The sequence below is a fragment of the Delphinapterus leucas genome, chromosome 11, assembly GCF_059928025.1.
Source record: "Delphinapterus leucas isolate spDelLeu-1000000601 "Yukka" chromosome 11, BTC_Dleu_Yukka2, whole genome shotgun sequence".
NCBI classification, from domain to species: Eukaryota; Metazoa; Chordata; class Mammalia; order Artiodactyla; family Monodontidae; genus Delphinapterus; species Delphinapterus leucas.
The window spans coordinates 90,112,999-90,185,087 of NC_143139.1; the positions used below are offsets into that span (position 1 = coordinate 90,112,999).

Consider the following 72,089-nt stretch of genomic DNA (forward strand, 5'->3'; position numbering starts at 1 on the left):
TCAGAGCTCCATCCACACCCACCTTCCTCCTGAGCTCCCGACCTTCCACCTGTCCTCCCTTTCTCTCTTTCATTCCCTTAATCAAAACAAGAACTGTTCAAAGTCAGGGCTACGTTTCAACTGAGATAAGCGCTCTAAATGCAAGTCAACATTCACTGCGCCCCTGAGACACTGACGCTGTCAACAACCAGGGAGGGAGACAGTTTTATCCCCACCTGTGTTAGTGAGGCGGGGGCCTGACACAGGAGGGTGGGTCCTCGCCTCCCTCCACCCCGTCCCCTGCTCTGGGCAAACCCTGCCGCGACTCTTCTCTGGGCAAGTCCCACCCCCTAGGTTAACATCCCCATCTCCACAGCACCTCCTCCTCCCCTTCCTCTCAGAGATGCCTCGAGTGCCACCTCCTTCAAGAAGTCCTCCGTGGTTCCCGCTGCCCACGCCCCCCCACCCTCCGCCCTGGGTGTGTGGGTGATCAACCTTCCAGTGAAACTGCATAGACAGTTTCATCTTCTTTCTCTCATTTTATTTTTTAATTAAAATTGTATATATTCAAGGTGTACAACGTGATTTGATATACATATACACAGTGAAACGATTACTACAGTCAAGCTAATTAACATATCACCTGCTCACACAGTTACCGTGTGTGTGTGACGAGAGCACCTGAAATCTACTCTTAGCAGATTTCCAGTATTCATTACGCTGCCCCTAACCATGGTCCTCATGCTACGTGTTAGATCCCTAGACTTCTTTATCCTCTATAACTGCAAGATTGTTCCCTCCACCAGCGAAACTCCACTTCCCCACCCCCCTGCCCCTGGTGACCACCATTCTACTCTCTGCTTCTACAGAGACAATTTTTGGAGATTCCATATAGAAGCGAGATCACGCAGTTTTTTTCCTTTCTGTGTCTGCTGAACGTGACTTCTTGGTTATTAGGATGAGAGCTGGAAAATAAAGTGCTTTCTGAGTGTAGAGGCTCTAGGGGAGGACAGATCTGAGTTCAAATTCCACTCCTCCTGTTTCTTCCCTCGGCAGCCTTGGGCAAGATACTCTCTGGGCCCCCCTTTCCTCATGAGGCTTCTAGGATATTTCAACTGAATGATCAATTTTAGGCACAGGACCGATAGCAGTACTTTCTGCAGACCGGGCACTGTTCAAAGCCCTTTATGGTCAATTCTCACAGCAGCCCTGTGACATGGGTTCTATCAATAAACCCATTTTACAGAAGAAGAGACTGAAGCACAGAGTGTTGAAGTAACTTTGCCCAAAGTTCCCTGGCTCCTCTATTTCTCTGCTGTGTGGCTTTGGGCAAATCACTTCACCTCTCTCATCTTGGACAAGTTATTTTACTGCTTGTGTGCCCCGGTTACCTTCTCTGGAAAATGGGGTATCTGGCATGTATTAATACTCAAAGACAGATGGGGTGTTTTTTTTAAATCCTTACCACCTTCATCATCACTACTGATACAGTTACAGGTTTACCCAAAGAGATACTCAGGAAACGTTCAACAAAGGGAGGAGGGAAGGCGGGCAAGAAGGAAGGAGTAAGTGAATGAACGTATGAATGAATGAATGTTATCACCCACCCAGAGAAAGCTCTGGAATGCAGAAGGGGGGCAAGAGGGTGTGAAGCATATTTAAGTGATACACCTGTGAATTGATGGACCCTGTGGGTGCAGAACAAACAAGGACCCACATCACTGTAGCTAAGTAACCCTCCACCCCTCAGCTGATATCTCCCTTCAACCCCCAGGGCACGAGTCGTGAAGCATTTGCACCCTGATGGATGGTGATACAGACGGAAACATCAATTGATCATAACTGGTCCATAAATAGACCCCACAACCCAAGTTATCGGTTTAAGACCCCAGGGATGCTTTATTAATATTTCTAATTTATAGGCTCATTTGAGAAGTCATTAGGGACGACAAACCTAATAAATCATGGGTTAAAAGGACTCCAGACAGCAGCGTACAGGGTCTTCCACACCGCACATGGTGGGTGGTAGCCATTGAACTTTTGAGACAGTCATAGCAACTGTCACCAGGGAAACGGGCTGCCAAAGGGAGTCTGGAGTTGGCGGTGGTGACAGCTGGAAGCAGATTATCAAGAAGGCAGCATTTTCTGGTCCAGCAGGGTAGGCAGGGGAAGAAACTGCTATCAATTGTTCAGCGCTTTGTGCAGGCACTGTATTCGCATTGCCTCGTTTAAGCCTCCTCAAGTCACATCTGTGTAATTGCTGTCCTGATTCCTACCTACAGGCGAAGAAACCGAGGCTCAGGGAGACTAGGTCACTGGCTCAGTTAAGAGTTAAGCTGGGATTTAAAGGCAGGAGGCACCCACCCAATGATCCATGCTCTTAATCACTGAACTTTTCTGGCCACCAGTCCAATGTCCCCATTCTACAGAGCTGGAGACTGAGACCCAGTGACGTAGACACACACACAAGTCAACAGCAGAGCTGGGATGAGGACTCAAGCATCTCGACATCTATTGTCTCATTCTTTCTGGAGTTCTTCCCTGACTCTCTGTCATTCTCGTCTCCTTACTCTGTTGTTTTTTGTTTGTCTGTCTGTTTTCTTTCCTTCATAGTATTTATCACCTGCCATGTTATAGATTTATTTCTTTGGATCCCAGCACGCTCATTTGTGAGGGGAGGGTTTGGGCTGTTTAATCTTATAACAACTTGTACCCCAAGTGTTACAACTGGTTGCACACCCATCTCAAGCATAGGATCTTCCCGGCGGTACCAACATAACCAAAGTCCACTTTCCAAAATTCTCCCTTTGGTTACGCTCCCTGCTGCCAATGATCAGGAAGAAATGGGGCCTCCTACGTTTGCCCCTTTGAGGGTTTTCTCTGTGCCCTGGAGAGTGGACCAGCCCCTTTCACATTGACACGTTTCTTCACAGGTTACAGCTTTTGTGTCTCCTTAAGTTGCCTTTACACTTCTCTGTTTCAGCGTTTTATTTGTTCATGATTAAGTTCGTCACCAAAAAGGCCATCTCACTTCCTTTTCTAAGTTTTTAAGGGATTTGTTCCTTGTAGCTCCAAACTACAAGCTGTAGTCAGGCAATGTTCTTGCTTCCCTTCTTGTTAACAATAGAACCCCAATCTTATTCATGGTGGCAGTGTTCCCAGGTTCTAGATTACATTCCCTAGTCCCACGTTCAGCTAAGAGAGGAGGCTTAATGAGATGAAAGAGAAAGTCACTGGATGAGTTTCCTTCCAGAAAGCCTCTTGACAGGGGGCTGACCAAGCTAAGAGACTGGTCCTTCTTCCCTTCTACCTGGAATGTGAACTTGATGTCCGGAGCCCCAGCAGCCAGCTTGGACTGTGGGGCCAGCTCGAGGATGGAAGCTGACACTAAGGTAGGTAGACCCTAATGTTAGTGAGTCTGCCAGCCCAGCCCTGACCTGACACTCCTGGCTCCATTTACACGACGAAAAAATAAATAAATACGCTATGATCCCTCTTGTGTGTGAAATTTGTGGTTATTTTTATCCAGGATTTCCACCGGTTGGAGCAGGAATGGGTTGCTTCCACAAAAGCTAAATTCTTCTTGTTAAACTCATGTGCCCAGATCATGGTCTGACAGGAGAACACCAGTGAGGCAGTCAGGAGACCTGGGATCCAGTCCTCAATACTCAGGAGTTGTTCTAGGATGACAGATGGATTGTTCCATCCTTCACACTAGCGTTTATTTACATCTCTGCCTCATTGTGGAAAAGAGTTGAGAAGGTTTATTTGAGGATGGAACAACCCAGCACATATTTTCAAGGAATGAATTGATGAAGAAACCAGGGTGAAGAAAAGGAAGTCCAACACACTCTAAGGTCCAAGAGGTCAAATGAGGTGTTTAACTTAGCTTCCTAGGAGCCACAGAGAGAACAGAAACACGACTACCTAAACTTAGCTTCCTAGGAGCCACAGAGAGAACAGAAACACGACTACCTAAACTTAGCTTCCTAGGAGCCACAGAGAAAACAGAAACACGGCTACCTACAAGTGGTCAGGATGACAGTGATTCTGAAAATTAGATAGCTGCTCAGGTGCTCAAGAGAAGCAGGCTTTTCTCCTGGCTTGGTGGTCTGAGAAGAATGTAACTGTGTGTTCTCATTAAGGAAACATCATGTGAGCCTCAGCCAGAGCCAGTTCCTCTGGGGAATTCCCAGGACTTCTCCCTCCATCTCTGTAGAGATGAAATGTGGATAGCAGACAAGTTTGAAGTTACAATCTGGAGTAAGAACTGGCCTGTGGCACGGGCATACTGTGCTACCAGTTAAGGGAAGATCTATGTGCATTAACAATCAAGTGGACCTACCTCTACACAGAGAGAGGCCAAAGGAATACCTGTGGGAATACCTCTGAGAATACTGGTGGGAATACCTGTGGGAGTACTTTAGGGAATACCTCTGAGAATACTGGTGGGAATACTTGAGGGAATACCTGTGGAAATACCTACAGAAATACCTGTGAGAGTACATGTGGGAATACCAATAAGAAAGTTTTTGGGGATGCCTGTGGGAATACCTATGGAAATACCTGTGGGAATACTTGTGGGACTACCTATGGGAATACATATGGGAACACTCTGGTAATCCCTGGGAGAGTACCTGTTGTAATACCTGTGGGAATACTTGTGGGAATACCTGGGAGAATACATGTGGGAATACCCGAAGGAAAGCTTGTGGGGATGCCTGTGGAAAGCTGTAATCCTTAAGAGAACAGCTCTGGATCTATTCCCACACCAAGAAATAATGTCCAAGTCCATCAAGTTGAGCCATAATAACTTTAGCTTAAGTTTTTTTTCAAAGTACATTTTACAAATCACCCAAGAAGGCATTAGAGAAATCCTAACGCTGCATCCACAGACACCTAATGTTAAGCAAGCGTCACCTCCTGGTGAGTCCCGCACACGGCTGAGTACGAAAATGTAGCCCTCAGTGACTACATGAGTGAATGCAATTCACAGGTTGTTGAATAAAAGCCAACTCGATGTTGGAGGACATCTGCCAACAGTGACAATTGGGGGTTGGAGCAGTTCATCCTGAGCCAGTTTTTTCTGACAGTAATGAGGCCATTCCTGGTTTCTGACAATAAAACCATGTCATTTGCATAGAAAAGACTTTCAACTTTCTGTTCCTCATAGCAAAGGGCAACTCATTCAGCTCATCCAAAAATTCTTTCAAGTCATAAAGCACCCGTTAGAGGGAGCGGGGACCAGAGCACAGGGCTCTTGTGCTCTGTTTGAAATCGTGGTCTGCTTCGTCAGGACACGATTCCTCCCAACGCCAGCCCTCAGGCGGTGCTAAGGGGCACATTCTGTCTCAGTGCCCGTGGCAGGGTGGGGATGAATACCAGCACTTCTAGGTTAGCCCATAATTGGTTTCTCTCCACATAATTAGTTTCTCTCCACTGAGTCAAAGGTCAAAATCAGTCATTGCTCCTGCAATTCTTATATTGTTCCTGACAGATTTTTGCACCAGTGGCATAAAAAAAGTCAATCGTGTGGAATAAATAGGCTGAAAACCCAAGGGCTTCTTCATACAAAGTATCAGCCAGAGAAACCCAGACTTGCCATTTCTAAAAGGGGAAATTGACAGGTGATTTTGTTAGAATAGCAAGTAAACCAATAGGTCTGTCATTTGGGGGGAAATAGAGGATGAGCCTTTACAAAGTGGGATAATCTACCCTCTGGGTCCACCCAGACAAGGCTACCTGTAGAATTAAGGAAAATAAGCGACTCTGCTAATGAACGCTTGAAACAGGGCAAGTCCTAATAGACATAAGCTGTAAATGTAAAGTATACATCAGAATTCAAACTTAGTATAAAAAAGAATGCAAAATAATTTTATATTGATTATATTTATATTATTATAATATTTGGATATGTTGGGCAAATAAAACTTATCATTAAAATTAATGCTACCTTTTCTTTTTTTAATTTTTTTATGTGACTGCTAAAACGTTTTAAATTACTTGCATGCACACTGTGGTAGCCGTCTGCAAGATGACCCCCAGTGATTCCCTCTTCCTGATAAGTCACACCCTCTTGTGACCCCCTCCCACACTATATCAGGGTTGGTCTGTGTGATCCACAGAATATTTTTGTTTAAGTCCATTTATCATTATGATGTCAATGTTTATGTAACTTTTTGTGTGCATCTCTAAATGTGAACACCACATGCTTGTCTATGACCAGTTTACAGAATGCAAGGCATCTTCTGGGTTCAAGTAATTCACAAGTTGGTGAATGTCACCTTACCACATGCCCTGTATGGCTTCCTTAAAGAAACACTACAGTATTATTTTAGTAGAATATATCAGAAGCAATGGTATGTCACTCAAAATTAGGTTACAAAAGACACTGCTGCTTCTGCCTTGGTCTCTTTCTCAATCTCTCCATCTCTCTCTCTCTCTCTTTCTCTCTCGTCACTTACTCTAAAGGAAGTTAGCTGCTAATTTGTGAGCAGCCTTATGGAGGATCCTGCATAGTGAGAAACCAAGGCCTCCAGGCAACACCCATGTGGATGAACCTTCTTAGAAGCAGGTCCTCTGGCCACAGTCCAACCTTCATATAACAGCAGCCAAATCGGCATCTTGACTACAGCCTCATGAAAGACCCTGTATTAGAATCACCCAGCTAAGCCACTCCTGGATTTCTGGTCCTCAGTAACCATGTGACATCATAAACATTGTCTAGGGTAACTTATTGCACAGCAATAGATAACTAACATGCACGCATTTTATTTCTATTAAGTGGCACCTCCTTGGTGGTCCTGTGGTTAAGACACCGTGCTTCCACTGTAAGGGGCACAGACTGAATCCCTGGTCGGGGAACTAAGATCCCGCATGCCGTGCACGGCCAAAAAAAAAAGAGAATCCTCTAGAGCAGAGGCTCCTACACCTAGCTGTACATTAAAATCACTTGGAAAACATTTAAAAATAGCTGATGCCCAGGCCCATCCCCCAATAGTTGAATGATTCTCTAGGGGTAGAGCCCCAGCATGGGTATTTCATAAAACTCACCCAGGTGACATGAATATTCAGCCAAGGTTGAGAGCCCTACTCTAAGGAAATGCTTCTCCAGTGTCATGGTGCTTAATTCCACATATCATCTAGGGCTTGGCTACCCCAGGTGTGCATCTGAATCCACCTGGGAGCTGTTAGAAAGGCCAAGGCTTGGGCTCCAGCCCAGGTGGAACAAATCAGAATCTGCATTTTAATAAGATTCCCAGGGAATGTGGACGCACACTGAGCTTTGAGAAGCACTGATTTAGGGCATCAATTCAGAACTGGTCTTCAGAACCCACACTCCAGATCCCTGCTAAGGGGAACCGTATCCCAGCATCTCTTCTCCCATAAGCATTTATTAAGATTGAATTGTAGGGGCTTCCATGGTGGCCCAGTGGTTAAGAATCCACCTGCCAATGCAGGGAACACAGGTTCAAGCCCTGGTCCGGGAAGATCCCACATGCTGCGGAGCAACTAAGCCCGTGCGCCACAACTACTGAGCCTGCAAGCTACAACCACTGAAGCCCGTGCCTAGAGCCCGTGCTCCACAACAAGAGAAGCCACCGCAATGAGAAGCCTGCGCACCGCAACGAAGAGTAATCCCCGCTCGCCACAACTAGAGAAAGCTTGCGCACAGCAACGAAGACCCAACACAGGCAAAAATAAATTAATAAATTAATAAATAAGATTGAGTTGTACACGATCTTCCTCGCCAAGGGATTCTGACATACTGGTGTGGGTGGGGCTGAGCCATGGAGAATTTTGTGAAAGCTCCCCCCAGGGGGTTCTAAGCTGTAGCCTGGGTGGTGAGATGGGTCTCAATCTGTCCTTTCCCTGAGTCTTTCATCTCACCACGACAGTGGGAGTCAAGAGTTTAAAGATGTCTTATTTCCATACAACATAAACCCTACAAGCCAACCGCCCCATCTAGAACTTACCTAAAGAAACAGTCATTTCGGGCTTCCCTGGTGGCGCAGTGGTTGAGAGTCCGCCTGCCGATGCAGGGGACACAAGTTCGTGCCCCGGTCCGGGAAGATCCCGCGTGCCGCGGAGCGGCTGGGCCCGTGAGCCATGGCCGCTGAGCCTGCGCGTCTGGAGCCTGTGCTCCGCGGCGGGAGAAGCCGCGGCAGTGAGAGGCCCGCGCACCGCAAAAAAAAAAAAAAAAAAGAAACAGTCATTTCTTCCAATTCTAGAGAGGGAAAACTTGCCACATAGGATTTACCCAGTGCTAACGTGTTCATCTCAATGCTGAGGACCAGTCATCATCCCCTGAATCACATCCTTGGGGACGAAGCCCCGGCAAGATGCACCACCATGGCATAGCAAGGTTTAAATTTTATTATAACTCTAATAAGCCTCCAAACTCCTCTTCATACATCAACTCACTTCCTTGGTCACAGTTTAAGAATTGTTTTTATTTCTTAGTTCATTTATTTTCTTTTTCCTTTCTGACAGCCTTTATCAAACCAAGAACTACAATGACAAAATCCACATTGAGCCAGCAAAGCCAGTTTTCATTTACCGGCAACTCCGTTGATAATGGGTGAGGGGTAAAACCCAAGGCATTTCACGGCATTTCAAGAGATTCTCAGAAAAGCAACTTCAACCAATTTGAAAATTCCATTCCTCTGTTTGAAATGCCCCCATCCTTTGAGGTATAACCATGAGTTCTAACGGGCCTGGCCATACCTTTGGTTGAGGTGGGATGGATATTATCACTTTGTCCCTGTCTGAACATCACCTTCCTAAACATCGTAAAAAAATAAGACCAGCTCACTGTAATACAATTGACAGCACTCTCTCCTTCAAACTGCTTACCATAATTTGCAATATCTATTTGGCTGCTTGCTTATCATGTCCCCTCTCTGATCATAACCCTATCTGGACAGGAGTCACGTTGGTCTTAATATATTCCTCCTCCTTAGCCTAGTATCTGACACATAGTAGGTACCAAATGAATGTTTGCTGAATGAAGCACTGAGTGGAAAAGTTCCCAGATCCATGCCATGCACTAATACTCAGAAACACTAGACCCTATAAATCCGTTGGTGACGAACTGCCTCTCGGCTTGATACAGCTGTCTACAGGAGATATGATCTATAGGTAATCAAGGTGGTTCAAGCTAACCCCTGCAAGCCCTGTGCCAATATTGATATACTGGTCTTCTGAGGTTATTATGACTGACTCTATTTTTTCTTCAATATAGAAAAGTTATATTTTTATATATATGAACAACAAACATTTGGAAAATGAAATTAACAAAACAATTCCACTTACAGTGGAGGCTAAAAGTAACATAGACCACTTAGAAATAAATACAACAAAAGATGTGGAAAAACCTCTACCCTGAAAACTATAATACATGACTAAAGGTAATTAAAGAAGATTTTTTTTAATTTTTATTTTATATTGGGATATAGTTGATTTACAGTGTTGTGTTAGTTTCAGGTGTACAGCAAAGGGATTCAGTTATACATATAGAGGATTTTGACCATCACACACAACCCAAGGTCCAAGCAGACTGCACATACCTGACCAGAGAGATATGAATCAACTTTAAACCAGGTCCAGCCCCTCTGGTTACCAAATGCAGAAAGGAAAGAGCCTTGTGTTCTGTCCTGTGCACTGAGTACCTCCACTCTCCATTTTAAGGCACCTATAGCATATGCCCAGCCTGCCTGGAATGACAAGTTGTCATTCCCAAGTAAGGGAACATAAAGACCCGGCAGACTACCGAAGGGCTTTGAATGCTCTCAACAGAACCCAGGGTGAAAAAGAATCAAACACAAGCTCAAAATGTCAGTTCTAAGCATCTCAGTTACCCCAAGAGACCACGTCAAATGCCAAGTCTCAAGTACAAATAGTGCAAGGACAGGGGTCCACTGAGAACTCCTGATCTTCTCACCAGGCCATCCCATGATGGGCCATCTTTATATTCTTGTCCCGATCCCTCAGCCTATATAAAGTAGCCCACAGAATCCCTGATGCACAGAAGTCTAGACCCTGAAAAATTGCTCTGGAGAGAATAGAATGGGACCCCCCCACCTCCAACCTCAAACCTCTCAGCCACCAACCCATTGAGGTCTCCATACAGAAACTTTCTGGGGAGTTCCTTCTTAAAACCCAGAATTTTGAAATAACTCAAAGAGGCAGCATGGGGGTGCAGGGGTCAAACAGGTTAGGATGGGTCATAGAAGGATTGGGTTCAAGCTGGGACTCTGCCTCGCTGGTCAGACCTTGGGTGAGTCCCTTCCCTCCTCAGGCTTCAGTCCCTTTGACTGCACAACAGGGAGAGTCACTTCCACTTTCTGTGGAGGCTGCAAACATCAGACACACCAATATGAAGAGGACTTAGGAAATGGTCCAGCTATGAACAATGTGAGTACATTCAAGGGTAACCAGGAGGGGAGGACCGGAGGAGTGCTGTTTCCTCCTGCCTTCCTCTCTTCCTTCTTTCCCCGCATCTTAGGAGGGAATTAGTCAACGTGCACGTTGCTGAGAACAGCCCCCATCCCCAGAACACGTGGTCACACACCTTTCCGGACACAACATCCCAAAGCAAAACCCACTAGATCTGCCACACACGCACTGCGGCTCATCCCCGCTACAGCGATAAATGACCTGCCTTCTTGCTGCCCAACGGGCCCCTGGTTTTATCCAGAAACGGAGCAGCAGAGGGATGACAGCAGGCGGCCCCACTGCAGCGTCCCAGGGAGCGAACGGTGAATAATGAGATCCCCATGGCTGGTTCACTCTTTCTGCTAGCGATGGGTTTAAGTGTGAGCACGTGTCACAGTCCTGGCCAAGGGGAATAAAGGAAATCCACTTGGAGGTTTCTGGAAAATGTCTTCCTCTGTGATGAAAAGAGTGAGAAAAGGCCAGTCTTCCCCTGCAGCCTTGGGATGAGTGTGTGAAGCCATAAAGCCTGGAGCTGCAGAGGCCATCCCCAGCCACGCGGGGACAAGCTCAAAGACAAAACCAATGCGCTGGGGATGGCAGAGGAGAAAGACGGAAAGTGCCCCCCCTCGGCATTGTTACTGCGCCCAAATGAACAAGCTCTGGAGCCTCCTACCTACAAATATTCTCCTGTGAGCTAACAGACCCCTACCGTTTAAGCCACTTCAAGTTGGGTGTTTGGTTACTTGCAACAGAGCCCATCCTGATACACACTTCCCCCCAGACACCAACACACACAGCCTGTAACTCATCTCTGACTTATTCAAATCCCCGGTGGATGCTCCCCTTAGCCCTACAGTCGGGTTCATGAACCATCGCTCACAAAAACACCCACGGCTCTGTGTCACCTGTGGAATAAAAGTCAAATCTGAAAAAACTAAAGTACCTTCCCTCACCTGGTTGCTCTCCAGCTCATCATCCTGTTTTGTGTTCTTTATAACATGGTCACAAATGGAAAATACATCATTGGACATTTATTCATTACCTGTTTATTATCTACTTCCAGTGTAAGCTCCATGAAAAGAGGCGGGCTTGTCTGTTTTGATCACAGCTGTCTTTCCAGCACTGCAATCACAGTGTGGTACATCATTGTGGGTCCTTTAAAAACATTTTTTTATTGAGTTATAGTCGATGTACAATATTATATGCTTCATAGTGATTCACAATGTTTTAAAGTTCTATTCCATTTATAGTTATTATTAAATATTGGCAGTATCCCCGTGTTGTACAATACATCCTTGTAGCTTATTTATTTTATACATAGTAGTTTGTACCTCTTAATCCCTTTCCCCTATCTTGCCCCTCTCCCCTGCCCTCTCCCCACTGGTAACCCTTAGTTTGTTCTCTATATCTGTGAGCCTGTTTCTTTTTTGTTATATTCACTAGTTAGTTTTATTTTGTAGATTCTGCCTATAAGTGATAATCATACAGTATTTGACTTTCTCTGATTTATTTCGCTTCACGTACTACCCTCCAAGACCAGCCTTGTTGTTGAAAATGGCAAATGGATGGACATATAAATGAACAGATGGCTCCAACATACCTCTCCAGCATGTTCTTCCTAAATGCCTCTGCATAACATAAAATCTCTCTCCCATCAATGAACTAGTAACAGTGCACCATGCAGCCAAGTGTCTTTCCTTGCTTGCGTGTTTTAGGGTAGACTGAGGGAACTTGTGTGACGGCTCCCCTTCTCTCCTTCCTCCGCGTCAAAGCTTTCTTTGATCCAAAGAGCTGCACAGTTACTCCTCTGAACTCCTCTGTCACTGACCACTGACCACTTTCCACCAAAGTGACCACTTTGCCACTCACTGGCCTGTCTGCCGCCATCTTCTCCCCTCCCCGACACACTCCCCAACCTAGAGTGTGTGTCCCTCAGGGCAGGGTCTGTGGCTCATTCATCTGTATCTCTATGTGCCATCTAGCGAGTGGCACATAGTAGATACTCAAGAAACATCTGTGGGAATGAACACACGTGGGAATGCCCAGGCTGTGGCTCACCATGGGGGTGATGGTCTGGAAGGAGAGCGAGTGTCCAGGTCCACACCACAAGAGCCCAGGGTGAGGCTCACCCCAGAGAGAGAGAGAGAATACAAGGAACTCAAATGAGGTGCCGAAAAGAACAGGTGTGACTCTGGAAACTTCTGTCTCTGAGATGTGGTTCTTCACCTGCACGGTGAGAAGTCTGGACCGGATGGTCTCTGGGGATTATGGCAAAGGGAGCTGAGTGTGGGTTTCAGAGCTGGACTCACCTGGGTCTGACTGCTGCTTCTTCTACGGGTTAGCTGCGTAGCCCTGTAAGCCGCCACTCACCTCTGGGTGCATCTCCTCAGCTGTAAAATGGCGTGAGTGACCGCAGTTCATAGGGCTGTTGGGTGGATTAGATGAGGCAGTGTGTGCACAGCGCCTGACTCCAGGCCCTCCCTCCCCTCTGCTGCTTCAGCCCCTGGAGTCCCTGTCCCCCCTCCTCACCGGCCGCCACAAGTGTCCATCACACCTTCTCCGCCCCAAGCAGAAGGAGACCCACCCTCCCAATGCAACAACTCCTTTGGCCGCCAACAGGGGGCTTGACTCCTGTGGGACTCTGGCCACCTGGCCGTAAAGGAGGCATTTCCCTGTGCACCAACCCAGCTGGGCTACTTTCCTCCTGGCCCAGACGAGAAGTCCCCTTCCCAGCACCTAGACAAGGCCTTATGACTCATTCTGGTCACAGAATATGAACAGAAGTCACTTAACTGCTTCCACTGCTGACTCATTACCATTCCCTCCTCTGCTCTCTCCACTTCCCTGGAAATCCTGAATCCGGGTAGCATCACAGTCTGGAAGGAGCCTGGGTTCCCAAAGGGATGTTCAACTACACTGACTGTGACATGAGTAAGCAGTGAAGCTCCCAAGATTTGGGCATTTACCTGTGACTGCAGCGGTGGCAGTCTTGCCGAGCTAGACCAGCAGCGGTGGCAGTCTCCCCAAGCTAGACCAGACCACCTGAGCCTTCCCAAGGCCACGGCTCCTGAAACAGGACAGATGCTCTTTGCTCTGACTCGCCCTCCTCAGGGAGTAAGGATCGGCCTTCCCCTTCCCCCTCCCTCCGAGAGAAGGTCTGGATTCTAATGCCCCATTCATGCTCCCAGTCTCTCCCAGGGTATCTGTCACCCTCATGCAGATGGCACCTTGTGGCCAGCCTGGCACCCTGGAGCTCCCCAAAGGCCTGCTTAGATGAGACTGTGCGGTGGTCTGGGCCTCAGTTTCCCCACACACCCCATAAGGACCTCAGGAGACCCCTCTCGCTCTGATATTTGCAAGCCCAGGACAGCACATCTTAGAGGGACTGCCCTCGGCCAACACCAAGCAGACCACACCCCTCCAGCCTACGTGTGATCCATAAATTCTCCCTGCTGAGTAAACATATGTTATGGGGCCTGGGGACACTTCCTGGCCATGCTGTTCCCACCTTCCCTTGTCCTGCTCCGGCCTGGCCAGCTCCCCTGCACACACCTCCCCGGGACCCCCAATCCCCACCCTTCAGTTTCCCTCTGCTTCTTACCCCTTTCCCCCAACACCTGCATCCCTGGCTGTAAAGAGGGTGGAGAGTTTCCTCTCTTATCAGCCGTCTTCTCCTCCTCCCTGGTTACACAGTAATTGCGAACAGAACTCCTGGCAAGGACGGGTCGGTGCCTATCAGCTCCCAGGGGACAGTTTCCTGGACAAAGAGAAGGTGCCCCTTCAGTGCAGTCTCAGGAGGCAAGTAAGAGGCATGCAAATAGGAGGGGGCGCAGAAAGGACCCCAAAAGGAAGGGAGAGGCACCCCGGGCCCGGAGCCGATAGAGAGGCTTGTGCAGTGAAGTCAGGGAGAGAACGGAAGAAAGCGATGGTCGGACCAGAGACGCCAGGGGAGACTCAGACACCAGTACTCAGCGCAGCCCCGTCACAGAGAGCCAGCCTGGCAGTGGTGACCCAGTGACCCCCTTCCAAAGCCTCCATCTGCAGGGCAGCCAAAGCACGGCTACTCTGGAAGGTCTACTCTGGAGTCTGGGAGCAGCGGAAGCAAGAGAAACCCAGGAGGGTTTCTGGGAGCGCCCCTCCAGCTGCACTGTGGCCCAGGGCTGAGTTGGGCACCTGGGGCCCGCCGGTGGCACCCCAGTCTTCCAGGGGCCTGGCTGGAGCCAGCGGAAAGGGCCACCAGCCAGAGAAAGGGCAAAGGTGGACACCCTACCTCCAGATCTCCCTGGGGCAGGCTCCCTCCTCCCTCCAGCTCTTTGCCGTGTTCCCCACTGTCCGTGACCTCGGGGTCCCCGGCCTACACTGGGGATTGTGCAGGTGACCACCCTGGAGAAGACTCGCTGCAGTAGGACTGAACCCAGTTTGGCTATGGTGACTCCCTTGACATGGAGCTGGCGAGGGCTCTGAGCCCCTGGGCACGGGGTTCAGCCCCTTCCAGTGTTCCCGACGTGACCTGCCTCCTTGATCCCAGGGTGTTTTGAGGTGACCCATGGAAGTCCCCATGGAGACATAACCCTGCTTGGATAATCCCACACAAGGATCCACCTCTGCTCACCCTCTTGATTCCAGGAGCTTCGGGAAAGGAAGAACGCCACCCTCCACTGGCATAGGCCCCTCTGCCCCCCTTGCAGCCGCCCGCGGAGGGTGCCAAGGCTGGCCCGGCTCTCCATGGGGGGATGGAGAGGAAGAGCTCGGGGTGCTGTGAGGCCCCAGAGAAGCGGGGCCTGTCCTTCTCCATCGAGGAGATCTTAAAGAGGCCGGCTCAGAGGAGTGGTGCAGCCAGGCCAGAAGGGGCAGGCGGACAGGGCACCGGGCAAGCAGCAGCTGTAGACTCTGGGCCGGAGAGACCCCCGCACGACCAGCCCCCGGGTAAGTGTCTCCTGGCCATTTCTCATCTGTTCCTGGGTCTCCAAGACCCAGCTGCACTCAGGCAGAGAGAAAGCTGCTCCATACCTACAGAAGAGAAGCCTTCAAAATTCAAAAAGATGTTAGGCACTGGGCTGTTAGCCTTAAATACTTTTCTACCCGGCCCGGCACTGTGGTTGTTCCAATGTGGACCAAGCCTCGGTTCATTGCAGGATGCAGGGACCTGGGGCTCGTTCCTGTAACCAGGCCACAGCTAAGAGTTATCATTCATTTATTCAGCATTTACAATGTGGTCGGCACTGCCCCAGAGGCTGTGCATGTCTCTTCTTTAACTTCAGTAGAAAAGCATAATTATCATAACTTGACAGATGTGGAAACTCATCTGTAAAGGGAAGAGGTGGGTGATGCCCCCAAGTCACAAAGCAGAGGACCCGAGACCCAGCCGCCCCCAAACACCTGCTCGGTCTGTCGTGTTCTTTTCCTACGTAAGCAGAGTTCAGTCTGCACGGCCTCTAGTGGCTGAAGCTGTGCCCCGGATATGCCCACCCTGATCACACCCCAGGCCAGTGCCCACCCCAGGGCTTGCCCCCAAATAACAATGACCAGATCCCAGGCCCCTGCTTGAGAGCCAGCTGGAGGAGGGCTGGAGGAGGGCACACACACGCTAAGAGTCAGGAGTCAGCAGTCAGTGTCACCTCTCCCCCGGCCTGCTGAGCCACCTTGGCAAAGTGCCTTTCCACTCTGGCCTCAGCTTCACCCTTGGTGAGACAGCTGAGTGACGGAGGAAATGGAGCTGGTGATGTCTCGAGGGCCCACTGGAGTCTGATAGGAGATGAGCCTGGAGTATCTCACAAAAGGGTCCCAGTCCTCTTTCCTTTCCACCCCTTTAATCCAAGGAAAGGAAGTTCAGGGGGGGCCCGTGATGTCTTCTCCTACCAAGCATGGAGCTTCAATCCCTCCAACCAAGTCAAGTCTCCCAAGATGGAGATTGTGCTCAGAGGCGGGCCAAGGGAAAGACCCTGGCGGGCAACACGTCCCCGGGGAGCTGGCAGCTTTCCCAGTAGCTCAGCCTATCAATAGGAAAGGGCCCCAGCTTAATGCTGAGAAGTACATTAATATCTTCCAGTGAATTGAATGAGCAATGAGCATTCACAGAAACCATTCTTCTAAGGGTCTAACCAGAGTCTCTCCTACTGCAGCTACATAAAATCCATGTCTGTCCTCTCTGCTGTGGAGAAAGAGAGAGATCTTATTTCCCCTCCCAGAGCAGCTTGCCTTCTCCTAGCCTGACATTGGCTGATGGCAAAAAGGAGGCCAGTCATTCTAAACCTCCCCTGAAGCTGCTGGCATGTTTCACGCCAGCTATCCCGCTGGACCCAGAGGAGACCCCCCAGCGAGTGCTTACGAAAATAGCAGTCGTAAGATTGGACGGTACTCCACGGCTCTCATGGCAATCTCACGGCCGTTGTTCTATCCATAACCAGTTGTGAGCCCTACCTTAGAGCTGATGAAACCAAGAAGACAAATCACCTGCAAAAACCGCAGAGTAGGTAGCATTAGAACTGAACCCTGGTGGTCTGAGACCATCCACTCTAGAGTATTCCTGAATGTGGCCTAAATCCATCCGTCTCCCCGCTGGGCTGGAATTCAGCATGTCCAAGGCTCATAAGGGTCGTCATGGTGGTTTTCAAGATGACTTCGAGGGGCAGGCAGACAAAGATTTTTTTTTTTTAACATCTTTATTGGAGTATAATTGCTTTACAGTGGTGTGTTAGTTTCTGCTGTATTACAAAGTGAATCAGCTATATGTATACATGTATCCCCTTATCCCCTCCCTCTTGCATCTCCCTCCCGCCCTCCCTATCCCACCCCTCTAGGTGGTCACAAAGCACCTAGCTGATCTCCCTGTGCTATGTGGCTACTTCCCACTAGCTGTCTATTTTACATTCGGTAGTGGATATATGTCCACGCCACTCTCTCACTTCGTCCCAGCTTACCCTTCCCCCTCCCCGTGTCCTCAAGTCCATTCTCTACATTTGCATCTTTACTCCTGTCTACAAAGATTATTTATGTCAATCGTTCTGTAATGATTTCTACACTAACCTTCTATTTATGACACATGATACCATTTACCCACTTATGGTCATGATGTGAGGTTTTCTTTTAAAATAACTATTTATTTAGGTAAACCAAAAAAGAAGTCTGTTTAAATGTGAAGTAAATAATAATGCAGGTGAGATGCCAGCATGTCATAAACTATAAAGGTAACTTGCACAAACTGCAAAGAGCTGGACTCTGTGAGATGCTAGGCTGGGCGGGGAGGGCAGGAAGCTGGGATTCCAGAAACCTGGCCTCTAAGACCTGGTCTGACACCGATGCACTGGAGGACCTCAGGCAAGCCGCTGCCCTGGCTGGGCCTTCGTTTCCTCATCTGGAACACGAAAGAGCAGAGCTAGAAAATTCCTAAGGGCCCTCCCCGCTCCGACATGCCACGACCGATTCCACAAGAAGCTGCTTGCGCAAAAGCCTCGGTGATGTCACTCGTGGGCATTTTCCATGGCAGAAGCTTCCTCCCTGCAGAGGGGTGTCCGTGCCAAGCAGGGCAGGACCTACTCACCACCTCCACCTCTCACTGCCCCCCAGGAGGCCCCACCCCCACCAGTGCTGGTGGCCCAGCTGATGCCTCTCCACCTCTGTCCTGTTCCCCACCAAACACACACACACACTCACAGATACACACACACACAGCATGCAGGAGCCCTCAGGGAATGGGCAACAGGACAGAAGAGGTGCATCCAGGGCCCTCCCCTGTCCCAATAGTAACAACAGAGGAATTAACTCCTCTTTGTCTCCACTTAAAGGGCTTCACAGAGGGGCTCCTGGAGGTTGACTGCAAAGCGTTACCTCAGGATCCCAATCCCCTAGGGATCTTGTGAAGAGGCAGCATTCCAGGCCTGGCACCTAAGACTCTGCCTCCAGTCTAGGGTGGAGGCCAGGAATCTATTCTAGCAAGCTCTCCCAAGTGAGTCTGACGCAGGTGGTCCAAGGATCATTTTTTTGAGGAGGCTGGAGTCCAGAGAGGCAAACTGGCTTGTTCAGTGCTACAGAGCAATACGGCCCAGATCCGGGGCCAGGTCGGTGATCCAGACCAAGGCCAGTGCTGGGCCTCCCTCATTTCTCATGGCAGAGACCCAGGTCCCTCCCTACAGCTTCCCACTCTCACAGGGACCCTCATAATCTAAGGCTTGGACCTTCCCCAGCCTCAGTGGAAAAATCCAAGAGGGTCTCCCAATTTGAAGGGATGCTAAGCCCAGATGCCCGCTCACTCCTCCTGAGAGAGGAAAGCCCCCCAGAGTTTGGGGGTCCTCAAAGTCCAAGGAGACCCAGTCAGGAGGAAGTCACTTTGTACTGGAGGATCAGACCCTGGAAAGAAAGAGATCATCTCTGCACCTGTCCCACTGATGACCCTCTGCAGGGAAATTGTGAGTCCCGGTGGGGGGTGGGGGGGAAGGGGAGAGGAAGATGGGCAAAGAAGGGACCATTTCAGTGGGTAAACCAGTGTGGATCTTCTGGCCTGGGAGGGACACAGATATCTTCCCTTGTCCATTCATGGGCCATTCAGTCCCTCAGTGAATCATTGCTGAGTGCTTACTCTGGGCCAGGCGGCAGGCTGGGGAGGCAAAGGTGAATAAAACCAGAAGTAGTGGCCACCCACCTGGAGCAGAAGTGGGGTCAGCAATGAGAGTCCTGGCAACACCAACTTGGGGCGGTGCTGACTTCTGCCCCTCTTATCTGGTGGAGGTGGCCGGGGGCACTGTGGAATTCTTGAGACTGGAAGAATATCTTCTTGCAGTGGTCAGCAGCGTTTCTACAAAGGGCCACACATTAAGTTTTGACAGCTAGATGGTCTCTGTGGCAATTACTCAACTCTACCATCACAGCTGAAAAGGAGACAAGGTATAAATGAACGGGTATGTCTATCTTCCAATAAAACTTTATTTACAATAACAGGCAGAGGGCCAGATCCGGCCTCAGGCTGTAGTTCATCAACCCCTAACCCACTGGTGTGACATTCAAAGTCCTTCACAGACTGGCCCTGCCGATCCCCAGGTTCATCCCCCATCACGGCCTCCTGTCCCTCACCTTCCAGGCACATGGAGCATCTCTCCCACTTCAATCTTTCTTGACCTTTCAATGCCTCTAGACTTAGCCCTTTAGAAGCCTCTGCGGCCCTCCCCCTTCTCCTTCCTCCTTTTCCTCTTCTTTCCCTCATCCTCTCCCTCTGTCTGAACTTCCCGTGGCCATTGTACCAAATTACCACGAACTGAATGGCTTAAAACAACAGAAATGTATTATCTTAGAAGTTCAGAACCAGAATTCCAAAACCAAGGTGTTGGTAGGGTTGATTCGTTCCAGAGGCCCTGAGGGAAAACCTGCTCAAATGGCTCTCTCCCAGCTTCCAGTGGTTGCTGACCATCCACAGCCGTCTTCGGCTTGTAGACGCATCTACAGGCCTCTGGGTCTGTGTGGAATGCTTCTCTCCTTTCTCTCATAAGGACACCTGCCATTGGATTTAGGGCCCACCCTAAATCCAGGAGAATCGCATCTCAAGATCCTTAGCCGGGCTTCCCTGGTGGCGCAGTGGTTGAGAGTCCGCCTGCCGATGCAGGGGACGTGGGTTCGTGCCCCGGTCCGGGAAGATCCCACATGCTGCGGAGCGGCTGGGCCCGTGAGCCATGGCCGCTGAGCCTGCGCTCCGCAACGGGAGAGGCCACGACAGCGAGAGGCCCGCGTACCGCAAAAAAAAAAAAAAAAAAAAAAGATCTTTAGCCTAATCATATCTGCAAAGACCCTATTTCCACATAAGGTCACATTCACAGGGACCAGGGGGTTAGAACTTAGACATTTCTTCTTGAGGGGAACACAGTTCAACCCACTCCCCCTTTCCTCACTTCTTCGTCCCCCTCATTCTCCTCTTTCCCCCCTCTCTTCCCTGTCCCCTTCCTCTTTCTTTTCTCTTCTCCCCCTCCCCTCCCTCCTTCCCCTGCCCTCCCTCCTCAGCCCCCAGCTGCCTAGAACTAAAGGCAGTGGCTCTGCTCTGCTCTGGGCCCTGGGAGGGGGAGCCCTGTCTCAGGGCTGGGGCCAAGCCTTCTTCTCGCTGTTCCTCTTCTTGTCCTCACACTCTTCCACACTGGGTTGATGGTTTCTTATTCCTTATGACTCCTCATAGGTCACTTTCGGTCTCCATATATAGAACTCTCAAAGTTCCTTTTTTCCTTTCTTTTAATCAATGCTTGTTGCCACAGAGGTTTACTCCTCCAAATACTCCTTGTACTGTAGCAGTTGTTAATCATTTTTTGGACAGAAACGGCTCTTCTCCCTGTTTACAGGGCCTGGGGCTTTGGATGCCTCTAATCTGGGTACTCTGCATACCTGCACTTGGGCTGGCCTTCTGTATGTATTTTCACAGAGATAAGAGCTAATTAACTTCCTCCTCAGTTCTCGGCAGGAAGGGTAACTGAATATGGATTCCCGCATTGAATAGAAACAAGTTCTGTGACACTTCCTGTGTCACATCAGGAAACATCCTCTAGCTTCACAGCTTGTGTCATCCGTCTGTTCCCCTGCATTGTCACAAGTATAGAATGGAAAGGAATAAGGGCAGGAGGGAAACAAACACACACACACACACACACACACACACACCCCTTCTCAGCGAGGAAAACAGTTATACCTGTTGAAATATGATGGCACCTTGAAAGCACATGTAATCAGCCCATGTTCCAGTACCCTGTGCCCAAATCCAAGCACACTGTCTCGAGAGCCACACTGTAACAACACAGAGAAACATACAAACCTGACACAGTGCTTTGAGAACGCAGAGGAGACAGCAACAAACTCTGCTTGAAGGAAGACTTCAGAAGGAGGTGGCATCTGAGATAGCAGTCAGGCAAAAGAGGGGAGAGAGCACGCCAGGCAGAGGGAAGCAGGTGAAGCAGCCCAGTGGAATAAAATGGAATATTCCTTTTGAGAAACAAAGAAACTCAGGGTGGCTGGAGTTGAGAAATCATGGACCAATGTCGGCGGAGATGAGAGGCATGAGGTAGGCTGAGGTCACGTGTGCCAAGCTAAGCACCTTGGCCTTTATCTATGTCCATCAGCATCTTTAAAACCTACGTTTGGGGAATTTCAGGCTTCCGCTGAGTTGCACAGTCAGAGAGACCTTGGATGAATGGGGGACGGAGCAGGCTACACTCTGGTGCCCTCACAAGGTGTCAAGAGAGGAGCCCTCATGCTATTTGTTTTGTAGCTTTCCCGCACAAAATCCTTTAAACAAAGGTACAACTTCTATTCTAAAAAGAAAAAACACATATGAAAAGTGTGGTAGAGTATGAGGGGACATATATGCTGAGAGCCATATATAAAAAATATTATGAAAGGGAGACCATACATGTGGAAAATAACCAACTTCACGCTGCTGAGGGGTGGATGGGCACTGACCCAGTCACCCCTGGGAACAGGGTGCAAATCCGTGGCTGGTGAGCTTTCCAATGGTCTCTCAGCTGTTTCTTTTAGCAATTTCTTTATCCTCATCTCTTTCCACTCTAGCTGTATTCGCTGGGTTGTTGTTTATTTATACAAGTAATCCACGTTTATTATAGAAAAATTTAAAATACAGATAAACAGAAAGAAGATAAAAGAAAATGTAGCTATAACTCTACCATCTCCTATGCAGTAGTAAGTACCATTAACACTTTGATACATGGATACATAAAGATTGAGAGAGATTTTTTTGTACAAATATGGAGGCTGGTTTCTTGCACACTGAAATTTAGCACTCTTTACTTATCGATTAAACAAAAAATCTGTTGTGTTTCCACATGGAGATTCACAACAGACCTTGGAGAGAAGGAAATCTTTGACTGATCTGGGTTTTGATGGATGAGTAAGAGTTTACTAGGCAAAGGAGGAGGACAGGCTTGCAGATGTAGGGGTTAGTGAGAGCAAGTCCCCGGAGGATAAAAAGGCATGGCTGATTTGGGGAATCTAGAAGCCATCAGGTGGCGCAGAAATAATGGAAGTGATGATTGGGTAGAAAGCAGATGACCCTGGGAAGCGGGGAGCCTGAAGAGCTTGAATGCTGGGCCAAGGAGCGTGCCTTGCACGCTGTGGGCACAGGGAAATGTAGAAGTCCAGGACCACACCCGGAGGGAAGAGGCCAGAGCATCTTTGCCCTGGGAGGCACCTCCCTGCACCCCACCTGTCCTGTTCAGGTGTCCTCACCCTGCAGGAGGGCCCCAAAGGGAGCCTGGATCTCCATCCTGCCGAACCTGCTGCCTTGGGAAGACAAGGACAAGGCCCGTTTCCGGAGTCTCAGCCCAGCTGCAAAGCCCCCGGGGCCTTAACTGAGCGGCCAATTAGCAGACCGCAGAGAAGGAGCGATCAGGGGAGGGAGCCATGCACGGAAAACCATCAGTTTATAATTAGGTGACCTAATCACTTGTGTAAATTGTGTATTTCTTATGATCAATGTGCTAAACGTCTCAGGTTTAATTAAGTTCTGCTGACTCGTTCTCTTTGAAGACCCACTGAAGTGGGATTCACAGCTCCAACAATTAATAACCGGGTGAGGGGCAACTTGAAAGGGGCGGCAGTTCCCTGCCCGCTTCCTGCCCCGTCTCCCCACCCTCTCCCGGGTGCCCTTGGATGGGGCTCCACACTCCCCATCGTCCTCTCTGAGCTGGGGCCCAGAACATCCCAGCCCTTCCCCATGATTAAGAATCATCCCATGCAATGGGCGCTCCAACCATGAACTGGTACTTCCAGCTTCCTGTTTAATGAGGTTCCTTCTGGTTCCAAAATTCTACCTGCAGAGTCCTGTGTTCTGTCTTCTTCTCGGTTCCACATTCCATTTATGCTGTTCTGCCTCCCTCCCCTGCTTCATCTCTCTCATCACCTACTGTGGTCTGTAACCCAAGCATCAGGCTTCCTGGCCCCCTCACTCCTTTCCTAGAGCAGCCTCCTCCTGCATTTGATGGGAAAACTGAAGTGTTGACCTTCATACTTCCTGAGCCAGTCCCTCAGATTCTGCTCTCCCCCATCCTCCCTGCCCTGTGGACCATGGGCAGGTCATTGTGCTCTGAGTCACCACCCGGAGCTCCAGGGCACCATCCTCTCCACTGGACACGTTCCTTCTCCCCAGTCACCAGCAGAGAGATGGGCCTGGGCCAGTCTTCCCTTCCTCTCACTCTCCCTGTACTTCCAGTTTTCCCAGCACCATCAAAGTCAGCTCTATGACTGATGGATACTCTCCTTCCTAGACATATGTGGCAATTAGAGGAAACTGCAACACAAGAAGGACGTAAAGTGAGACCCAGAGTATGACTTGTTCAAGAACCCAATGAGAAAACCAGTAAGGCAGCACTCACTGTCCAATAGAACTTTCTCTGATAATGGAAATGTTCTATATCTGTGCTGTCCAATATGGTAGCCACTGGCCACATGTGGCTATTGACCTATGCCTAGTGTGACTAAGGAACTGTATATTTTATTTTATTTTAACAGCCACAGGTAGATAGTGGCTACCATACTGAACAAGGCAGACCTAAGGAGTTAAACTTTTAACAAGGTCCAGCCTTAGATCCTAACCTTGTTTCCCTAGCTCCAGGTCCAAGTCTATCTGTCTCCCAAAATGGCTCTCCTGGTGGGATGTCACTAGTCATATTTCAGGGACCCCCACTCACTGGGGGTGATCTCAACTCCAGGACCCCTCTCCCTACCACTCCTTTTTATAGTTCTCCAATTTAGGGATATTCAGTCTCAAATAACATCCCAAGAAGAGTTGGACGGGGACAATCAGTGTTTGACTATTGACACCCCAAGAACCCATGCTCAGTCTTAGGGGAGGGGCTTTGGCCCTTGAGTCCTGCAGCCCGGTCCACTTGGGGCTCAGCCTCCATCTCGCCAACCATGTGAATTTTAGACACCCTCTTTCTTCACAGGAGAAGTCACTACAGCTGTTGGGCACATACACATAGATCCCATCACCATCATTATCATCTCTCAAGAATAAACACTTATCCTGAGAATGTATAGTTCAAAGCTAATGAGAACAATATTTTTCTTACTGACCCATAACTTGCCAAGCAGCCCCTCCCCAATTATTTTGCAGGGTAGGGTTCAGATCTTTTCCTCTTCACCTTATCTCCAAAGGATGCCCTTCTGGTCCTACAGGAAATACGGGAAAGCCATATATATCCTAATAGCTGCTCCCTTAATTACACAAATGGAAACTTGAAATAATCATTTTATTAAGGCTCATGCTTAGTCATGAGCCCTTGTTTGCCTAACTTTCCTTCTGGGGAAAAAGGAGGAGGTGGCTTATTTCTACTACAATCTACATTCTGTTTCTAATCCTCTGTTCTCCACATTGCCTACTTTCCCGTATTCCGGTTCAGCACCCTACGTTTTCTGTTCAGTATCCTCTATTCCAAAGCTCTGTATTCCCAGAAGAATCCCAGATCCATGCTGTCCTTGACCTCAGTTTGTCCGTCCAACCTGGAATCTTCCCTTCTGTGAAATTTTTTTGCAATTTTCTATAGAACTGCACTGTATCACTAATATCATCTAACATGCTGACCTCGTGAATAAATGAATGAATGAATGAATGAGATACTTTCAGCATGGCTTGCCATTTCTCTCTACATCAGTTCTGGCTGGGTTTGGCTCTATCCCTTAAATACACCACCAGCTCTAAACATAGAATAAATATCTCTTTTTTTTTATTTAAAAAGTAGGGTGGAGTTGAGGAGGGAAAAGGGGATAGAGAAGGAGAGAAGTCAGATCACATCAGCTGGTTCACAATCCAATAGCTTACTCTAGGGGGTAATCATGTTTGAAACCTCACTGTCCGGGACTCCCAAGAAGCTTCCAAGAGTCAGGAAAATGAGTAAAAGTACTTTGAGGGAAAAAAAAAATGGACTAACAAAAATGAGGGGTAGTCAGGAGGGGTGAGACCAAAGGCAGACTATGAAATGCACTTGTTGATTCTCAGAGATGCAGGAGCAATTCAGCCGGGAGAGTTATCCTAAGCAGAAATCTCTCCTCTCTGGCCCTCTCCTTTCACCCACCAGGCAAGCCCAAGGCCAGGCCTTTTAAGCCATTCAGCCTCCAACTGAAGAGAAAAAGAATTACAGCATGTCAGGGCCTTAGCGATTTGATCATTCAAACCCACTCTCCTCCCCCATTTCTACAGATGGGGAGACTGAGGCCCAGAGAGTAAATAAAACATGGCCCAAGCTGTAGACTGGAACCAGGAACAGAGCTCAGGGCTTCTGACATCCAGCTTAGTGGGTTTTCTACTGTCCAATGATAGCAGGACAGATAATAAGCACACACACACACATAAAAGTTAATTGACCTCTTCAGCTGTGAAACCACCACAAGTGAAATCCATTTTTCACTGTGTCTACTCCAGCTCATAGTTTGTGGTGGTTTTACCTCTTTTGGGGGGAAAAAGAAAGCGGACTGAGCGGAAGTAAGGAGACCTCAACAAGAGTTTAGATCCCCACCCCTCCTTTCCAGGTAATTCTGCTCTCTCCTGACCTGTGACATCTGACAGTACACAAGAGTCCAGACAAATCATTCCGCGTTGTTTCTTGGGACAGCGTCTTATCTGCTGAATGGGTTGAGAACAGAGCCTAAACTTCACCTTTATTCATTTAGAGCAAATAATTATGAAGCTCCCAATAGATGCCAGTTACTCAGCAAGTCCAATGTATAGTCCCTGCCCTCCAGGAGCTCACAGTGGAGAGAGACACAGAGACACAGAGAGACAGAGAACAGCAGGCTTCTTTCCCCAGAGGGTTTGAGTCTTGCCAATGTGTGTGAGGGATGCTAGGACAGGACGTACCTAGATTCACCATCATTTCTGAGAGCAGACTTTTCTTACAGGAGTGAGAAAGAAATCAGGAGCCATGGTGGTCAACTAGAATGGTAGGAATTGGCTCCAAAAGTGAAGGTGATCTGTGTGTGTGGTGGTGTGTGTGGGGGGTGTACCTTTCCTACTATTCCTAAAATTGCATCATGTGGTCTTTGTTGCAAGTCAGACTAGAATTGTAACCCTGCCCTCAGAAGTCCATGGTCAGAGAGACAAACCTGCCCCACCTGGTTTGGTGCTTCCTCCAATGTTCACCGTCCCTTAGTTTCATCAGGAGGTACAGCAAGGCTGGTTGAATCCCCATCCTCCCTACTCTCCTAGCTTCTCTCGCCCTTCTCCAGAGCAGCTTTCCAAATCCCTTCTTCATTCCTCCAGCCTCTAATCCCTCACGCCTCCTTCACTCTCTGCTGATGACCTGAGCTCCCGTTGTCCTGTCCTGAACAGCTCAATGCCAGGTATAATGAGCACCTCTGACCAGCCTGCCCCGCAGCTCTGCTCCATCAAGCATCCGCCAAAGCCCTCACTCTTCTTCCTCAGTTTCTCCTCCTGAGAGGCTTTAGATATATGCTCCAGGCCGCACTCCAGACTTTTCCCCAACCTCCCTCTAGCCTTTTTCGCACCTTCTCGACATAAAAGTTCTTCTCTTCCTCACCGCCTCGACTTCACCCCGACCACTCACACCACATCCAATTTAATACAACATATACTTGTTGAAGTTTCTACCCAGTATCAGAGACGCTGTATTTAGTGTGTTTGTGGATAACACAAAATTGTTCTTTTTCGCTTGGCTTTGACCATCCTAATTCAACCCAAGTAGTCTTCCTGTGGACCTCAATGACGTCCTGAATGCCAAATTCGGGACCACATGCCTCACAAATCCATGTTGGAGCAAGGCAAGCTAAATATACATACACACAGGCCAAGGTCAGGGTCTAGCACTATACCTGGTACTTAACAGGTGTTGAATAAACACACTGATTGTTTCTTTTCTTCCCCTTCATCCTCTCTAATTTAAAGTCTGTGACCACTCCCTTCTTTCCAAACCTCTCTTCCCCCACGTTTTCTATGGAATTTTGTGGATCTGAGCTCACTCTGTCTTAGGTAGGGTTCCCCCAAAAATAGACTGAGAGAGAGATTGGCTGGAGAGATTACATGATGTTATACTGTTAATTTGTTTTAAATCCCTGGGGCCACATGAACATGGTCTCTCCAGCTGTCAACTGCAATATTTCCTCCACATCCCAGCAAACCTTTCTGAAGATGTGCACCGTTGTTGTCTCCTCCAATTCCCCTCCCCTTCTCTCCTCTGCCCACTGCCCCTGAGCCCTTGCTGCCCCTATTCTGTGGGAACTGCTAACGTTAAGGTCCTCATGCAGCCAGGTTCAAGGACCCCCTTTCTGTCCTCATTGCAATTAATCCAGTCACAGCATGGACACAGCTGAGCCTTCTTTCTTAAAAGAGTTTCTTCGCTAGGTGTCCATGTCACTGCACTTGTCGCCTACCACAGAGACCTGTCCTTCTTGGCCTCCCTCAGGCTCCTGAGCCTCTAAATGGTGGACGGACCCAGGCTCACTCCTAGACCCTCCACTTTTCTCCTCCTGCCTAAGTGATCTCACCCACTCTCATGAGATCAAAGGCCAAATATACGCTGGTGAACCTCAGTCCCGAGATCCCCTTTGAGCTCCAAACACATAAGCATCTACCCATTTGATCATTTGCTTTGAACAGCCAACAGGCACCTCAAATTTAACACGTCCAGACTGAATACCTGATTTCCCGTCTCTCTCACACACACACACACACACACACACACACGGGCACAGGCCTAGCTTCATGGGCCTGTGTGAGACCAGTGTAGTTGCACAGTTGCCCTGCGCTCAGAAGGAGGCCTAGCACTTGCGGGTTAAAGCTCATGGTCACCCTCTTGAAATTCTTAATGATTTTATGTTTGAATCTGTGTTTCGTAAGCACAATCCAGTGGAACCACGAAGCACGTACCAGGGGCCTGGAGCCTCAGCTCAGGCTCGGTGCCCCTCTCACCGCCTCCCTGCTTCCCTGGGATGGGCTCTCAGTCACCTGTTTCCCCGCCCCTACCCAGTGACTGCTGCCTCCTCTGTCGTCTGTGTTGGGGGTATCGGGGAGGGAGGGGCACGGATGTGAGGAGGGTCAAGGTCAGGCACAGGCACCCCGGCACCAAGTTGAAGGGTGGGCCCTGTGAGGGTCCACACTCATGCTATTAGTATCCCTGTGCCCAAGGGAGCAGGGCCTTAAGTAGCAAATAAAAAACCACCCTGACAAGTCAAGAGAGAGAGAGGAAGAAAGCAAAAAGCTTTCTTTCTGAACCCACATTTTCCGTTTGCACTAGGGCCCCACCTATGATGCAGCGGCTCTGAGTGGGCATGACACTAGTCATGTGGTTGGAAACAGGCTGTCAGGGGCTGACTGCTGTGCGTTTTCTGTAAAGGCTGGATGGTAATTATTTTAGCTTTTGCAGTCTCTGTTTCGACGACTCATCTCTGCCATATAGAGTCACCTATGGCTGCCCAAAGCAGCCATAGACAATACATAAACCCATGGGTCAGGCTGTGTTCCAATAAAACTTTACTTCTAAAAACAAACAGTGGACCAGATGTGGCCCCCAAGCTGTGGTTTACCATTCCTTGTTACAGACAAGGGAAATTTGTCTGAAGGCATCTGAGCAGCAGAGAGGACAATCAAAGAAGTTTCTAGAAGGTCATCTTGGCCACACTGTCCAGGATGGATGGGAGAGTGGGGTCAGCCTAGGAGCAGAGTTTCTAGGAAAGAGAACCTTGTAAAACTCCAAACCTAAGGAGCTAGAGGCCAAGTAGTGGCAACGGGGGTTGAACAGGTAGAACAAGACAGCACAAAAGCTTCACTGAGACCAAGGTCACTAACCCAACTCGGACCCTCTTCCATCCAGAGGAGAGGAAGGGCAAGCGGAGGATCCGAACCACCTTCACCACAGAGCAGCTGCATGAGCTGGAGAAGATCTTCCACTTTACCCACTACCCTGATGCCTATGTCCGCAACCAGCTGGCAGCCAGGATCAACCTCCCAGAAGCTCGGGTACAGGTACAGCCATCCCCGCCCTCGGCCCCCCACCTCAGTGCACTTGGGGCCATGGGTAAGATCCCATGTATCCTGCACCCTCTAGGGCTGCCCCATCAGAAATTTTCCATTGGCTTTATCCCATGAGTACAGTTATACTGGCCAAATATCATCTTCCAGGAAATGAGGCCACCACAGTTATAAGATGGTTTCTCACCTTGGGGGATGGACACAGAGGTAGCATAGGTATCTGCTTCCACTCCCTCCTTCTGTACTTGGCTGTAGCTCCAGAATATCGTTCACCACACAGCCTCATTCACAAAATAGGTCTTGACAATCTAGACCGGGGCTCAACAGACCTTTTCTGTAAGGGACAAGATGCTAATTAAGTTAGGCTTTGGGGGGCCATAAAGTCACTGTCACAACTATTCAACTCTACACTTGTAGCACAAAAGCAGCCGCAGTTTACGGTATGTAACAAATGAGCATGTTCCAATAAAACTGTACTGGTGAACACTAAAGTTTGAATTTTGTATCATTTGCATGTGTTACCAAATATTATTCTCATTTAGTTTTTTTCCCAACCATTTAAAAATGTGTAAACCATTCTTAGCACAAGGGTTGTACAAATACAGGTAGGAGGACAGAGAAAGCCCAAGGCTCTAGTTTGCCAACCCCTGGCCTAGAACACATGGGCATCACTTTGGAGGCAGCACAGAGAGGTGGCAAGGACCCTCCATGGTCAGAGACCTAATCTGTAATCTGTCATTTTGTCCCCCCAAGCGTCTATGGCTTCCTCTGTGGTTAGAGATACAGTAGCCCCTTGTCACTCACTAGGGGTATGCCTCGCCCTCTGCATATCCCCAGTCCTGCAAGAACCGCTCTAGCAAATCCAATTGTTACATGTTGGCACTCTCTCTAAAACAGTTTTCTAAATCACTCTTCATTTTTTTAAACAAATATAATGGGGGAACTATATTCAATATCTTTTTTTTTATAATTTCACTTTTAATGAATAAACAAAAAAGCAATCCTTGAAAAACAGAACAATATAATTTTTTAAATTTTATATTGGAGTATATTTAATCTACAATGTTGTGTTAGTTTCAGGTGTACAGCAAAGTGGTTTAATTGTACATAAACATACATCCATTCTTTTTTCAGATTCTTTTCCCATATAGGTTATTACAGAGTATTGAGTAGAGTTCCCTGCGCTACACAGTAGGCCCTTGTTGAGTATCTATTTTATACATAGTAGTGTGTATCTGTTAATCACAGCCTCCTAATTTATCCCTCCCCCCGTCCACCTTTCCATATCTTATAACCTATAATGGAAGAGAACGTTAAAAAAGAATATATATATTTATATGTATAACTGAATCACTTTGCTGTACATCTGAAACTAACACAACCTTGTAAATCAACTACATTTCAATAAAAATTAAAAAAAATATATGATGGACTCATTCGAATTCAAAATCTGCTCCAGGGTCCATGTCAACATTCCACCCTTCATTTCACTGGAACCTACTGTTCTTCTGGTGAACGACCGCCCCTGTCTGGACTTCTCCCCTTTTTCTTCCTATGTGAAAACAGTCACCAGCTAGGTGGGTAGCGTCTGCATCCAGTAAGGCCCAGAATTCAGCAACTGCCTTGGCGGTGCGACCAAGTGCAGACGGCAGCATGTCATGGACAATCAGGGCACTTGCGAACACAGGGAACCGCCAACATTCAACCAACCTACAGATGCCACGGGGCCCAACGGGGCTACAAACCGGTGGCCCACCAGCAGGAAAGAACCTAGATGGGTTTTATTTGAACTGCACGGTATCTTAAATCTCAGCGCTTTCACATAAAAATCAAGATTTCTGCCTTAGAAGTTGGACGAGCTTGCAACGCTGGCCTCACATTTCCACATGGTGACTGTTGGCTAAAGCTGAGAAGCTGCCCCCTTTAGCCACTGCTCACCGCAGACTCCACCACTCCCAGTTACATGGCACCCAGCTGCTTCACCCCATCCCATGAGCCCACACCCCTGCAGGTATTGAGGTTGTGATCCCCGGCCCCCTCTCTCAAGGCAGATCAGATCCAAAGAAATCCTGGATGCCATGGAGCTTCCTACTGTAAAGGGTTGGTCCCTTGGAAGGCGCCGTCATTATGCATTTTGGGGGGAGGAACTAGATGGCGAAAATCCCTTTTGCTTATCTCCATCCTCTCTCGCCTTCATCTCAGATCTGGTTCCAGAATCAGCGAGCCAAATGGCGGAAGCAGAAAACCAGCAGCCTTGGGGCTTCGCCGCAGCCGAGCGAGGCCGACTTGGCCCCGCCCACAAACCCAGACGTGGTCGTGAGTGGCTGAGGCGGAGGGCGGGGGGCGGTCGCGGGCGGGAGAGGGGGTGTGGCTGGGGACCTCCGGAGCTCTGTCTACAGTAAAAAGTGCAACGACAATTCTTTTAGAAAGATAGTAGGCCCGGATGCTGGGGAAGTCGCTGCCTCTGTCCCCGTGTCCTCCTCCACTGAGTGCCAATCACACTCCTCTCCCTCCTCCGGGGACCCACGTGTATTACTTATGCAAAACTTCCCAGTTTATGGAGCAGGATCACAGAGTAAAGGGCGGTGCGTGGAGGTCGAGCCCACTGGCTGGGGAGTCAGGTGACCCCGGTTCGAATCCCAGCTCTGCGCTTAGCAGCAATGTGGCCTGGAAGAGTCACTGTGCCCCTCAGAGGACAGTCACAGATTTGATGAGGATGAAACGACCGCTCATCACCTAGGAAATGCTCCCTAAGGTTTAGCTGTCCACTGAGTCAACACAGATTTGGAATGTGTACCAGATGCCAAACAGGGGCGGCAGCAGTACACGAATAGACACTCCTATGGGTAACGGTTTGTACAAAGCCATGAGTGACCCTATGAGGTAAGATTTTTAATTTATCCATTTTTTGCTAATGCAGAAACTCGACTCTGAGAAGCAAAGTGACTTTTCCACAACAAACAGTTTCTGTAAATGACGGGATGGGGACGATGTTTCCTGGCCCCCTGGGCACACATTTCTCCCCAAGTTGGTCCCCCTACCCACTCTGAGCTGCCCGAGAGTAACGGGGAAAGGTTGGGAAGCCGAGGGACAGCCCAGGGTAAAGTTCAGGGCTCACTTCTCTCTCCTGGCCTCTCCTTGTGACAGGGCCCCATGCTGCTGCCCCCTGCACGGCCCAGGCTGGCTCCTCCCACAGGTTGCTATTTACCGGCTCAAGGTCAGCTGGCCTCTGCCTGGCTCCCCACCCGGATCGCCCTCCTGCCATGCCACCCGTGGGAGACACAGCCTCTCCCAGGCCCTCTCATCATCCAGCAGACCTGCATCCCTGCACTTTGCTTTTTTTGCACCTCCGCACCCCAAATGGGGCAACATCTGTGCCACTTCCACACAGGGACCAGACATCCTCTCCTTAGTGGAGCTGCTCTCTTCTCCAGGTGAAGGCAGGTGGCGGGAAGGTGCCCAGGTCTCTGGGGGAATCAATCTCAGGATCCAAAGACAACCCACAGCCCAGGAAGCCACCCTGAGGTTGTCCCTTGGAAGGTTGCATCGGACTTAGCAGCAAGGTGACCAATAAAGGAAGCTCTCATCTCTCCTGGCCAATGTCACCCTCCTGCTTCAGGCGACAGACACTGAGGGAGGTCTCGGGATGATCTCTGGAAGGAAGAGGTCGTCCTCTTGCACCTGTACTTCCTCTAATTTGCTGTGTGACCTCCAGCCAGTCACTCACCCACTCTGGGCCTCATTTGTAAAACAGGCAGTTGGACAAGGTGACTTCTGAGGGTCCTTCTGGCCCTTACTTTGGTGAGATAAACTATGGTGAGAACAGAGGCACAGAGGAGACTAAGGAGAGGTTTGTTCATTCATTCATAAGCGCTCACCTACTGAGCACTTCATAAATGGAACTGGATATTGACATGAACAGCTGAGGCTCTGTGCCCTGAAGCTCAGTCCAGGTTGGTGGAAGGAATGGTACTGACCTCCCCCTGCAAGCAGAACATTCGCTCAATGACCTTGCAAGAGGCCCATGTCTAACACATTCTGTTTGGCTTTGATATGAATGTCCTAAAGAGGGAAGGAAATATAGAAACATTTCTTTAAAAATTTAAACAGAATTTAGTGTCTTTGGTTATTCTGCTGGCTTGGGGAGGGATGCTGTCATTTCTGGTTTGAATGAAGGGTAAGAGAGTAAGCTCTTTTCAGAGTTTAACTTCCCAGGATTTGTGAAAGGGGCCTAGTTAGAAGGCCAGCCTCAATCTGTGCTGAAAAGCCTAAGAAAGAGGGAGGGAGGGAGAAACTGGGGTGGTTAACTTTTATGGGCTGGGTAATTTCATAGGCTAATGAGTGGAAGGATTATTCCAACTACTTTGGAGAAGGGGTGGGGATTTCCAGGAATTGGGCCACTGCCCACTTTTTGGCCTTCTATGTAATGGCACTGGTGGGAGTCTCGTTTAGTGTATGCTAATGTATTACAATGAGTGTATAATGAGGCTCAAGGTCTACTGGAAGTTGAATCTTCCACCACTTTGGACCTAATTGGTTCTAACCAGTTTATGTCGTATCCTCAACGGCTATCTCATTCTTTTAAAGGTTGTGCCCTGCCCCCTGCCCCCCTGGTCTCAGTACGATCATATAAATATAAAATGAACACGTGCCAACGTTTTATCTAACTCACTAATTAATGGGGGAACCAGTAAGACATCATAACAGTTCAAAGGAGAATTCAAAGAACAGACACAAGCAGAGGCAGTCAGGAATGCTGAAATGAATTACAAACAGAGACAAAAAGGGTCAATGGCCACAGGGAAGTAATCAATGTCATCTCCACCAGGCACAATTCATTTGCATTTCTATAGACAAGTATCATTTGCATTAGTACCAGTTTCCAACAATTATACAGAGTGGAAAAATAGCTCACAGACAATGAAAGGGGCAGAAATTCTGGAAGAGTGCGCTAGACAGAACAATCTTTTTATGCTTATTTCAAAGTCTTTCACAATTTTTCCTGACCTAAAAGTTACTTAATCTCTCTGGGGATACCAGGACCTGCCTCAGAAGTTAGCTATGAAATTATATTAGATGATATAGCCAAGTGTTTTGTACTTGTAAAACACCATGATGTTAGGAAATGATTATTTATTGCCTTTCAAGTTTAAAAGTCTACATCTAGAAAGTGTTTAGAAATACAGTAACATTTCTTTAATATTCATTGACCTTTGATGGTTCAGCTTTTTAAAAGGCTAAACAAGACACAAAATGGGCAAAGAGCAGAAATAAGAGATTCCCAGGAAAAACATATAAATAGATACTAAACCTACAAAAATAGTCTCAACCTCATCCATCATTTAAAAATGTAAGTAGGGCTTCCCTGATGGCGCAGTGGTTGAGAGTTTGCCTGCCGATGCAGGGGACATGGGTTCGTGCCCCAGTCTGGGAAGATCCCACATGCCCTGGAGCGGCTGGGTCCGTGAGCCATGGCCACTGAGCCTGCGCGTCCGGAGCCCGTGCTCCGCAACGGGAGAGGTCACAACAGTGAGAGGCCCGCGTACCACAAAAAAAAAAGTAAGTAAAACAGTAATGCGATACATTTGTTTTACCTTTCAGGCTGGCAAATATTTCAAAGTGTTGGTAAGGGCTTGATGAAAGTCACTCTCATATAGAAGGAAGTATAAATTAATAAATTATTTTGGACGATAACTTCACAACTACTCATATTCTAAATGCACATCTCTTTGACTCAGTAATTGTTTTTGCAAGAACTTATCTGATAAATACACATGGATATAAATACTGTCTATAAGAATGTTCACCAAGGCTTTGTGACAGCAAACCCTGGAAACCACCAAAATAAGACACTGGTTGAGACCACTGATTACAGCATATTCATCCAGCTGTTAAAAATAATGAGAGAGGGGCTTCCCTGGTGGCGCAGTGGTTGAGAATCTGCCTGCTAATGCAGGGGACACGGGTTCAAGCCCTGGTCTGGGAGGATCCCACATGCCGCGGAGCAACTAGGCCCACGAGCCACAACTACTGAGCCTCCGCGTCTGGAGCCTGTGCTCCGCAACAAGAGAGGCCACGATAGTGAGAGGCCCACGCACTGCGATGAAGAGTGGCCCCCGCTTGCCACAACTAGAGAAAGCCCTCGCACAGAAACGAAGACCCAACACAGCCCAAAATAGATAAATAAATAAGTTTTTAAAAAAAAGAAAAAAGAAAAACATAATGAGAGAGACTGAAATACACCTCATGGGAAACTGTCATTAGACACATCACTGAATGGAAAAGGCATGTTTCAGAACAATATCATGGGCTCAGTTGAGTAAGAAAAAGGTCAGATATCCTGATATTTAAACACATCATCAGAATGTGATGGTTTCTGCACCGTAATAAATCCCACCAACACTTAGTTGCTTGAAATAATGATTTCTTTGGCTCAGGCTTGACCGGGCTCCTGGTCTAGTCGGTGCTGACTTAGCTGATCCCGGCTGGGCCTGCTCATGTGTCTGCGGTCAGCTAGTCGGTCAGTGGCCACCGGGGGAATCTCAGGTGGCCTTACTCACAGACAGGCCTGGGTCTGGTAGGCTGTTAGCTGAGGCCACAGGGTGACCGGGCCTCAGTAGGCTTCCTTGTAGTGTGGTCACAAGATTCCAACAGCACAAAGGCAGAAGGTACAAGGGCTCTTGAGTCTTGGCCTGAGAATTCACTTCTCACTTCCACTGCCTCCACTGGTGAAAGCAAGTCATAAGCCCAGCCCGGATTCAAGGGGTGGGAAAACAGTCCTCCTCTTGACAGGAAGAGCTACAAAGTGCATGCCATGCTTACCATCCCCCATAACACCCAAATGAATTTCTCATCTAGGCTTCTTCCTTGAGTGCTCCTGACACCTCCACTTGACTGTCTAATGTCATCTTGAGGCAGGAGATAGGTGGGCCCCCGGGGCAAACAGTTGGAGTTCGTTCTCTGTGGACCGATACTCCAAGACGAAAACAGCCGGACAATCGAGGGAGGAGGCTGGGCCCTGCCCAGATAGAACATGAGACCACATATTCCTCATTCTCAAAGTCAGGAGACCTCCCCGACTACACATGCACAGAAAAGCTCCTTGGAGGTCAAACGGGAGGGGGCGTCACCCCATAGTAAGTGATGCTAACTACCCATAGGCCTCTTCAGTAGACTCCATCTTGGCTAAGAGATGCGCGCACACCTGGGAGGATCCTGAGATGTACCAAATACGGACTCTGAACCAGGCAAATTGAAATGATTGGCCAAAGAAAACCCAGATTTAAACTACCACGAGAGCGTGACTCTCTCCCTCTCTGAGCCCCCCCGTGTGTCTATCCCCACGTATTGTACTCTGTTTTCTTCTAATAAACACTTTACTTGTTTCACTACTTTGCATCTTTGTGGGAATTCTTTTCTGCAAAGCCGAAGGGCCAGGGCCTTGTCACTGGCCACTGGTCGAGTGGCTAGCAGTTGGTGCTCTCACCGCTGCGACCCGACCTCAGTCTCTGGCTGGGAACCGAAGCCCTGCTTCAGGCTGCTGCAGGCCGCGGCCACCTGACATCACTCTCAAATTTAACACGTCTAAAAACAAACTCTATTCACTCCCCACCCCAAACGTGCTTCTTCCTCAGCCTTTCTCCTCAGCACATGGCAACGCCTTTCTTCCAGTTGCTCAGGCTCAGATCTTTACAGCAATTTTGATGACTATCTTTTCTTTATAAATATATATTTTTAATTGAAGTATAGTTGATTTACAAAGCTGTGTTAGTTTCAGGTATATAGTAAAGTGATTCAGTTATAAATATATTTTCTTTTTCCGATTCTTTTCCATTATAGGTTATTATGAATATAGTTCCCTGTGCTAAACAGTGGGTCCTTGTTGTTTATCTATTTTATATATAGTAGTGTGTATATGTTAATCCCAAACTCCCAATTTATCCCTCCCCCTCCCTTTCCCCTTTGATAACCATAACTTTGTTTTCTGTGTCTGTGAGTCTATTTCTGTTTTGTAAATAAGTTCACTGGTATCATTTTTTTAGATTCCACATGTAAGTGATATCATATGATATTAGTCTGATGACTATCTTTTCTAATCAAGTAGCAAACCCAGCATCCAACTCTATCTCCTTGATGCCAGCCACGAGCATCTCCCCACTGTTTCCTTGTGCTCACCTCGCCCCACCTGGGCTCTATTCTTCACTCCGCAGCCAGAGGGATGCTGGGAGAATGTGAGTCAGATCATGACTCAAACCCTCAAGTTCTTCCCTGCCTCACGTGGAATAAAGTCAAGAAGTCCTTCCCGTGGCCAACACGGAAGTTTCTGTGGCTCCCATCATCTTCCTCAGGGCTCCCTGCTCCGGCCTTGCTGGCCTCCTACCAGCTACTGCTCCACAGTGCTGAATACAATCCTACCCCAGGGCTTTTGCACTTCCTGTCACTGCCTGAAACATCCTTTTCTAGCTATTTGCCTGGCTCACTCCCTCAATCAAATAGTACTCAGACAGCCCCCCTCAGGCCATCCTTCCTAAGAGAGCACGCACATACACACCTTGTCATTCCCTACCCCTTACCCCATTTTTTAATTTTTACAGTGCTTATCAATACCTGACATATTATGCGTTTCTTTATTCATTGTCGATCTCCCAACAGTAGAATGAAAGTTCCATGAGGTCAAGGATATTATCTGATTTGTACACTGCTGTATTCCCAAAACAGGGCCTGGCACATAGTTGACACTCAATATTTGTTATGTGTGTGTGCGTACTCACATCTATATATCTAGAAAGTTCCTAGACAAATACAAAACAGACCCTGACAGCAATTACTTCCAGAGAGTGGGCTGATGGTCTCACATAATGGAGAGAGGAATATTTGTTTTCCCTGATGCCTGGCAGTGTTTGAATTTTTTGCCCTAAGTATATACTTTTAGAAATTAAATGTTAACAAATAACAGGACAATGGTTGCTTCTTCTCACTTCTCTTGTGCTTTAAAATATGCCCTCTTGCTATCAAAGAAAATGCTTCTCTGCCTCTTCTGGTGCTGGAGGGGTCCCATGAGGGGACAGTGGGATCACTCAATGAGCCACTGCAGAGAATCATAGGAGGGGATGGAGGTCTGGAAAGCGTCCTCTGGAGGCGGGGAGGGCAGACACAGGGCACAAGGAGAAGTGGACCAGGAGCTCTGGGACAAAAACCAACGGAGATCACGTTCATTCACAGAATAAAAGAACACACAGAGCAGGCAGGCTCGGAATCTGAGAAGAGAAGGTGCCGGGCCAAGAGCTCTTGGCTGTAGGATGGATTTTTAATGTAATCTCAGGGAAATAAATGCAGAAGATGGTCAGGTGGAAAAGACCTTTTATGGCCATTAGACCAAGAAGCTGATTTGCTGCATGGTGGTCTAATAAGAGGGCAGATCCGCATAGGAACAGCGGCGATGGCTTGAGAGAAATCCTCTAGTAAATTTCTGAGCAAGATGTTAACAGGGCAAATAAGGGAGAGGAGCCCGGGGACTGCGTTCTGGCTCGTAAGCAGATCATCTGCAGAATTCGGCAACACATGGATTCACTTTCGACAAGGATTTGAGCCCCTGCTCTGGTGACAACTACTGTTTAAAGCTAAGCGGCCCCACCTCGTCACTAAGTCTGGACTCCTGAAATGGAAGAGTCAGCTCAAGTAACCGAAGAGTGTGAGTGGGGCTGCATCTAAAACTCAGTTATGTCTCCACCTCATTCCCATCTCTCCGCTCTGCTTTCCTCTGCGTCAGCCAGCCTCTCAGGTCTGAGGGGAAGAGTCTCCCTTTCCCAGGATTATCACAAAGGTCCTGGCATTGGGTGCCACTAGCCACACCCAAGGCACAAAGCATCCCTCAATCTGTCTATCCCGAAGGTTGAGGGGAGGGTGTGAACTGTTCTGACGGACCCTAGGGTACAACCAGAGGTGAAGTCAGCTCCACCCCAACCATGTGGATTGACAGTAGAGGAACAGGGGATCCCCTGGGAAAACTGGGATGCTGCTACCAGAAGAAAGGGAAATGGATTCTGGGTTGACAAATAATAGTCATTCACTAGAGATAACCTAAAATTTTATCTATTTTATACCACATAAGAATGCTTTCAGCTACAAGAAACCAACAGTAACTTATACCAATGTGAATTTGGGTTTCTCATCTAACAAGAAACCTGGAAGTATGGTCAGCATGTGTACGATTCACTTGACCTTTCTCCCATGGACACATAGTGTCTGCTTCGGTTCCAGCCATCACATCTGCACTCAATCAGGAAGAAGCAAAGAAAGCAGTGTCAGTGATGTCTGTCTCTTCTATCAGGAAAAACAAAAAGACTCACAGACATAGAGAACAAACTTGTGGTTGCCAAGGGGGAGGGGAGGTGGGGGAGGGATGGAGTGGGAGTTTGGAGTTAGTAGATGCAAACTAGTATATATAGAATGGATAAACAACAAGGTCCTACTGTATAGCACAAGGAACGATATTCAATATCCTGGGATAAACCATCATGGAAAAGAATATTTAAAAGAATGTAATATGTGTATACCTGAGTCACTTTGCTGTACAGCAGAAATTAACACAACATTGTAAATCAACTATACTTCAATTTAAAAAAATAGATTAAAAAAAAGCCCTCCCAGAAACCCCCCAGCAGACTTCCACTTAAGACTGTGTAGCCAAAACTTTGTAAAAAGCCACACCTAGACGCAAGGGAAGTTGAGAGAACAAATATTTAGATTCTCCAAGCATGTTTGTTTGATGGAGGCTGGCAATGGAGGAGAAGGTTGGAAATGGGTGTCTGATCATTCAAAACAACTGTGGCTACCACACAGGCAGTGACTTGCCAGGGTGACAAGGTCAGAAAGCACAGAGCTGGGTCTTGAACTCAGGCCTTCTGAATCCAGAACTATGGCCCTATCTCCTTTGCCATGATTTCTCTAAAAACCAGGCTGGGAGTCAAGAGCAACCAAATAAACAAATTCTTTTTCTTATACACAAAGGAGGAGAATCATTTAGTTAAAAGATAACAAGCCCCCAAAGACGGAGACAGTGAGTGGCAGGTCATCTGCCTCTCCCTCCTTCTCCCCTCCCAGGGCGCTGGTTAGACTTAACATCTTCCACAGCGGGTCTCTAGGTGCTCTTTATTCAGACTTTCATGGTACAAAACAAACTTCTGACTTGGAATTCAGGAAGCCTCAGCTCTGGTCCCGTCCCCATCACGTGCAGCAGTGGCCAATTTGCTCCCCGTCTCGACAGCTCAGCTTCCTCCACTCTAAAATAACATTGGTCAAGATGTGGCTCCTGGGGCCTCTTCCAGTTCTGATGGTCTTTGTTCCTCAGAAAGCCAAGGTCTGAGCCCAACTCCTCACCTGAGCTCCCAGGAGACATTGACTCACTTTCTCTCTGGTCCCCAGGGTTCTAGCCAGAAATTGGCTCGAATAAGCACTGACCCCTTCCCCTATCCCCACAAAGGTTCAGTGTTAACGAAAAGATCAGGGTTAATGAAAGTGTTTGCCATGAGCCTCAGGCTCTGCAAAGAAAGGTTCCAAATGGAAGCTATTACTAATCTTTCTCTGGGGTCTCAGCTAAAATAATTAGTCCCCCTCAGGGCTGAGTCACTCCAGCTAATTGTCTGGTTCCTTGACCTGGAGTTAAATGCAGTGGATGGGTAGAAAGAACTCGCTGCATCACACGAAAGGACTTTTCCACTTCTTATAACAGAGCCCTGCCCTTTGGTAGCACCTTGGGAAGCTGTGAATCTGTGTGTGTGTGTGTGTGTGTGTGTGTGTGTGTAGTAAAGACCTCTGACCACAGTTTACCTTCACTGTTTCTCCTCCATGCTGGGCGTGTTCCGGCTTTATCAAGCCAGTAGTTGACCTTGAGTCTTACAAAGGAATGGGTAGTAGTCTCCAGGATTCGAAAAGAGCTCATCCATCCCATAAACATTTACAGAGTCCTCTTCTGGGTCCTAGAGAAACAAAAACAAGAAGACACAGTCCCTGGCCTCAAGAGTGGATCTGGCAGGAGAGGACAGACACTTAGGTTAGACAGAACATTAGGATCTGGGGGGATATGAGTTAAATGGAGCAGTGTGGGAGCACCGTATTGAGGTGATTCAATCTGCCTAGGGAAACCAGAGACTTCCAGAGAAGGGAACATTTTACTTATACTTCAAGTATTAGTAGGAGTTTGAGAGGTAAAGAAGTAGGAGAAAGAACACTTTGGCTGAAAGAATTGTTACATAAATGGGAGCAGAGATGGATTTACTGAAAAGCTATGAAACTTCATTTTGGAGGTTCCTCCTTTGTACGGGTCCCTTCCAAGATCTTGGACTGAAGTTGATACTTGTAATATTGCATTCTCCTGCTTTGAAAAGGTCCCCTGAATTGCATAAAACTTAGGCTCCATAAAATATGAATCAAGCTAGATTCCAAAATCTTCCTTGGTGTAATTAGATAGAGGAGTCACCTACCCAATCCAGGTACCTGTTCAGACAGTACCTGAATGGATTCTGTAATCCCAGCATTACTGCATAAAGACAACAAAAGGATGGGCTGCAGATGGCTGAACCCACAAGCAACCTGGAAGGAGAACTCAGTGGAGCTTTCTCTGCAGACTTCAACTCAGCAAACTACCAAGGGCAGGCTCTCTTTCATAATAGCAATGCCCAGCTATTTATACTAAAGCCCTCGTGAAGATCCTCAAAGCACTGTGACCAAGGAATGGATCTGGTTGTGGTTTTGAGCACCCTGTGTGTCCCACGCCATGCTCAAACCATGCTACTGCATCTGGGGTCTCTAGTCCTCACTTCCAGGCCCTCAAGAGCATGTCTTGATCTTTGTTGGTTCATTTGCTTGAAGTCGAGGTTGAAGCCTTGAGTTTATACTTATATCATTAGGTATTTGAAGCTTTCAGATGCTCCAGAGAAGCTCAACCCTCTGCTGTCCTTCTTCATGGAGCAGCAGGTTGTGGACAGCTAGCTGGGTGCCTCTCTAGCCCCATCACCCTGTGTTCTCAGCCACTGGAGGTCCCTCCCCATTGGCATCGCCAGAGTGACCCTTCCAAGAAGACAAGCACCAGTACCTAAGTGCTCACGGAGCCTCTGCTAACATTGCTTGCTAATGTCTCATTGGCCGGAGAGTCACATGACCACTCCCTCATGTGGGCGGAGGCTACATAAGCGAGTGACCACCCAGAAGTGTGGTTCAGCAGGGGTCACCAGCATAACTGTCTGCCCCATGGTGCATGACCCTGAGCAACTTAATTCAAGAAAGGGAATTTCTCTATACTTCATTTTCCTCATCTATAAAGTGAAGGAGCTAAAATCAAGGCTCTCAGCAGTCCCTTCTCCTATCAGCCTTCCTATAATGACAAAATCACAATGGAAATGAACCTTGAAGAGTTGGCTGAGACAAAACAAAACTTCACTTTGAATAATATAATACATATATAAATGTTATATATGTATAAGATATATAAGGTTTATTTGTATAAATATAAGGTTTACTTCAGACCAAAAAACCAAATGGGAAAGTCCTGAAGAAAGAGAGGTGGCTTATCAGTAACCCATGAAAAAGAGGCTTAGGGGATTTATTCAAAGTGAGCTTAGGGCTTCCCTGGTGGCGCAGTGATTAAGAATCTGCCTACCAGTGCAGGGGACACGGTTTTGAGCCCTGGTCCAGGAAGATCCCACATGCCGCGGAGCAACTAAGCCCGTGTGCCACAGCTACTGAGACTGTGCTCTAGAGCCTGCGAGCCACAACTACTGAGCCCGCGTGCCACAACTACTGAAGCCCATGTGCCTAGAGCCCATGTTCTGCAACAAGAGAAGCCACCACAATGAGAAGCCTGAACACCGCAACTAAGAGTATCCTCTGCTCACTACAACTAGAGAAAGCCTGTGCGCAGCAACGAAGACCCAACGCAGCCAACAGTGAATAAATAAATAGATTTTTTTTTTTTTTTAAAGTGAGCTTGCTGGAAGTTAGCAGTGTGCTGCAGCCCCAGAATGAGTTAAGGGAGCCTTTGGCTGCATGAACAGAAGTATGAGGTACAGAATAAGGGGTGTGGGTGATACTTCTTTTCTATAATCCAACAACAGCTGGAGTGATGCATCCCTTTCTTGGTGCTCTTTTTCTTTTTTAGATGTTGGGGGTAGGAGTTTATTAATTAATTTATTTATTTTTGGCTGTGTTGGGTCTTCGTTTCTGTGCGAGGGCTTTCTCTAGTTGTGGCAAGCAGGGGCCACTCTTCATCGCGGTGCGCGGGCCTCTCACTATCACGGCCTCTCTTGTTGCGGAGCACAGGCTCCAGACGCGGAGGCTCAGTAGTTGTGGCTCGTGGGCCTAGTTGCTCCGCGGCATGTGGGATCCTCCCAGGCCAGGGCTCGAACCCGTGTCCCCTGTATTAGCAGGCAGATTCTCAACCACTGCGCCACCAGGGAAGCCCCTCAGTGCTTCTTTTTAAGAGAGAAGGGTAGACAGAAGAGATGTCCAGAAGAGACGACCTATAGAGAGATCAGACTGACACCATCTAAACCCCCATCAGTTTCCGCCTCATTTAATAGTGGAACAACACTCCTTGTGTGACTCCTAAACATTAGGCAGTGGGGAACACACGCCACCATCTGTGAATTGTTCTCCCCTAAAAAAGAAAAAAAAAAAAAAAAGAACTTGACTCCAATTATGCTGTAGACTTAACTACCTATTTCAGGAAGTATAGACAATAGAAGAATAAATTAAATTAAATACCAGGAAGGAGCAATTAGTCATATTCAGAATATGGGATAGTCAACAGAACAAATGATTGTGTTTCTCCAACAAATCTGTAGCATGGAAGAGACAGGGGAGGAATTGTTAATGAGTAAAAGAAACAGGAGATATAATAAGCAAATGCAATATATGAATCTTTTCTGGATCTTGATTTTTTTAATCATAAAATCTCGAATACAATCAAGGAACTCTGAACATGAGTAATAGAGGATATTGAAATTTTCTGTTAATTGTGTTGACTGTCAAAATAACATGGTCAGGTTTTTAACATCCCTCTTTTGTTAGTGATGCATACTAAAATCTTATGTATGAAAAGATGTAATGTTTGGGATTTGCTTCAAACTACTTCAGCAAACAAAACAGAGGAGGAGAGAACAGAGAAAACGACTGGCAAAAATGATCATAGTTGTGGAAAATTATTGATGAGCGTGCGGGAGTTCATAAGCTATCGTCTCTAGTTTTGTATATGCTAGAAATTTTTCCTAATAAAGAAATTTTAATCCGGAAGCCATTCATTTAAAAGAGGGAGTGCAGAGCAGAAAAAAAAATGACCTGGAAGGCACAGGAGCACGGGTTCTAAAAGCCAGGTCTCTTGAGGGTCGCATGAAAGCACCGGGTATGTTTGGGACACAGGTGAGGGATTCCAGGAAATCTAAGGTTTGAAGGGCTTGTCAGGAGAAAGAGGGAGGACTCGCTCTGTGCAAGCACCCCAGAGGGCAGCATCAGGACCAATACAGGAATTACAGGAAGAGAAGTTTAAGGCCAATGCAAAGAACACAGGAACTAGGTTTTCCAAAGGTCCCTTCTCCCTCACCTCTCTGACTCCCTCTTCTCCTGCAGCCCTTGGTGAGCCCCTCATTCCAACCACACTAAATCATCTGAGGCTCCTGGAACACATCAGGTACATTCCTATCTCACACCATTTGCCCTGCATTTTCCTTGGCTAGGAATGCCCTCCCCTCTCCCCAGCTATTGGAATTCTACTCATGCTTCAAGGCCCCACTCAAACGTTACCCTGCCCACCTTGCCCTTGATCTCTCTTCTGAAGTAATTGCTCAGAATCTGCTGGTGGCTGTTACATGCATATCTCTCTAGATAGATACCAAAGATAAGTTATAAATTACCTTTTAAAATGATTCCTCCATTTCACTCCCACAACCCTGTGTGCCTTTATTGTGATAATAGTGGCCTCCATGTATGGAGGGTCCTATATGAGCCAAATGCTTTAATTCTCACCCCAGTCCTATGACACAGGCACCGTAAGTGTCAGAGGGGGATGCAACTGAATGTCACACAGCAAAGGTCTGATTTCAACTCAGACTTGCCGGATGTCAAAGCTTTAAACAAATGTATATGTTATATACGTTTATAACATACACAGTATATATATGTGCATATGTGTGCATATGTATATATACTATTCTCTATACTATGAATGTATAAAGGGGGTGTGTGTGTGCACTACTCCCCTTATCCATAGAGTCTGTTTTCCTTTCTAGTGCACTGTCTGGCATACGGTAAATGCCCCATAAATATTTGACGAAGGATGGATAGATGAATTAATAAATCCAGCATTATGACTAGTTATACAGACACTTGTCTTTTCCCCACAAAGCCCCACCGTGGTAAACTCTGGACAACAGAATAAATAAATGGGACTAGGCGCCAGGATTCCACACGGGATAGAAGGGCAGTCCAAGTGGCAAGAGTGGCAGGGGCCTGCCAAGGTCCCCAGGAAGTCGAGGGGGTGACAGAGGGAGGGGAGTTGCCGACAGGGTCCCTGTGGGACCACCACCCGGGCTGTCATCAGCCCAGGCTGCTCCTAGCCGTTCCCGGAGCCAGCGGCGGGGTAGAGGGGGAAGAAAGCCTCTCTCTTCTTCCCCAGCTGCCAGGGCCCTGACCGCTGTGTGACCCCTGGGGTGGGGACCTGTACTCCCCAGGGGAGGAAGGTTACAGCCCTGTTATCGGCAGGAGGCAATGAAGCCATTTCGTGATAATTAGAATCCTAACCAATTTAATTCATTTACAGCTCTCAAACAATTCCCTGGTGATTCTTATCTCCCCAAGAATCCTGAGATGTTATTCGAAAGGGGTTATAAACTAAGAACCTGGTTGGGGGTGGGGAATGAAGACAGAGGAGAAGGAGGAAAGATGGCCTCCCAGGGTGATGGGAAAAGAGGAAAATTTTTAGGGCCCCATTCGCGTGCCTGGTCCTTCATCTGATGTGGGCAAGGCAGGCCTATCCTTGTAGATTTTGTAAGAGAAAAGTGTTCTGTCTCTAGAAGGTTCCTCTCTAGAATCATGAGATCTTGGCTAGAAAAGCTGAAGAAACACCTACGAAAGTATTTCCCAAATCAGAAACCCTGGACATCTGTGGTTCGTGAGATGTTCACGGGTGTTGAATGAAAATATTCCTAGGGTGAATGGGTTTGGGCAATTCATAAACTGTGACTCCCTCGTAGAAATCACAGGCCCCACTGCATCTCAAAGATTCTGGCAAGAGTTATAGGAAAGAATCTAAGATCTACAGGAAAGTTTAACTCAGTGAAACCCAGTGTGTTCAGACTTTGACCACTGAACCTTTTCACCCCCACAGGAAATCTATTAATAACAACACAAGAAGCATCTAGAAATATGGATCTTTTTATCCTAGTTTCCTTCTCATTCTTGGACTGAAGTTAAACTGAGTGGCTTTCTGTTCTATAACACACCCCTCGTTAGGACAAGTATTTGCATTCAACAGTGGGCAGTCAGCCATCTGTGGATACCTTTGGAAGATAATGGGGGACAACCTCCATTTTTTTTGGTCTTACCTGAGAGGCCATGTGAAAGAGGAAAAGGAAAGGAAAAAGAGAATCTTCTGACAAACCAAAAATCGGATCACCAACTGGCCTCACCTCCAAAGGTGATAGAAAGAGACTTAGTCTGTGCATACCAAAAGGGCAGAATTGATCCAGTTAAAGAAGGAACTTTCTAACAGTCAAAGCCGCAGACAGCAGAACAGATGGCCTCAGGAAGGAATGAGCTCCCTGACAACATGTGCGTATGAGCTGAAGCTGAACAGCCCTTAGGGGTGTAGCACTCAGTCAATTAGTAAATACCTGAGAATCTGTATTGTTCAAAGCACTGACTGAAGGCAGAAAAATATTCTGATGGGGAGGGAAGAGAAACAGGTAAGAGCCAAGTAAACAAAAATAAATGTAATAATGACAGAGAACTATAAAGATCTAAAAACGGTGATGTCCTAGAGAGGCTAGTGAAGTTATGGTGGCCAGGCAAAGCCTCCGTGGGATCAAGACACCTGAGCTGAGAGCTAAGCTCTAGGAGCAGTGAACCAAGCATACAGTTCAACGTGTCCAAAGGCTCTGCAGTGGAAATACTTTGAGTGTATTCAAAGAACCAAAGGGAGGTCAGTGTGGTGAGTGGGGCTGCGAGAACACTGTGGATGAGGGAGGAAAGGTACAGCACAGTCTAGCATCAGTGGCCTAGACAACCCCATGCATCCTTCTGGTTCTGAGAATCTTTGACGCGCCCCTGACTGATCAGATTGAGATCATAGAGTCCCTCTCCCTTGACAAATGTCAACAATCTCAGGCTCAAGCCTCAATTTCCTCATCTGACAACTGGAAGCTGTAAACTTTGCAAAAATGCTACCCAGATAAGGGACTATGTACTTACTTAGCAAGCACAGAATCAGTAATATGTGCCATTCTAAACACTTTCTAATATTACTCATTGACCCCTCCTAATATCCCCAGGAGGTAGACACTGGTAGTATTCCTATTTTGTCAAGGGAAAACTGAGGCACAGAGAGGCACTTGGCACATTTAATCCTAGTAGATGCTAAGAACATCATAGCTACTGTATGCTTAGATTTAAAAGTTTCCAGGAGGGCTTCCCTGGTGGCGCAGTGGTTGAGAGTCCGCCTGCCGATGCAGGGGACGTGGATTCGTGCCCCGGTCCGGGAAGATCCCACATGCCACGGAGTGGCTGGGCCCGTGAGCCATGCCCGCTGAGCCTGCGCGTCCAGAGCCTGTGCTCCGCAACGGGAGAGGCCACGACAGTGAGAGGCCCGCGTAACGCAAAAAAAAAAAAAAAAAAAGTTTCCAGGAGATGTAAATAAAATATTTTCCATGGTCTTTGTGCTTCCCCACCCCCACTTTTGGAGCTCCCAATCTGGAGCATATACATGTCCTTATAGATTCTCAGTAAAGAATTATTCAATTGAGTCATGTGGCACCAATAAATACAACCCACCTCCAGAGCGTGAGGATAACTAAGAGTCTTGCAGTCATCCCTATCAAAATTCTAACAGCATATTTCACAGAAATAGAAAAAGCAATCCCCAAATTCTTATAAAACCACAAAAGACCCAAATAGCTAAAGGAATCTTGAGAAAGAAGATTGTAAACTATATTACAAAGCTATGGTAATCAAAACAGTATAGTACTGGCATAAAAACAGACACATAGACCAATGGAATAGAATAGAGTACCCAGATAAAACCCAAATAAAACCACACATATATGGTCAACTAATCTAATCCTTGACAAGGATACCAAGAATACACAATGGCAAAGGGATAAATAAATGGTGTTTGAAAAATTGGCTATCCAATGCAAAAGAATAAAACTGAACTCTTACACCACTCACAGAAATCAACTCAAAATGGATTAAAGACAAATATAAGACCTGAAACCATAAAACTCCTAGAAGAAAACATAGGGGAAAGCTCCCTGGCATTGATCTTGGCATTGATTTTTTTGGATATAACACCAAAAGCACAGGCAACAAAAGCAAAAATAAACAAATGGGATTACATCAAACCAAAAGGCTTCTGCACAGGAAAGGAAACCATCAACAAAACTAAAAGGCAACCTGCAGAATGTGAGAAAATATTTGCAAACCATATATCCAATAAATGGTTAACATTCAAAATATACAAGGAACTTTCACAACTCTATAGCAAAAAAATAAACAAACAATAAGAAAACCCCCAAATAACCCATTTTTAAAATGGGCAAAGGACCTCAAAAGACATTTTTCCAAAGACAACATACAAATGGCCAACAAGTACATGAAAAGGGGCTTAACATCACTAATCATCAGGGAAATGCAAGTCAAAAGCAGAATGAGAGATCACCTCACACCTGTTAGGATGGCTATTGTCAAAATGACAACAGATAAGTATTGACAAGGGTGTAGAGAAAAGGGAACTCTTGTGCACTGTTGGTGGGAATGTAAATTGGTACAGCCATTATGGAAAACATTATGGGGGTTCCTCAAAAAACTAAAAAGAAGAACTACCATGTGATCCAACAATCCCACTACCAGGTATATATCCAAATGAAATGAAATCAGTATCTCAAAGAGATATCTGCACTCCATGTTCATTGCAGTGTTATTCATAATAGCCAAGATATGGAAATAACATAAATGTCCCTCTATAGATGGATGGATGGATAAAGAAGATATGGTATGTACATACACATAATGGAATATTATTCAGCCATAAAAAAGAAGGATTACCTGCCATTTGGAACAACATGGATGAATCTGGCGGACATTATGCTAAGTGAAATTAGCCAGACCGAGAAAGACAAATACTGTATGATCTCACTTACATGTGAAATATTAAAAAGTTGAACTCATAGAACCAGAGAGTAGACTCATGATTACCAGGGGCTGGGGGCTGGGGGAAATGGGGGGAGGTTGGTCAAATGGTACAAACTTTCAGTTATAAGATGAATAAGTTCTGGGGATGTAATATGCAGCTTGGCAACTATAGTTAATAATACTCTATTGCAGTCTTGAAATTTGCTAAGAGGATAGACCCTCAGTGTTCTCACCACATGGAAAAAAGAAATAACTATGTGAGGTGATAGACGTGTCAATTAATTTGGCTGTGGTAATCACCTCGCAATGTATACGTATATCAAACCATCACGTTGTACACGTTAAATACATACAATTTTTATTTGCCAATTATACCTTGGTAAAGCTGGGGGTCGGGGGGAGTCTTGCAGTGAAAGGAGAGGGTACTGCACAACTACAGGACCACAAGGGAACTCGTATTTGTCTAGCCTCTACTCCGCATCACATCCCCGTGGGGTCTGGATTACAATCCCCACTCTATAGCTTGTGAAAAATGAGGCTCAAGTAAAATCTATGGTCACCCATAATAAGTAGTAGAGCTTCATACTCCAAAGAGTTTCCCCCAGACCCAGTCCACGTGGACTCTGGGTGAGGGGAGGAGCATCTAGCCTTCAAGAGATCATTTTCTTACTGGGGGGGGGGGGTGTCTCTCCCACCTGGGATATAATAGGTCCAATTCATGAGAACCAAACAGTACACTTACACCTCAGCTGTGGCTTAACAGAGGGAAAAATAAGTATAAATTCCCTCTTATGCTGAAAAAATAAAATAAAATAAAAAGGAGGCTTCCCTGGTGGCACAGTGGTTGAGAGTCCGCCTGCCGATGCAGGGGACGCGGGTTCGTGCCCCGGTCCGGGAAGATCCCACATGCCGCGGAGCGGCTGGGCCCGTGAGCCGTGGCCGCTGAGCCTGCGCGTCCGGAGCCTGTGCTCCGCAACGGGAGAGGCCACAGCGGTGAGAGGCCTGCGTACCGCAAAAAGAAATTAAAAATAAAAATAAATAAATAAAAACGTATCTTTATTACAAACTACATATTTAACACATTTTACCGTGTTAAAACGTTTTTAAAAGACTGAGAAAAAAAGATCTCATAAAGCAAACAAGGGTATTATTTATCTTTCCATTTAACCTTACTGCAATCAATTTATGCAAAACACTAACGTTTTCTGAGACTTTGGCTCAGACTATTTTCTTATTATACACCCACCTCCGTGGGCGTGTGCGTCTGTATTTTCATGAACCTCTAACTAAGATGCAGCATTTCCTTCCATTAAGACTGCAGACCAAAAATTACACGGTGGTGTATTCACAGTACCTATGACCTGCAGATACCTCAAAATATCTAATGTATTAATAAAGAAGCACATGTATGCCACAGTATCACAACTGTTTTACTATTTTGACAGCTGGATTTCAGTATAATTAATTACCTTTAAAATCTGTATTTTATGTCATCAATTCATTATTCAGAGAAACGGTCATGAGTTTTGCCAGACAGCCAGAAGATTCTATGGTTTCAAAAAGCTAAGAACCCCACCTCCACATGAAGTCTTCCTTCTCTGCCAGGGGCTTCCAAAGAGGAGACCCCAAAAGACTTCTGTGACTTATTTTTTTTAACATCTTTATTGGAGTATACTTGCTTTACAATGTTGTGTTAGTTTCTGCTGTATAACAAAGTGAATCAGCTATACATATACATATATCCCATATCCCCTCCCACTTGCGTCTCCCTCCCACCTTCCCTATCCCACCCCTCTAGGTGGTCACAAAGCACCGAGCTGATCTCCCTGTGCTATGCAGCTGCTTCCCACGAGCTATCTATTTTACATTTGCTAGTATATATATGTGTCAGTGTTACTCTCTCACTTCGTCCCAGCTTATCCTTCCCCCTCCCCATGTCCTCAAGTCCATTCTCTGTGTCTGTGTCTTTATTCCTGTCCTGCTCCTAGGTTCTTCAGAACCATTTTTTTTTTAGATTCCATATATATGCTTTAGTATATTGTATTTGTCTTTCTCTTTCTGACTTACTTCACTCTGCATGACAGACTCTAGATCCATCCAAAACAAATAACTCAATTTTGTTTCTTTTTATGGCTGAGTAATATTCCATTGTATATATGTGCCACATCTTCTTTATCCATTCATCCGTCGATGGACACTTACGTTGCTTCCATGTCCTGGCTATTGTAAATAGTGCTGCAATGAACATTGTGGTACATGTATCCTTTTGAATTATGGTTTTCTCTGGGTATATGCCCAGTAGTGGGATTGCTGGGTCGTATGGTAGTTCTATTTGTAGTTTTTTAAGGAACCTCCGTACTGTTCTCCATAGTGGCTGTATCAATTTACATTCCCACCAACAGTGCACGAGGGTTCCCTTTTCTCCACACCCTCTCCAGCATTTATTGTTTATAGATTTTTTGATGATGGCCATTCTGACTGGTGTGAGGTGACACCGCATTGTGGTTTTGATTTGCATTTCTCTAACGATTAGTGATGTTGAGCATCCTTTCATGTGTTTGTTGGCAATCTGTATCAAATCGGAAAAGAAGTAAAACTGTCACTGTTTGTAGATGACATGATACTATACACAGAGAATCCTAGAGATGCTACCAGAAAACTCCTAGCGCTAATCAATGAAGTTGGTAAAGTAGCAGGATACAAAATTAATGCACAGAAATCTCTGGCATTCCTATACACTAATGACGAAAAATCTGAAAGAGAGATTAAGGAAACACTCCCATTTACCATTGCATCAAAAAGAATAAAACACCTAGGAATAAACCTACCTAAGGAGACAAAAGACCTGTATACAGAAAACTTTTGTGACTCTTTAGGCTAATCGGAGGCCCAGCGTCTCTCAGCTTCTGTCCCGCCCCCTCTCCACCTGCATCATTCATGCTGAAAGAACTTGCAGTTGCGCTGGGCTTGCATCCTGCCCACCACATTAACCTCCGGAACCAATTTTCCCCCATCAGACTTGCTCCACCCACTTACCTTTTGAAGACCAGGGAAAGCGCCGGGCTCTTCAGTCTTTCAAAGGGAGGCTTTGAGTTGATGAACTGGAATTTTATACTCAAAGGGAAGATCAGATTTCATCTGCAGAGTCCCTGGGCGGCAAGGAGCACAGCTCACATAGATGGGCTCACATTCCCCTCCATATAGCAGTGGGAAATGCCACCCCAGCACACTTCTGATGAGTTTAAACCCAGAATTAAAGTCTGTTCCATCACAGGCAAGGACATCTTCCTTCCTTGAATCACCTGACCCAGATCTTCGAGCACCCTGCCCTCCAGGGAACTTTGGTGTGATGCTTGCACAACCTGGGATGCTCGCTAGGGGCTGGAGGGTCACAAGCTTAGCCACTTAGCCAGTTTTTTTCTCTATGTCACCACCCCCACGGCTCATTCTCCAGGGTGTTTCCAAAGTCCTCTGGGAAGATGCAACCCAGGGCAGAGGACAGAGGGTCCTGGGTTAGCAATGGGAAGATTTTGGTTCAAGTCCAAGCTTTCCTCACGGCTGGATGCATCTGGACAGCGGCCCCAACACCTCTGGGTCTCAGTGTCCCCATCTGTAGAAGGAGGAGGGAAGACTGGATAATCTGTCTCTGGAGGCCTTGGGTACCACATCAACACCACTCAGTGAATGATGCCCCTGGGAGGTGCCGCCCACCACCAGTGCTGCCTGGCCTCATTTCTGGCTTTGCTTGATCACACAGGTAGCCCCATTCGGGCCCCAGAGTCCACAGCCTTCTGCCATGAAAAGGAGCCCCTCCATGGAGGCAGGATGTCCAGGGGTCCTCAGCCAAAAGGGCCAGGAAGTGCTGGGGGTCCAGGGCTATGCTCAGTGACAGGCGTTGCTTCTTGCTGGTGTCTTAAACTCCCTCATCAACATGCCTCCTTCAGGGTCCTTCTGAGTCAAGGCCATGCTGGCCCAGGCAAAGAAGTCTGGCCAAGGAGTCCTCTGAGAGCAGCACATGGGGGAGGGTGGCATGTTAGTCCTGCCTCCCCCGGGAGGATCCTGGGACTAAGCACACTGGGATACCCTTTGAGGATAACAGTATATGGGGAATCATTGCCCTTAGAGATCCCTCATGCAAATGCCTTAGTTTTCAGCAGAGAAGGAGGCAGAGAGGCGAAGGGCCTTGCACGGGGTCACACGGTACTGTCAAGAGGACAAGAACCTAGTCTTTCTCTCCCTTCCTTTTTTTTTTTTTTGCAGTACGCGGGCCTCTCACCACTGTGGCCTCTCCCGTTGCGCAGCACAGGCTCCGGACGCGCAGGCTCAGCGGCCATGGCTCACGGGCCCAGCCGCTCCGCGGCATGTGGGATCTTCCCGGACCGGGGCACGAACCCGTGTCCCCTGCATCGGCAGGCAGACTCTCAACCACTGCGCCACCAGGGAAGCCCTGCACCAGCTCTTAGTTGCAGCACCTGGGATCTTTTAGTTGCAGTATGCGGACTCTTTAGTTGCGGCATGTATGTAGGATCTAGTTCCCCAACCAGGGATCGAACCCAGGCCCCCTGCATTGGGAGCATGGAGTCTTACCCACTGGACCACAGGAAAGTCCTTATTTATTTATTCTTGTTCTGATTCTTTTTCATTATAGGCTATTACAGTATATTGAATTTAGTTCCCTGCGCTATACAGCAGGTCCTTGTTGTTTATCTATTTTATATACTGTAGTGTATATCTATTAATCCCAAACTCCAAATTTATCCCTCTCCCCCTCTTTCCCCTTTGGTAACCATAAGTTTGTTTTCTATGTCTATGAGTCTGTTTCTGTTTTGTAAATAACTTCATTTATATCATTTTTTAAATTCCACATACAAGTGATATCATATGATATGTGTCTTTCTCTGTCTGACTTACTTCACTTAGTATGATAATCTCTAGGTCCATCCATGTTGCTGCAAATGGCATTATTTCATTCTTTTTATGGCTGGGTAGTATTCCATTGTATATATATATATATATATATGTATATGTATATGTGTGTGTATATATATATATATATATATATATATATATATATATATATATCTTTTCAAATTAGAGTTTTCATCTTTTCTAGATTTATGCCCAGGAGTGGGATCGCTGGGTCATATGGTAGTCCTGTTTGTAGTTTTTTAAGGAACCTCCATACTGTTCTCCACAGTGGCTGTATCAATTTACATTCCCACCAACAGTGCAGGAGGGCTCCCTCTTCTCCACACCCTCTCCAGCATTTATTGTTTGTAGACTTTTTAATGATGGCCGTTCTGACCGGTGGGTGTTGTCACACTATTTTTAATTTTAGCCAGTATGATAGGTATGTAGTGGTATCTCATTGTGATTTAAATTTGCATTACTCTAATGGCTGATGACGTTGAATCTATTTTCATGTGTTTATTTTTCCATCTTTCTATCTTTTTCAGTGAAATCTCTCCAAGTTTTTTTCAGTTTTTCCTGAAAACTCTGATTGGAATAGAGACGTTTATTCAAAAAGTCTCTGTGACGCTTGGATCCCCCTTTTCTGGCCCTTTGGCTAGAAAGAGCAGGCTTCTGTGGGGCTTTTTCTCTATTTTCTTGGTGGGTCCAGGTTTCTAGCTTCAACTCCAATTCTTGGAAATATGAGGCAAAGAGAAAACCCTGGGAATGCCCCACCAGTCCTTCCTTGGGTCCCAAGATCCCAAGCCAGTCTCCTTCTTCTCTCCACCTTTCAGAGTCTTTTCGTGTTTGTTTTACATACCATGTCCAGGGTGTTTAATTGTACTTAGTGGAAGTCACTGGGAAAATGCAACAACTAATCTACTTTCCAGAAGCAGACGCTTTTCTGGATTATGCTTTTCACATCTCTGTGCCTTTGCATATGCTGTTCCCTCTGTCAAGAACAACCCTTCCCTTCCTTTCTTTGAATAGTTATCTCCAACTTCACAGCTCAGCTCCTGCCCTCTCCACCAGGGTCCCTGACGCCACAGACCAGGTGAGGTGACCAATAGCATCCCTGTGCCTGGAGCACCGTAGTGACCAGACTATGTTAAGATTTTCTTTTTGTCCTTCTTGCTTTCTAGGCCATCAGCCCCTGGAGGGAAGGACTAAGTCCTGATGGACTGTGTGCCTCTAGCTCACACCACAGTGCCTGGTGCATAGTAGGCACTTGATAAATGTTTGTTGAGTGAATGAATAACATTCACTGAGGTCTTCCCTTTTGCCTTTGGGTGGTGCACAGGAATGAAGACAATGCACTTGACGCCAACCCCGCCTAGACTTTTCTGGGTGATCTTGGGCAAATAGCTTGACCTCTTCTGACATGTTTCTTCCACATTGACTAATTAGCATGAAAATGGGAATAACTATTATTATCAAAACCAACTATTTTTATCACTCAGTATGTGCTAGGCACTATGTTAATTGCTTCATCGTCATTATCTCATTTAAGTCTTAAAATAACTCAATGAATGCTAAGTGTAGTAAGTCAGAGAGACAAATACCGTATGTTCTCACCTACAGGTGAAACCTAAAAAAACCGAAGTCAGAGAAACAGAGAGTAGACTGGTGGTTGCTAGGAGCTGAGGGTGAAGGAATTAGGGAGATGTTGGTCAAAGGGTACAAACTACCAGTCATAAGATAAATAAGTTCTGGGGATGTAATATACAGCATAATGACTATAGCTAACAAAGCTGTAATACATACTGAAAGTCCCTAAGAGTAAATCTTCTTTTTAATGTATACTTATTATAGTTGATTTACCATGTTGTGTTAATTTCTGCTGTACAGCAAAGTGATTCAGTTACACACATATACATATACATTCTTTCTCACATTCTCTTCCATTACGGTTTATCACAGGATATTGAATATAGTCCCCTGTGCTCTACAGTAGGACCTTGTTGTTTATCCGTTCTCTATATAATAGTTTGCATCTGCTGATCCCAAACCCCCAGTCCATCCCTCCCCCACCCCCTCTCCTGCTTGGCAACCACAAGTCTGTCCTCTATGTCTGAGTCTGTTTCTGTTTCATAGAGAGGTTCATTTGTGTTGTATTTCAGATTTCACACATAAGTGATATCATATGGTGTTTGTCTTTCTCTTTCTGACTTACTTCACTTAGTATGATAATCTCTAGGTCCATCCATGTAGCTGCAAATGGCATTATTTCGTTCTTTTTTATGGCTGAGTACTATTCCATTATACACACACACACACACACACACACACACACACACACACACACCCCACATCTTCTTTATCCATTCATCTGTCAATGGACACTTAGGTTGCTTCCATGTCTTGGCTATTGTGAATAGTGCTGCAATGAACATAGGAGTGCATGTATATTTTTGAATTATAATTTTGTCTGGATATATGCCCAGGAGTGGGATTGCTGGATCATATGGCAACTCTACTTTTGGTTTTTTGAGGAAGCTCCATACTGTTTTCCATAGTGGCTGCACCAGTTTACATTCCCACCAACGGTGTTAGAGGGTTCTCTTTACGAGAGTGAATCTTAAACATTCTCAACACGAGAAAAAAAATGGTAATTGTGCGAGGTGATGAAAGTGTTAACTAACTTTATCATGGCGACCATTTTGCAATATATGTATGTGTCCAGTCATCCTGTTGTACACCTTAAGCTTACACGATGTTATATGTCAATTATATCTCAATAAAGCTGGGGGAAAATAAAGAAAGACAGGGGAAAAGATAAGCCAAGGAGTTGAGTCCTAGTACCTCCACTGCGCGTGTAAAGAGCCCAAGGCTCCATGAGGCTGATGAACCGCCCTTAGGCACAGAGTAAGTGTAAGAAAAATGTAGGCTAGGAGTCAAACCTGGATCTCTCGGCCTCTGTCGCCCTGTGTTCAGATGAAATTCCACAAGATGTTTCTCCTGAATGTAAATTGGATCAATTCACACACCATCGTAGGATGCTTGCCATATGCTAGGAGATTTGCTTAAATCTCCAAAGTTACAAAGATTGCAATCAAAATCAGATAAAGATTTCAGAGGTGCTTAAAGCATTAAAAGGGAGGGGATGGGAAGGAGAATAACTGCCTCTCATAGAGTGTCTCCCTCTCGATCCCCTCCACGGCCCTGCGGGGGTGTTCTTGCTGTCTTTACTCTCCAGAAGAGGAACTGTGCTCTTAGGGAGGGGAAACAGCAGGCCAGAGGCCAAAGGACAGTAAGCAATGCAGCCAGGTCCGGAACCCAGGACCATCTGTCTCCAACAGATACATGTACCATATTGTGACAGTGGCCTTAGTCCAAGAAATGAAGAAACCAGAGGTCAGGCCTCATCCTGAGGTCCCTGTAGATTTAAATCTATGGAGTGTGATGAGTTAAGTGTCCAGATTCTGGAAGTCCTGGGCTTGTGTCCCAGCTCTACAGGCTGTGCTAGCTTCTGTAATGTCCCAATGTCCTCATCTGTACGATGCGATGACAAGAGAACCGGTGGCTCAAGAAGGCAATGTGTGAGGCCATCTGGCATATCCCTGGCACACAGCAAGCTGTCCATCTATGGTACTGAGGGTATCCTGCTCAGCCCCATTGGGCCCAGTGCTGTGCCATAGCCCTCTCAGTCTAGAAGGCGTGACACGTGGCCTCCAGGAAAGATGGCATCTGGTTGGAGAAATAGGCAATGAAACAGCTAAATTCCAAGGTAAGGTTCAAAACTGTGGCAAAATTAATTCTGCCAAAGGAGTTCAGTAAAGGATGGGAGATGAGTGAATGCTTTGAGGGGTCTGAAAAGGCTTCAAGAAGGTGGGGTGGATTCCTAACTGCCAAGAGAAAGACAGAGACAGAGACACAGACAGAGACAGAGAGACACGGAGGTCTAGTTCTCCAGAAGGGGAAATAGCATGAACAAAATCCCGGAGGCAGGAAGAGAAGGCCGGTGGGAAAGCAGCAGGTGACCTTGACTGGAACAAAGAATCGAGAAGCCCTTGGGTATGAAATCCCAGGAACTCTGATTCTCCAGGCGTGGGTCCTTCCTTGAACATTTCTTGAACATTCCTTGATGCAATCAAGCCCAGGACAAAGTTGTCTTCTTATCCAGCATGTGATCTCTGAAATTGCATTTATGGCCCTAAAGCAAAGTTCAGTTTCAACTTTCAAATGACCAGTAGGAAACAGATGTTCATTCATTCAGCAGCGTTTGCTGAGCACCTACTATGTGCCAGGGAGCTGCACTGGTGCTGGGGATTCAGGAGCAAACAAGTCGGACACGCTCTCTGAGTTTGCTTTCCAGGAGGGCAGTCAGATCATAAGCAATTTCCTACACAGTTCTAGTAATTCCTTTACTGTCATTGTGCTGTGTGCACACAGGTAGAGGTGTGACAGGGGATGACCCTCCCTGGCGGCTCAGGGCAATCAGATGGGCTATGAAGCCTCTGGCAAAACCAGGGCAGAATTGACAGCAGGGAGCTGATCTTCACCCCAAGGGGCTGAATGCCTTTTTAAAGGTCAAGGACAGGACAGCAGGACATTCCTCCGACATCCAGGGGTCACCGTCTCTCATAGGAACCAGTAACAGAAGCCAGATCAGGTCTGATTTGACAGGTTATAAATGCAGGCCTTCTTGGGGATGACAGGATTTTGGAAAGGAAAGCTCACAGGCCCAGGAGCTTCTGCAAGGGTGTGGGTTTCAGTGTGACGCGGATCGCCAACTTAAATAGGTCATCTAACCGCAGCTTGGAAATGTAGAGCCTGCCCAAGAGGTGGGAATTCTCCTAGACCCATGTTTTTAGAGTATATTCTGTTGAACACTGTTGCCCGGCAATATCTGAATAGGGACGGACTCTAAAAACAAAACAAAATTAAAGTTCCTTGGCTATTTTTTTTTTTCTCAGAGCCTTGAATTTGCTGACGTGAATGTGATTTTTTAAGATGGGCCATAGTATACAGCACTTCCCAACTTCATTTAACTAAGAACATCTTTTAGGGACAGCTTAATATGTTCCCTCAAACGGTTAGGAAAACACCCTCCTAGGGTTAACGTCTATGGCTGCACAAGATGACAAGCCTTAGGAGGCTCATTTTCAAGCTGGAAGTTACTTTGGGTATGGTCTAGTGCAGCCTCCTCTCACTAACGGGTTTCTTTCATTTCATCCTGAGAAACGATCCCTCAGGCCCTGCTTGAATGCCTCCATTCACAGGGCACTCATTACCTGATGGGGCAGCCCACCCCCACGGTTGGAAGTGGAATTCCATCCAGAGCCCTTCATTAGGCTGAACTGAAATTCACCTCCTTGACCTATTCATCTATTGATACAAGTAATAATTATGGCTACCGTTTATTGAACACCTACTATGTGCCTGGCTCTGTGCTAAGTATTTTCCATATGTGATCTCAAAGAAACCTCTCAAGCTCTCTGAAATCAGCATGTGACTCTTCTACAGCTGAGGAATCTGACTTAAGAGAAGTTCCGTTACTTTTCCATGCTTATCCAGCTAGGGAGGCACAGATCAAGGACTCAAACTCTGACGGTCCGACCCAAAGGCCAAGAACATCAATATACCTAACCACTGTACTTCCCTGCCCTCCACTCAAAGCTCTGCCCTTGGAACCCTAGAATAATAACACCCACACCTGTGGGCCATTCCCACATACCAGGCTCCATTCTGACGGCTGAATGCATCTAATCCTGACGGCACCCGTGAACTAGGGTCTGTGACTATCCCTGGTGCACAGACGAGACCTTGGTCAATCACCCGCATGGAGTGCACAGACCCAGGTGGCAGGTGGGAGTTTGGAACCCAAGCCATCGGGCACTAGAGCCCACCATGCTGGCCACCACTCTGGCCCTGTCTCTGCCCTTTTCCAGACCCCCTCCTGCACACTGGCTGAAGGGACTGTGTCCACGTGAGCCTCATCTTCCCCATCGCACTGGTCCCTGATCCCTCCCAGGGCAGGGTGTCTAGACCCCTGTCCATCCTCGCCATTCTCCCACAGCCCCATCCTGCATTCTGTGCAAACAGCCAGGTCATTTCCATGGCCCCAGAGAAGCAAAAGGTCAAGAAACCAGGACTGAAGCCGAGAACAAGGAGAATACAAATGGCCATCCCAGGGGGCCTTGCTGGGTCCCTGTCCTTCAGGGCAATGACTGCGTTTAACCCACGTGGCAGCTGCTGGGATCTGGAAGGAACTCTTGTACACATCAGCTGAATCAACGGAGGAATCCTCACTGTCTTCATTTACAGATGCAGAAAGGGGTGCCCAGAGGTCTTAGAACAGGATCAAAACCACACAGCTAGTGACCAATTCAGAATTCAAACCCAAGTCCATCAGGCTCCGTAGCTTTTGCCCTCTCTTCTGCCTGACACTGCAACCCTGCTCCACAGAGGGAGTCCAGAGAAAGGGACGCTCACTCCAGCTGTGTCTTGGACCCCTTTGCTGGCCTCGGGGCATCCAGGAGATCTCCAAGGCCCCCCCCCCCCCGCCGCCGCCAACCCAGGACGAGGAGCCTCCTGAGTCTGGTGGGCATGGGAGGAAGGAGGGAGAGATTCCATCACCCGAAGCTCCAGATCACGCAGCCAGCGCCAGCATGCCACCAACGCAACTTTCTGACAGGAAAACACTCTCTCAAATGACTCACTCAAAGAGGTGTCTTTAAAGAGTTCTGTAAAGCTCTGCATTTCGGTGTATGCCTAGTGGATTAAGCCAGTGTGGGCATGATGGGCCTACAACATAAACAGGGGGGAATGTCAGGCAGAGAGCTTGGGGTGGTGGATTAGATTACAGGCTGGGGTCCTGAGCACTTTCCGACGTGCCCAGCTGGCCCTGGCCTGTGTCTCCAATGCAGAGGGATGCTGAAGGCTCTGAACTTAACAGACGAGCCAGGCAGGAGCAGGCAGGGGGCTCTGAGTTCAGAATCTGCCGATGCTGGTCATGGGAATTTCGATGATCCCTCTAAAACATACAAGGATTCCCTTGTATATTCATTCATTTCCACTGTCCTCAGTGTGACCCCTGGGTGAGAACGGGACTGAGCTTGCCACATTGTACTCTGACCCTGAGAGGCCATCCCACCGTCCCATGGCATTGGACAAGTCACTGACCTTCAGCTTCCTCTCCTGTAAAATGAAGGGTGGGCAGCGGATTCAAGCACAGATCCCAGCCTCAGGTCCCCAGCCGCCAGGGTGAGGGTTGCAAATGTGTTCTATAAAGGGCCAGGTAGCAAGTATTTTAGGTTTTACAAGCCTTATGGTCTCTGTAGCAGCTACTTAACTCTGCACTTGTAGCTCATAAGCAGCCAGAGGCAATATGCAAATATATGGGTGTGGCTGTGTTCCAATAAAACTTTATTTACAAAACAGTCAATGGGCCGGATTTTTCCCACAAGCCATCACTTTCTAACTCCTGCCCTAAAGGGTCCCCAAAATGCTGCTGGACTCTTGTGGAGATAAAGAAGATTTGAACACTAAGGTTTCTGTGGCCAGCCACATTGACCACTTCACCAAATCTGTCTTGCCATTGACACGAGACTCTGTCTTTTAAAACCTGAGTAACCCCAATTAGGACATGTAAGAAGCACCTTCCTTCTTCTGGTGCTGCGAAGTCCCCCCACCTCCCTGGGCCCCTAAAAATGTATATATTGAAGGCTCTTCTAGGACAGATTCAGCAGCCAGTGGGGTGTCCATATGAACAGCCTCAGAACATCAGTACCAAAATCTGCTTCCTATGAAGGTAGAAACTGGGACTCAGAGAGGTTAAGAAATTTGCCTGAGGTCACAGAGCTAGGAAGGATCCAGGCTGGAACCAGAATTTAGTTCTTTGGGCTTCTGACTCTACCTCTCACCTCTTCCCGGGAATGATTCCAAGGCCCCTTCAGGTCCACTTCTCTGAGTCCTAGGAAGGTGGAGGGCCCCACAGGAAAGAAGAGAAGGACGGCAAAGGGAAGACCAAGGAGCTTCTTCCATCACCCAACTGTGTGCCAGGCTATGACCTCAGTTACATGAGGTGCTGCCCTCCCTGTGGACAGATGAGGAATCAGGCCCAGAGAGGTGGAGGGACTTGCCCAAGGCCACACAGCCAGTAAGTGGGAGTCAGGAGAGGAACCTAGGCCTGTCAGACCCCATATGGCAGGGCACGGTTGATTTCTCTGGCCATGCTCTGCCCCTCCATTTACATGCTCAGAGTAGGGCAGGGGCCCTACTGACGTCTCCCCAGGTGGCATACAGGTGAAAGATGGCACCCCACCCCCAGTGCCTGTCTTGGGGCACCACCTGAGCCAACAGGTGTCTATCAGTCCAAGCCCAGAACCATGAACACTGGCCCCCCTTATTCAGTCTTCAAGAAACCTCTGTGTCTGGGACACCAGCTGGTTTCAGCGCCCAGGGAGCGTTACCAGTCACCAGGAAATGCCTGGAGGTCTTGAACTTTTGAACCCCTCACTCACCTCCACTTGAACCCAACGAAATAGCCTCTCTGCTGTTATTACTTTATAGCCCTGATTGTAAATTCTTCCCCAATCCTACTTTATGGCTGCAGGATAAAAACCTGTACCTGGGGTGTAGCTCTGGTGGAGGGTGGCCGCAGGCTTTATAAAGTGGTGCTGCCACAGCCAGGAGGAGGGGTGTGGCTCGGTGGGCCCAGGCCAGGGCATCCCAGGCCTCACTCAGGCGGGAACCCTCTGGGCTCCAAGGAGGGAAAGCCGACCAGACGACCAGATGCTGCCACAGCAGCGAGCGGGGCAGTGCAGAGCCCTAAAATCTAAGCAGCAGCCCCGAACCCTTCCTGAGGATTGCAGCATCCGTGGCAAGTCCCCCGCCATTGGTTCATGCATCCCTGGGACCATATATTATGATTATCTTCATTCTGCAGATGAGGGGACAGAGGCTGAGAGAGGTGGCACGTCCAAGGCCACACACAAAGCCCAGCTAGGACCAGAACACAGGTCCAGAGCTCTGTCCCCACAAACTCTCCTAATAAAGTGTCTGCAGGGCAGAGCGAATTGGTTCAGCCTCCGGGAATCCTCAGCCAGCGTAGGAGAGCATCACCCTCCCCGATTTGCAGACAAACTCTCATCACACAGATGTTTACTAAGCACTCCACGCGCTCCGTTAATGAAGGACGCATTAGCCTCACCTCACTCCTGCTACTGACTTCCATGTGGGAGACACAGATCAGCACCCACCAGCCCCCGCTGCCCCTCATGCCTGCGGACAGGTGGGCCTGTGCAGCCCGGCCCCTCCTCTTCCCAGTTTCTCGGGAGCCACAAGCTCACAAGCCCCCTCCATGGGGACCCCTGCCCGTGGAGGGATGCAGGGAAGGAAGGAGACAGCACCCCTTGTGGGCTATCAGATTCTGGCCCCCGGATCTAAGCCACATCCTCTATGTCCTGCTCCATCAGTAATAAAGATGCTATTTCGGCCCCCATTTACCTTCCTCCTTTGTCTCACTTCAAGGTACAGGCAAAGGCTGGCAGGTGGCAAATGCTAGTGTGTTTGGGGGACAGTAGGGCCCCCCTCACTGCGATGACTGTCCCTCCCTGTGCCTCTTTTTGCCACTGGGAATGGAGCCATGATAAGACAAAGGAACCTGTGGCTGAGACTGACTAATTGTTCAGCGTGGCTGGACATAAATACATCCTCTTGGAGTTCTTTTTCCCTTTCCTCACAAATCAATAACTGCTCACCTTGGAGGAGTTTTCATTAGTTAATGCCGGCTGAGTACTCTGCTGATAAACTAACCTGCTAATAATGCCTTGCGGTCGCTACTTTCATTAGTATATATTGTTGCTGTTTTGAAATCCTCATTTCCTGAGCCACACAGCTGGCTTTTACTCAAAAGACCTGGGGCTTGAGCCGCCTGCCCTGAATCCTGAGGAAAGGGGCGCTTGTGGACAGCCCAGTTCGGCCCTCCCTCCTCAACCTCTTTATACCCTCAACAGGACAGTCTCAAAAGAAGCTTCCTTGAGTCCCAGAAAACCACCACTGCACTGGGCCTCTGGCTTCTGAAGCAATGGAGTCGTCTGCACTCTCTGAGCCCCACCCCCTGAAATCAGCCACCAGCGGGAAGAGCGGTAGAGAACATTTATTAAGCACCGACCGTGTACCAGCCATGGCGCCATGTGCTCACTGCTGGGACCTCATCTGGTCTTCAGCGTCCCTGCCCCCCAGGTGCCGACGCAGGCCCTGCTTCCCAATGAAGTGACTGGGACTCAGGTTAGGCCGCTTGTTCAAGGTCACAGCATCAGCAAATAGGGAGACGTGGATCTAAGCGCGGGTCTGTCTTTCTGGCTCACACCTGATAAGCCCCTCGGGGATCTGTTCTAGCCTTGACCAACTTCTCTCGCTGTTTTTACATCCCTTGTCACGGGCTCCAGGACCCCAGCCTGCCTACTTGTCTTGCCTTCTTTCAGATTGCCCCCACCTACTCCAACTTTTGGGTTTCTGGCCGGCTAAAGGGGTAGGATGGGGGCACAGGGCATGGCCTCTCCCTGACAAAGGCAAACGCCAGAGACCTTTGTAGTCATTACTTAAGGGATGAAAAGAGGGACACAAATAAGAAAAATAACTTCTTCTTGGAGGAAGAACCACTATCTGGGCTTCTGTGGCCCAGTGGTTCAGAACCTGGGCAGAGGAGCAAGGAGGCCTGGGTTCAAAGCATACATGTGCCTCCCGTTAGCTGTGTGACCCTGGGCAACTTATTGAAGCTCCAGTCTTCCCATCTGGGAAATGGCCATTCAGGTACCATCTGCCTCCCAGATTGTTGTAAGGGGAGAGAAACCATGTGTAGGGCTTGACTGCTGCCCAAAGCAAGGTGGTTCTTTATATTGGTAGCACTAATTATCGGTAACATATGACAAGAAAAGACTACACGTCAGGTGCTGTTCTAGGGAGTTGTTTTAGCTAATTTAGTCACCAGAACCACACTCTGATGTTCTATTTTACATGTGGGGATCCTCCTATGATCTCCATTTCACAGAGAGGAAAGCCTGAGGCTGAGAGAAGTGAGTAGTTGGCTGAAGGTCATTCATTTTTAATTAAACTTTTTTATATTGAGACAATTGGAGTTTTACATGCAGCTCTAAGAAATACTAGAGAGAGACCCTAAGTGCCCTTTATCTTGTTTCCCCCAATGATAACATCTTGCAAAACTGCAGTACAATATATACAATGTATACAATCAGGATAATGACAGTGATACACTCAGGACACAGAACATTTCATACATGCACCCCAATGTTCAGAGCAGCATTATTTACAATTGCCAAGATTTGGAAGCAACCTAAGTGTCCGTCAACAGAAGAATGGATAAAGAAGATGTGAGATGATGACAGATAGATACATAGAGAGATAGATACACACAATGGAATATTACTCAGCCATGAAAAGAATGAACTTCTGCCACTTGCAGCAACATGGATGGACCTGGATGGTATTATATTTAGTGAAATAAGTCCGATAGACAAACACAAATACTCTATGTTATCACTTATATGTGGAATCAAAAAAATAAAACGAATGAATGAATATAACAAAACAGAAACGGACTCTCAGACAAAGACAACAAACTAGTGGTTACCAGAGGGGAGAGGAAAGGGGAGAGGGGCAATATAGGGATAGGGGATTAAGAGATACAAACTACTATGTATAAAATAAATGAGCAACAAGGATATATTGTACACCACAGGGAAATAAAGCCACTATTTTGTAATAACTTTAAATGGAGTATAATCTATAAAAACATTGAATCGTGTTGTATGCCTGAAACTAATATAATTTTGTAAATCAACTATACTTCAATTTAAAAAAGGCACGCAGAACATTTCCATCATCACAAAGATCCCTCAGGTTGCCCTTTTAAATGACACCCACTTCTCTCCGATCCCTAACCCCTCCTTAAACACTGTCTGGAGAACTTTCTTTATCCATTCTTTTAGGTTAGGTCTTTTGGGGGCAAATTCTCTTCGTTTTACCTTCATCTGAGACTGTCTTGGTTTATTTTCACTGGGTTCAGGAATCTGGATTGATACTTCCCAGGGAGCTCTTCCTCATATCGTTCCAAAGCCCCCATCCAGGCTGGCTTCTTCTCTCCACCTTCCAGAACCTTCTTACATTTGTTTTCTATTTAATGCCCAGGGTTTTGGGTTGTGCTTTGTAGGAGGAATAGGGAAAAGTCTGTCTACTCCATCTTCCTGGAAGCAGATGTCCCACACACACATTTTAATTAGTGATAGAATCTGGGTTCAAAGCCAGGCAGTGGGGGCTCAAAGCCCTTGGATGTAATCACTAGGCGGATTGCCCCAGACCAGGTTATTCAGGGTGCTGCTCTCTGGGGACTGTCCCCCTACCTTGTCCTTCCTTACCACTGTGAAGTCCTCGGAGGTTCACAGGCCAAAATCTCTTCTCAAGAATGACAGTTTCAGGACTTCCCTGGCGGTCCAGTGGTTGAGACTCCGCACTTCCACTGCAGTGGGTGTGGGTTCTATCACTGGTTGGGGAACTGAGATCCCACATGATGCATGGTACGGCCAAAAAAAGAATGACAGTTTCAAGTCCTGTTGGTCCAGCTCAGACATCTTTGCAGGAGGTAGACAGAGACCTCTCAGGGGTCCGAGCTCATGTTCTGTTAGACTGTGAGCCTCGCCATTTAAATATGCATGAGGCCCACTTACAGAAGACCAGATACTTGTTCTTTCTTTGCATTCATCCATTATTTAGTAAATGTAGGTTACCAGGAATACAAAACCATAAATGCCTTTTAAACTGTGCTCTAGCTTTGTACCAGGCACTTTGCCTGGCACTTTACAGATTGGCCACGTCTTGGGTGACATTTCTAATCTTCTCCGCCTCATGTCTTATTCTAGCCCCTGCTGGGGGAGGGGGAGGGTGTAGGCTTCCATCAGTCTCATGCACACGTACCCTGATGGTGCCCTACCTCAGGCTCCATACGCATTTCTCACTTCCTGTCCCCAGGTGCCTGGGGGACACCCACTCAGCACCCATTAAGATGAGAACTGGAAGTGTAGGGCAGCTAGCTCCCGTGGGGCAATTCTTGGTGGGGCACCTTCTGTCCTGTTTTTATTTCCCTTGATCTTCCCTCTTCCTTCCTTTTTTTTTTTTTTTTTTTTGCGGTACACGGGTCTCTCACTCTCGTGGCCTCTCCCGTTGCAGAGCACAGGCTCCGGACGCGCAGGCTCAGCGGCCATGGCTCACGGGCCCAGCCGCTCCGCGGCATGTGGGGTCTTCCCGGACCGGGGCACGAACCCATGGTCCCCTGCATCGGCAGGCGGACTCTCAACCTCTACGCCATCAGGGAAGCCCTTCCTCACTCTTGAGTAGACCTCACGCTTCCATCACCAGCTCTGCCTCCTTGTCAGGTGGGGGAGTTTTCTTGTCCCTCCATGGTCGAGCTGGGACTGTCATGGTGCAATGGAAATGAGCGAAAGGTGGTAACATATACTAAAATAGGTAAATCATCTCAGGTTTCAGTATAATGTCACCTTTTCCTTATATTTTTGATTTTAGTGTGCACAGAGAAGCATGTCCTAGGGATCATTAACTTACTGAGCTCACTGGGCAGGATGTGGGCCTCATGCCACCAGCGTTTTATTGTTTGGGGGCATGTCTCATGCTTTTTTGCATGGTTTTGTTGCTAAGCAAGCCTGCTTGGTTTTGTGGTTAAGCAAACCTGCTTTCTAGAGGGATCATTAACTTACAGGGGTCTCCCATACTTTTTTTTTCTACTTACAATTCCCTAGTGGGATTAACTACTTACTCACCTACTTTGTCCATTTACTCTGTCCGTATCACTGACTCGGTAGCAGCATTAAGGATTCTCCCCCTTACCTCCTGCAGCTGCCCAGTGGTGGAGTGTGCTGAAAAGCCAGCCTGGGATCTAATTCTGGGGTAGAAGGACTACAGAGAAAACTGAATGCATAGCTGCGGGGGGCCTCCTATGATAATCAGGGAACTCAGGGGCAAAGGGCAGGACCCTGAGGCCCAGAATGAGGACAGCTGGATGAACTGGCCTGAGAACACTGAACCCAGATTCCTCTAACCCACCAGGTTGGCAGACACAGCCCTCTCCCCTCTTCTAGAAAGAGGAGCTCCCCTTTGCCTAGAGACCCTGCCAAGCCCTTTCCTGAGGCCCAGAAGTTGAGCCCCTCGAGCTCCCCATTGCCTGCGGGATGACATCAGGTCTCAGCCCAGCCCAAGCAGGAAAGTACCATTGCTGCTCTGGGTAGAGGCAGTTTTCACTCCAAAGGAGTTTCAAGACCCAGCTAAGAAGCAGGCCTGTGTGGGTTTTCACCAGTGAAATATAAAGATGGACAGGGAAGAATTCGCTGACATGGGGGCACCCACCTGTCACCTGGCATTTAGCATCTGGTAAGGATACTTGGAGCCACCCTAACACTCTGCTGGGATGGCTCCTTGAAGCTCAAACACAATGATGTTCTCTAACAAATATGGTGGAGATGCTGGAAATGTTTTGGCATAGTGCTGAGAAAGGGGCCAGGAGACTTGAGGGCAAGAAGGCTAACTGGGTTTATTATGTGAGATGGGTGAATCCATCCTTCACTGACTGTACGTGAACACAGGGGGTGGAGGCGGGGGGGGTCAGTTAGGACGGAAGGAGAGTAAACCGGCATCTTTGAGAAATATGGGGGCAGCTGTCCTCTGCAGGCTACAGTCATCCTGAGGACTGCTTTCTAGGGCCGTTCCTTTTTTTTTTGGCTGAGCCACCGTGCGGCTTGCAGGATCTTAGTTCCCTGACCAGGGATCAAAGCCGAGCCCTCAGCAGTGAAAGTGCAGAGTCCCAACCACTGGACCACCAGGGAATTCCCCACTAGGGCCATTTCTGGTACCCAATGTCTGTGCCTGGGTTCTCCCAAAGGTTTGTGTGTGGATGGTTTATTTGGAAATGTGACCCAAGAAGGAGTGAGGACCAAGAGAAATAAACACCGGACGGGAGGGAAACCAATACAAGGACCTGTTACCCTTCTGATAAGGGTGGGAGATGCTGCCCCGGAACCACAGTGTCCAGTATTGATGGAGATGATGGATTCCGGCCACGTGGCTGTGCCTTGTCTGTGAAGGCCAAGTTGATGAGTTTACCCAGATAGACAGCAAGGCCGAGGTCCAAGCTGGGGACGCCCTCATCAGCCTCTGCCTCAGGCTCTGCTCGAGGGGATCCCCGAGTCAGGTGTGAACATGACCTAATTCCAGTATCACAGATGCCCCTGCCCCTTTACAGATGAGGAAACGCAAGCTCTGAGAAGTCACCTGACGGAGGGGTGAAGACAAGCCCCCTGGCCACATTCTGACCTTTCTCACCCCAAGGTTTTGCAGGACGAGGCCAAGGGAGTAGCAGCCCAAGCAGGAAAGTACCATTGAGGGGATCCTCTCTGACCCCCTACCTATGTGGCTCCTCTGTGGTTTCAAATTCCACCGCTCGACAACAGACTTGTCACCTGTCATAGTGCAGAATCCATTATTGTTATCAATAGCGGTAACGGATCATTAAACAACAAATGCACTAATCTCATTAAGTCATTTATTTAATTAACTTATTTTAATTCATGTAATTAGTTAATATGATAATGCTTTCTTTCATCCAAAGACAGCCTGCAGGCTCTCCGAGCTTCCTGTATTACTAGTAACGGATTTTCACACGTTGAGAAGGAAGAAGTTTGGGGAGTTGCTCAAAGTCACAGAGTGGCCTGGTGGGGGGTCATTTAGCCTACGGGGAAGCCCACGGCCCTTTATCTCCTTTTACCCCTCAATGTCAATGCCACCCATCCTTCAGGACTCGGCTTAGGGGTCACCTCCAGCAGGAAGCCCCCCACCCCACCCCACTGTCTCCTGGCTGGGTTAGATGGCTGTCTGTGCAGCATGTGTCACAACTGCAGGCTGATGCCCCTCCCCATTAGAACGCACGTCCTTTCAGAGAAAGGGCTAGATTAGCACAACAGCGACAACCACCAACACAGCGACTACCTTCCTTCACTGAGCACCTACTCTGTGCCACGCATCTTCCTAGGCACATTGCAAAGATAGTCACTTCTTTTTAAATTGTATTGAAGTAGAGCTGACTTACCACGTGTTAATTTCTGCTGTACAACAAAGTGACTCAACTATATGTATACATATTCTTTTTCATATTCTTTTCCATTATGGTTTATCCCAGGATATCGAATATAGTTCCCTGTGCTATACAGTAGGACCTTGTTGTTTATCCGTTCTCTATGTAATAATTTGCATTTGCTAATCCCAAACTCCTAATCCAACCCTCCTCTACCCACTCTCCCTCTTGGCAGCCACAAGTCTGTTCTCTATATCTGTGAGACTGCTTCTGTTTCATAAATATGCTCATTTGTGTTGTATTTTAGATTTCAATTCCACATACATATCAGTGATATCATATGGTATTTGTCTTTCTCTGACTTACTTCACTTAGTATGATAATCTCTAGACCCATCCATGTTGCTGCAAACAGCATTATTTCATTCTTTTTTATGGCTGAGAAATATCCCATTGTATATACACACTACATCTTCCTTATCCATTCATCTCTCGACAGACATTAAGTTGCTTCCGTGTCTAAGCTATTGTAAACAGTGCTGCTATGAACACAGGGGTGCATGTACAAGATAGTCACCTTTGACCCTCACTCCAACCCTGAGAGGTGGAAATGGTTTCCTTTTTGGGTTTTTTGGTGTTTCTTGGAGGGGGGGTTGGATTAAGGAAGTGGAAACTTAAAGACAGTAAGAAAACTTGCCCAGGGACACCCCTCGGAACTGGGATTCAAGCTCATGTCCAGATGACCCCAAAGCCAGCTCCCTTAACTACCATGCTAGGCTGTCTTATTCATTCTGGAAGTCTCCACCTCTAGCATGAGGTCTATTTACTAAATGCTTGTATAATGAGCAAATGCCTCAAATGCTCCCTTGACAAATTTAGATCTCATAACAAGAGAAACACAAAGACCCCGTGGTTGAAGGAGAAGTGACAATGACAGGTTTAGAGGAGTTCTGTTATTATATCGATCATTTACGATAATGTTGAAGGACATTAAAAATTTCAGTACTGTTGATGGGATTGCATTTTATTCTAAGGCTTAAAACCACACTCAAAAACAATAATTCTATTAGTTGTTGAAAATGGTAATAATCCCAGTGAGTATGAATCTTATTGCTATGGTAACTGTAAAGCCCAGAGATAATAAACAAAAAGTTCCTGCATGCCGTGGGGAGTATATTTTGTTGCCCACACTTCATCAGGCATCATAATTCCATTAATAGTTAAAAATTGTAATAATGCCCTTGACAATAATTTTTATTGCTATACC

The 72,089-nt window shown here is 47.3% G+C and overlaps 1 protein-coding gene across 1 annotated transcript; it reads left to right on the plus strand.

Moving 5' to 3' along the window:
- The first annotated feature begins 15,134 nt into the window (after window positions 1–15,134).
- Window positions 15,135–33,010, plus strand: ISX (intestine specific homeobox). Its single transcript, XM_030763469.2, is given in 6 exon segments — window positions 15,135–15,342; window positions 29,220–29,371; window positions 31,580–31,693; window positions 32,525–32,713; window positions 32,715–32,811; window positions 32,997–33,010. Coding segments are annotated over 6 exon segments (759 nt in total). The 5' UTR covers window positions 15,135–15,149.
- The last annotated feature ends 39,079 nt before the right edge of the window (window positions 33,011–72,089 follow it).